The sequence below is a fragment of the Lissotriton vulgaris genome, chromosome 1_1 (assembly GCF_964263255.1).
Source record: "Lissotriton vulgaris chromosome 1_1, aLisVul1.2, whole genome shotgun sequence".
Lineage (NCBI taxonomy): Eukaryota > Metazoa > Chordata > Amphibia > Caudata > Salamandridae > Lissotriton > Lissotriton vulgaris.
The window spans coordinates 247,959,990-248,032,078 of NC_141685.1; the positions used below are offsets into that span (position 1 = coordinate 247,959,990).

The 72,089-nt window shown below is 45.9% G+C and overlaps 1 protein-coding gene across 2 annotated transcripts; it reads right to left on the minus strand.

The window, feature by feature from the left end:
- Positions 1-26,763: 26,763 nt before the first annotated feature.
- Positions 26,764-50,945, minus strand: LOC147746504 (uncharacterized). Of its 2 annotated transcripts, XM_086952273.1 has the most exons (5): positions 50,761-50,915; positions 32,819-32,871; positions 31,133-31,200; positions 30,527-30,751; positions 26,764-30,128 (listed from the first exon to the last, which is right to left on the minus strand). In XM_086952273.1, exons 4-5 carry the CDS (start codon positions 30,727-30,729, stop codon positions 28,307-28,309), a joined length of 2,025 nt encoding a protein of 674 aa, XP_086808399.1. In that variant the 5' UTR covers positions 30,730-30,751; positions 31,133-31,200; positions 32,819-32,871; positions 50,761-50,915; the 3' UTR covers positions 26,764-28,306. The 2 variants fall into 2 exon arrangements, with proteins under 2 accessions (XP_086808399.1, XP_086808398.1); XM_086952272.1 differs by lacking the exon at positions 32,819-32,871 and having other exon boundaries at positions 50,761-50,945.
- Between the last annotated feature and the right edge of the window lie 21,144 nt (positions 50,946-72,089).

Consider the following 72,089-nt stretch of genomic DNA (forward strand, 5'->3'; position numbering starts at 1 on the left):
ATTCCCCGCTCCCAGAGTTTGGTACCTGTGTCATGTGTGGTCAGGTTGAGTGATCAGGGGTGGTGGAAACTGCCTTACCAGTCCGAGGGGGGGGAGTGTGCGAATGAGTGATGTGCTGAACTGGAGGAGTTGGTGTGAGTTTTCTTTTTGTTAAAGAGCTTGCATGAGAGGTGTACCTCTGGTGGTGTGCAGGAGGTCCTGCAGAGGCACTGGACAAGAAGGTGGATGTCTGGCGGTGTGCTAGATGTCTTACAGAGGCATTAGGGAGTGGTTCCAAAAGGAGTGGCTTGTGTATCTGATGATCCTGTAAAGGGGAAGAGGTTCATGTGTAACCCAGCTTGGTCCCAGTAGTATGGTAGGGGTGTAGGGGCTCACGCCCTGTCTCAGTGGAGGCGGAGTGAGTGTGGGACGGTGTGTCCCACGTTGGCCTGAAACCCTATCTCAGGGCCTGGAGGGTTCCCTAAGGGAGCGCCAGGTCAGGGGCCTAAGCTGTACATAGGTCATTTGAGGAGGATTTTCCTGTGTCTAGAGGACGGGGAGTGTCTGTAACCAGAACTCCGGCGGTCCTAGTGTTGGGCAGTACCGCTCCTAAGTGGAGGGTGCAGAAGTCCTGGCTCGCTGAGCATTTGACCGTCTAGAGTGCTTGACCATTTGTGAGGCCTCTGGAGGTCGTTCCCCGAGGAGGGGGGAAAGCCAGGTTGGAGTGTGGCCTGACCTGGAAGGAGTACTGGAGGAAAGTGTGTCGCTGATACGCCGCTGGCGTGTGCTCTGTCTAGCCTGAGACATACTGGAACTGGAAGGGGGTGCAGAGGGACGGTGTCCTTACTTCTGACCCCGGTGTAACCTGAGGGTTTAGATCTTAGGTTGGGAGATTAGGAAACTTCTAGGTCAAGAGGAATCTCTACCAAAGTGGATCAGCTGAAGAGACTGAGGGGGCTGCCCTTGCTGTGTGTTCTGGGGCTCACCTGCAGTTTGTTGTTTTCACTAAGGTAGAGGAAAGGGGGCTTTGCTGTGTGCTGTGTCCCACCACCTGCTTGAAGAGGGACTGTGCTGTGTGCTTTGTACCTCAGAAGTAGAATAGTTTCCAGGTGGTAGACCAGTGATGGAGTGAGGTCCTGATCTGGTAGGAGAATTGTGTTCTGGTGAAGTGCTTTTCTGTGAGGGTGCGGAAACCCAGAAGTAGAGGTAGGGTGGGGCATTCTTGCCCGTGACCTCTGGTCAGCTTGAGGGTATGGTCCCTAGGTTGTTGGATCAGTGGTAGTTGTAGCTACACTGAGAGAGAGAGTGGAGAATGGCTATTGTATGCCAGGGGTTACTACCCCCCACTCTGTGGATTAGTTAGGACCTGTGATTTGGATGGCCTATGGCCTGGTCTTGGCTGTGGCTGACTAGTGTGTACCAGTGGGGTACCCTAGTTGAGTCAGAGAGTTATTATTTGGAGGAAACCATGTAGGTTCAGAGTGGCGAAAAACTGGACGGTGTCCCTGCTGTGCGAGGCCGTGTCCGTGGTTTTGTCGCCCAAAGCAGTGAAGCCCATCAGTGGTGTGATTGGTCTACCCTGCGTTTTGGCTGGAAGGGGGTTGTGTTGGACCCGGCCCATTAGGCAGGTTCACCCCTAGACTTTTTGCGTTTTCCTAGCCTATTTATGGAACCTGGGATTGGTAATTTTAGGCCTCTGCGCACTTTTTCACTGTGGTACAGTGTAAAGTGCTTGAGCTCTCTGTGGATGAATGGTGAGTGACCTGCCCTCCCATAGGAATGAATGGGGAATATGTATGCCCATGGTAGTTCCTGATGCGTGGGGAGTGCAGGGGCGAGTTTGGTATGAGAGAACTCGTGAGAATGAATGCTGCAAAATGATGTATGCAACATGGCTGTGTCTAGTCTAGAAGTCCTACTTTTGGAAGTTGGCATATTTGTGTAAGTTGGTGCTAGCGTGTGATTGGCTGGTGAGCCTGGCCCAGAGTGCATGGGCCTGCTTGTGGATTGACTGTCTGGTTTGAGGATGACAGGGGCTGGAGAGCCCAGGAGGTTGTCTGAAGTCAGCCCATGGATGAAAGGCAGCATCTGCTGCCAGGGAAGTGGGAGGAGATGGCACCTGATAGTGAAGGGCTGTTCCTGTGTAACTACAAAGCTGGCTCCACCTCCCGCTGGGCGACTGACACCTCTGTCCCTGATACTGAAGGGGACTTCCCTCTAAACCAGTCCAGCTGGTCCTCACACTGCCTGCTTCAAAGGACTTCAAAGAACTTCAAAGGTTTTGCACTGTATAAAAAGGGGTTGTATCCCCTTCCAAATTGTTCTTGTTTTCAACTTGAATCTGCCAGGGGCTGCTGCTGCTTGAGCTCAGGGGAATCCCTGGCTCTGCCCAGCCCTGGGCACCTGATGGACTTTCCTGGACTCCTGGGGGACCCCTCTGCCTTGCTGGGCTGATGGGGGGACTTTGCTTTGCCCCCTGGGACTCTCTGGACCTTCGTGCAGCATGGTGGAGCTGCATTTCTGGAAGGACCCTTTGTACTTTTTGGTTCTAGCGCTTTGGGAGCGCTTTATTGCTCCTAGCGCTTTCGAGCGCTTTATTTTTGATTCTAGCGCTGAGGAGCGCTTTGCCAGCCTGGCGAGTGCCCACCTCGCTTATTTGTTACTTTATTTAAATTTCGGCTGCCCACGCCGATATCTTTAATGCCTGCCCGCCTGCCTGCCTAAAGGAGAAGGGCCGCTGCGCTGCCCGCAGCGACCCGGAAGTGGATGGCCGGCCGGCCGGCCAATCCCAGCGCGGCCGGCCGGAAGTCCCGCCCCCGCAGCCCGAGAGGAGAGAAGCTGCCCGGGGGAGAGAGGAGGCAGCATGGCGGCCGGATCGCAGGGCTCCCGTGATGCGAGGGAGCCCTGCTGCAGGAGGAAGACCGGCAGCAACGAGAGCCCCGGTGAGTCTGGGCTGGAGTGGGGCAGAGCAGGGGAGGGGCGCCGGGACGCGATGTCGGTGTCCGCCCCTCCCCCGCAGTAGCGCGAGCTCGCGCTCGAGAGAGAAGCCACGAAGGCTTCAAGGGCGGCCCCAGATGGCAGTGGGCCGCCCCAACGTTACGAAGAGTGCCAGCAGGAAGCCATGAAGGCTTCATGGGCGGCCCCGGTTGGCAGTGGGTCGCCCCAACGTGCACAGAGCCCGGAGAGGTTCCCAGCCCCATTTGTTTTTGTATTTCGTGCCCTGAGAGGCGCTGGGGGCATTCTATGAAGTAAATGGAGAGTCAGGGCGGCCCCGTTTGGCAGTGGGTCGCCCCAACGCTTTGAGAGAGCCTGTGTGGCTCAGAGGGGCCATATGTGTTTTTAAGAGCCTGTGTGGCTCCAACGTTTGACCAGTGTTGGCCAGAGCCTGTGTGGCTCCAACATGCACAGTGTATGTGTTCTAGAGCCTGTGTGGCTCCAGCCTAGGCGCAGTTTTGCTCCTAAGGGCCAGTGAGGGCCCTGGCGCAGTTCTTTTGTTCTCCAGGTGCCCAGCACTTAGTGGGCACCTGCCACGTTTAGGCTTTTTGAACTTTAAGACTGGCGCTGTATGGCAGCGCAACCCTGACACTGAGACTCAGGGCGTCTGAGCCCCAACAAGGCCCTTGACCTAGGGACTGCCACAGGTGGTGGCTTATGGGAGTCTGCGCAATGGTATGGTTATTGCACCTCTGAATGTGATCTTTTGCATCATGTGTTATTCCTGCACCTCTGAAGGTTCTTAGGCCTCATGTGATTTTTGCGCTATTGCTTTACTCTTGACACCTCTGAATGTTTGATGCATTATGTGTCTTTCTTTTCATGCGCTGCACCTCTGAATGTTTAGTCATCATGTGTCTTCTTGCGCTGCACCCCTGAATGTATTTTATTGCATCATGTGCCCTATTCTTAACACCTCTGAATGTGTTACTGCATCATGTGTCTTCCTTTCCATGCGCTGCACCTCTGAATGGTTAGTCATCATGTGTCTTCTTGCGCTGCACCCCTGAATGTAGTTTATTGCATCATGTGCTCTATTCTTACTCCTCTGAATGTAGGTTATTGCATCATGGGTAATGTGTCCTTTTCCTAGACCCCTAAATGCTGAGTGATACTTAGGTGGTTGTCTTTTCTACTCCTCTGAATGTAGGTTTATTGCATCATGAGTAATGTATTCTTTCTTAGACCCCTAATGCTGTGTGATACTTAGGTGGTTCTTCTTTCTTAGTACAGGTGGTCCTAGTAAGGTCCTGGTTCCTGTTACCAGTGGTTACTGGTTGTTATCTTTGTGATTACCATTTTATGTTTTATTATTTCTTATTCTAGAAGTGCTACATCTGACTATGACAGTGGCCCTTGTGGCCCTGTCTTGTGTACATAATCCCTGTGAATATTGCCCGTGCCAGTTGGCACCATGTATATGTGTGATTTTATCTGATGTGGTTTTACAATACAAAAGTTATTTTTATAATAACCTTGTGTGGAGTCTCTCTTGTGGTGTGCCTAGTATGTTGTTGCTGTTGTGCGCTGGCGCAAATGCTTTACACATTGCCTCCGAGTTTAGCCTTACTGCTTGAGCCAAGCTACCAAGGGGGTGAGCAGAGGTTATCTTGGCGTGTGACTTCCTTGCCCTGACTAGAATGGTGGTTTCTGCCTGGCTTTGGCGTCAGCCTTAGCCTACCAGAAATAGCCAGTTCTAACAACCATGGTTTAACGAAGATCTAAAATTGGATAAATTGGCCAGCAGGAAAGCTAAGCCCAAATGGAGGAGTACCAAAAGACTGCGGATAGAAAGGAGTACAGCCTCATACACAAATACTATCTGGACAATATCAAATCTGCCAAAAAAAGATATATTAGAGGTTGAATTGATACAGCTCCAAACTCAAATAAAGAACTGTACAAAATATTAAAGGAATTCACCAGTCCCCATTCCTGACAGTCCAAAACCCCCGCCTCTATTGAATGGGCTAACAAACTCTGCATTTTCTGAGGAGAAAAAATTCATCTCATTAATAACCTCTTTTCTAAGCAGCCTCTGAACATACTGTGACAGCTCTTATCAGCAGTCCAGATCTAGTTATAAATTATTTCTGAGAGTTTACTGAGCTCACTGAGGATACCGTGAACTGCGCCCTCTTTAAAATAAAATCAGGCTCCCCAAATTACCCTGTATCACCTCATATAACGTCCATTATTGCCCCACTCCTCCTCAAACATCTAACTAATCTTCTTAATTTATCTTTAAAAAGTGCTGCTTTTCAGATCATCTGAAAGGCAGCAAGAGTCAACCCCATCCCGAAAAAGCCTTCTATTGACCAGAAAGAACTCACTATCGACCAATCTCTCTCCTCCCCTATTTCAGAAAGGTTTTAGAGTCCTTGGTCAATAAACAAATTACAACCTTTCTGGAGTAAAATAAATTACTGGGCACTTCTCAATCGGGGTGCAGGGCCGCCCACAGCACCGAAAAATCGCTGACACAGGTACTTGACAGTATAAGACTAGCCCAGGACAATGGGCAGTCGGTTATGCTTGTCCTACTTGATCGGTCAACGGTGATTGATACTATCTCCCACAGTACGCTGATACACCGACTGTGGGAGGAACGGATCAGAGGTTCAGGAGTTACTTAACAGATCGAACCACGAGGGTCCAAAGTGGCACCTTTGTTTCTCAAAGTCAGATGGTAGATATAGGAGTCGCCCAGGGATCTATCCTTTGAAGGACTGGGTTCTGTAGGACCCAGCGGTGCCAGGGCACAACACCTGAAACCTTCGTGGGTAACCTGCTCCGGCGTACGAATCACAGAGACACGGGACACTTCCTTCGGCGTCAAAGATTCAAGGTTTATTTACTGCAGGGAATACAGTAATCACGACAAGTAACACACGTGCAACTTGGGGAGACTGCTTCAAATTGGTTATGTAGATCGCTCCTTTTATACAGTTTTTACCCATAAGACAACATGGCACACAAAAGTTTATAACCCGGTTCCCACCATCATCCCCCAGAGGGGTCGCTTTGGTCACTTTGAAAACACAAGGTCCGGATCATAAGTGCGGAAACATTCGGCGGTTCCCAACTGTAAAAACCCATCTTCCCAACATTAGTGCATTCCAATCGGTAATAAACAGATCGAAGTAGGAACAAAGACAGGTGCAGAGGAAGACGGAGACAGTGGGGAGATCGGAAAGGGTGTAAAAGGGGAGGTATCGGGAAACACGAGATACAGGCATCAAAGGGACGTGCCTAATGGGATGCACGGCTGAGACAATAAGTCTGTGCGGCAAGATGAGCCTCGAACGGCACCATCTGCCTTACAGTAACATCCCCCTCGTCATAAAGACACTTACAAAGGACATGTGTCTTCCGCAAATATCTTGGGAGTCCCAGGGTCGCGAAGCGGACAGCGTCCGTTCGCTGGCTACTTGAGGGCAAGAGACAAAATGGATGCCGTATCTAAGATGGAACCCGTGGGTACAGATGAAAAACCCACATAACAAACGAACGGTTTAAGTTAGCACAGCGAAACTGCGCACACTTACTAAACTCGTCATTTGCGGTTCTTAGATACCAGACTCGACCATATTCGTACGAGTCGAAAACACCACTTACAATTGTCACGGAACCTCAGACGCTCCTTTTGCCCTCATGTAGGCAAGCACTAGTCGGAATCATATTCGATATTCATCAGACCAGCGAGATGTTGCTGGAGCATAGCTCTGTCCAATCGAGTCCCCTTGGTAACAGGCGGCTGTCTCATACACGTTGTAGCACAGAGGCCACATAAGGCAGGACCACACTGCACACAAAGGCAACACGTGAACAGGAACACCACAACAACCCCGATGATCATCAGAATCTTCCAACCCCAAGTCGACATCAGGCCCCAAAACCATCCAAGTAACGTCCAATCCCCTACTTCCACATGTATGGATTCGGAGATTTTATGCAACCTCGAGATGGCTTGATAGACAGTCGGAGCATTATCCGGAATGAAAATGCAGCAGCTCGAATGGATCACCTTACATACCCCACCTCGATCTGCTAAGATGACATCTAAAACCATACGGTTTTGTAACGTCATAAGTCTCTCCGCCTGAAGTTCAGTGGTGATATTACCAAGGGCACTGGCAGTAATATTAGCTGTCGATTCTACCACTCGAGTCAACTGTCTCAGGTTCCTACTATTAACCATAGGTCCCCAAAACGGAAGGAAACCCTTGAAGAAGTCTCCTGCCTCTTGACCGGCAGTATCCTCTTCGCTAATTACGCCTCTCACAACTCTAGTCTTGTGGTAATCGGCATCTACAGTGAACGTCGGAGGCAACAAATTTGCAATGAAGCATGAGCCCATAAAGTCAGCGGGCAACCATGCATATGCACGATCATAGCAGACAAAGTATGTACCCTTGGCAGCCAGAAACACGGGGGACGAGAACATTGGCAGAATGTAATTTTCAGTGCAAGCACTTGCTCCAAGTCGGGCTTGTGATCTTCGGCCACGACCCATAAGACAAAAATTACCAGTGTGGGGTACGACCCATATTGGAGGCGAGCTTTTAAGCTGCTTTTCGCTAGTGAACGCACTATATTCACCTCTACTTAGGACCCTATAGGCTTGTACCTCTTCTTCAGGAATAAGCGAGGGATCATAGATATCGCTATCTAAATCCTCTATTGCTATCGACAAAGGTTTTTGATACGAGGTAGGACCAGAGTAGGGAGAACGTGGTTCTCGAATGGGGTGGAAACCCAGTGCGCTTCGAAACATTGTTTGAAATGCTCGAGCAGACCCTTGGGAACTATATGGTAGCACCAGATATGGAATTCCCTTATCCGTAGTATGTGGCATCAACCCACACACCCAACAGTTAGTAGTGTTAACCACTAACTGATGCTGATGAATGAGCTGAATGAAGGAATTGTTGCGGAATTCTACACGTCTAGCCTGCTCATGTTCCGGTAACATATGAAAGGAATGAGGAGAAACAGTAGAGGTAAGGTTAGGGTCAGAAATAGGAATAGGTGTAGCAGAAAGTAAAAAGTAAGACATCGTATAATACACCCCACCCGCCAAAAGTGCAGAAGCAGTCAAGAACAATACAAACAGTTGGAATATAAAACATTTAGTACGACTGAGTTGCTGCAGCTTGAATCTATGAGCTTGTGCTCCTTCCAAATCGTTCAGCTTCGAGAATGCCATACCCTACGACCGTCCGCAACGTTTCTTGACGCACTTCGTTCTGTGTAGCAATAGTCAATCCCTAGGAGTTCCCAGGAACCGACGGCCTTTAACCTAACGTCAAGACCTACTATCCAGAAAGAAGTACGCGCGCGGCCCTACGGCCTTCAATGCACAATATGTATATACAAAAACAAAGTCTCTCAGCTGTGGAAGCAAAAAGTATAAGGAATGGAGCTTAATATATATATATATAGGAATAATTTACAGTAATATGAATGTTCAAAACTGATCACGGAAAACGGGATAATGCAATTGTCAATACAACAAAGCAGGATCTTTTATTAGTTCTTAATACGAGATCGCAGAAAGTATCGGGTTTTCCCAGGACGTGTCTGCTCGTCGAACAAAGGATCCGTTGAAGAGGCAGCGTCCTGCTGATCAGTCGAGTGTTCTGGTCTTGAGTCTTTCGATGACAATTGTTCAACAGAGTCTTTCTGCTGCGCTGAGGTTTCTCCAACAGGCTGCGCGTCGCTGAAAGGTACAAACACTAGCAATGCTTCGGTTTCAGTTGATGCAATGCCTTTCCTTACCCACGGGTCTGCCGGCAAAGGGATAGGGACCTTTTTGGTATGGGTGGCATGCACCCAATTCTTACGTCCCTCGAGACGAACGGCAGTCCTCGTGGCCAGGAGCACCTGATAGGGTCCAGTAAACCTCGGGTCCAGGTTATTCTTGCGTGAAAAATTTCTCGTCACCACCCAGTCTCCGGGCTGGAGCTGGTGGCCTGGACCCTCCGTCTGCGTCGGCAATGCGTCGTAAACCTGTTGGTGAATTAACCTCAGTTTAGCAGTCAAGTCATATAGATAATCGATCAACATTGGGTACTCAAGATCAGAAAACATTCCTGGCCTAGGAACCCCCCACACATTCGCAGGACGGCCGAACACTATTTCATAGGGACTAAGCCCTACTCGGGAGTGTACAGTCGCCCTAGTTGACAGTAATGCTAAAGGTAAAGCGTCAGGCCACGAAAGACCAGTCGTAGCCTGAATCTTCGCTATCTTTAGTTTAAGGGTGCCGTTGTACCCTTCAACCAAACCAGCTGACTGGGGATGATTGGCGCTATGGAATTTCTGATTAATTCCAAGGCCCTTACACACACTCCTCATCACACTACCCACAAACTCACTTCCGTTATCTGACCACACGACTCTAGGCATTCCGTACCGAGGAAAGTATTCCTTCAGTAGGATTTTCGCAGTAGATAAAGCAGTATTGTCTTTGAGAGGATAGGCCTCGATCCATCGGGAGAATGCGCAAACCACGACTAAAACGTATTTCAGGTTATTGCATCGTTCCATATGGATGAAGTCCAATTGTATCACCTCAAAGGGACATGAAGGGGGAGCAAAACTGCCAGGAGGAGTTGGGGTTCCTTTGCCAGGATTGTACATCATGCACACCATACAATTCTTCACCAGACGTTCAGCACATTTCGTGATACCATCATTCTTCCACACAGGAGACAGCAACTTACAAATACCTTTCGCGCTAATATGTGCTAACCCATGTGCCATTGTCACAACGGCCAGCACATACGCATCGGGCAACAACCATCTTTTCTGATCCGACAAATCAATCCAACAGTCATTCGTATCCAACTTTCCCGTGCTATCTTTCCACTTCATCTTTTCAGTCTCGGTGGCCTCATTCTGAATTTCTTTCACACTCTCAATAGTGTCTTCACACATGCTCGATTCTGTAGGCCACCTAACCGAACTAGTCACATACATTCGAGTGCTAAGGTTCCGGGCAGTCTCCTTAGCAATCTCGTCTGCAAACGCATTACCACGACCAACATCGTCCGTCACCTTACGATGCGCACTACATTTAACAATCGCTACTTGCTTAGGCAACGTCAGTGCATCCAAAAGATCATTCACAAGCTGGCCATGCTGAATCTTCGTACCATGCGACGTCAAGAAACCTCTCTCTCTCCACAATCGTCCAAAACTGTGTGCGACGCCAAATGCGTATTGGCTGTCGGTAAACACATTCACACGTTTCCCTTTGGCTAACACACACGCTCTAGTGAGAGCGATCAATTCTGCAGCTTGGGCAGAATTCTGATTCAACCTTGCAGTCTCAACAACAGTATTCAACGTTACAACAGCATAAGCAGTAGTCACATCACCATTTGGCAACTTAAAACATGACCCATCCACATATAGTATACCATCCGGATCTTCCAATGGGGTGTTTTTAAGGTCCACTCGACCTTTTGTTTCTTCTTCGGTCCTCAAGTAGCAATCATGTTCTGCTACTTCATCTGACTCTGTGCTAATTGGTAACAAAGTTGCCGGGTTCAGAACATTACAACGTTTGATCTGAATGTGGCTTGCCAACAACGTCAACTCGTACCCAGACAACCTCGCACTCGTCAAGTGCTGAGTTTTCGTACGATTCAAAAGAGTATCGACTGCATGCGGAACCATCACCGTAAGCATATTATCCATGACCAATCCTGCTGATTGTCGGATGGAGACCGCAGCTGCCGCAGTTGCTCTCAAACAACTCGGCAATGCTCTAGCTACTGGGTCCAAGGTCGAGGAAAAATATGCGCATGGACGTTGCTTACCACCAAAAGGTTGCGTTAAGACACTCAAAGCACAACCTTCCCTCTCGTGAACATATAGTGTAAATGGCTTGCTGTAGTCGGGAGTACCCAACACAGGAGCCGAACACAATGAATCACGTAATTCAGAAAAACTTTTCTGACATTCTTCCGTCCATGGTAAAGGAGTTGTAACATCCTTACATGTAAGAGCCACCAATGGTTTCGCTAGCAATGAAAAATTAGGAATCCATTGCCTGCAGTACGACGTGATACCTAGAAAGGCACGCACATCTCTTTGGGTTTTTGGCACAGCCATTCGCGCAATCGCTGCAATCCTCTCTGGGGTCAACCTCCTTCCCTCCTTTGACAATAAGTGACCTAGATAGGTTACTTCTTGACAACAATATTGGAGTTTAGTAGGTGACACCTTGTGATTCAACTCACAGAGATGTTGCAGCAACGACACTGTAGCAATTTTGCAAATGTCCTGAGTATCGGCAGCCACCAATAAGTCGTCGACGTATTGGATTAAAGCCGCACCAACCGGCAACCTAAACGCATCCAGTTGACCCTTCAAGGCTTGACTGTAAATCGATGGACTGTCACAGTAGCCCTGAGGAGCGCGTTTGAACCGGAAGCTGCGTCCACCGAGAGAGAAACCGAAAAGGTCCCTGCTCTCCTCAGCAATCGGGATGCTGAAAAACGCATTTTTCAAGTCAATCACCGAAAACCACGATGCAGAAGCTGGAATCAGAGTCAGTAGCGCCGTGATGTCAGGCACAACAGGGAATTGAGGAACCACTATTTTATTCACCTCCCGTAAATCGATAACAAAACGATAAACAGGCGGTTTGGAAGGATCCGTACGTTTAAGAATGGGCAGCACAGGGCTGTTGCACACGTTTCCCCGAGTCTCTTCAATAACATCTTTCTCGATCAAATCATAAATGATCGCTAACAATGCTCGTTCACCATCAAGGGAGATACGATACTGGGGAATACGTGGCAAACGCACATTGGATTTCAACTGAACAACATAAGGGGAGATATCAAGTAGGCCCACATCGTTTGGACCTGTTGCCCACAAAGACGCAGGAAGAGAACTCAATTCCGGTGGGAGTTTGTCAAGAGACAAGTACATGGGAGAGACAACCCTCTCTCCAAACGTAAGCTGTACTCCCGCAGGAGAACAATACAAAGTCGCATACAAACGTTTAAGCAAATCCAGGCCCAAAAGATTTTCACCACAACCAGTAGTCAAAATTAACGGAGCCTGAAGCTCACGTGGCCCAATTGTAAGGGGCAAAGGGCGCGAAACTGGATTGCTAACGGGGGCGCCAGAGAATCCAACGGAAACATTTGTTAAGCCAGACAAAGGTGCGCCAGGGAGTTTCGAATGCTGAATGGAACTTTTCGCTGCACCAGTGTCCAACAGAAAAGGCTCAACGACGCCCGATGTAGCAACTGCGACGTAAGGCCCTCTCTGATCAACCGGAACTGATACCACTCCCTCTCCTTGTCTTTGGCTGTCCTAGTAATTACTGTCGTCAGTTCCCTGATCGACGTAATAGTCGTCTACATTGTACTGCGCAGATCGTCCTTGCGATGATCCACGTTGATCGAAACAATTATTATTATTAGAGGAGTTATCAGAACGGTCATTCTGAGCGCCACGACCTCTACCACGTGATGCCTGCTGCGAGCCACCACGACCTCCTCTAGATGAGTTACCACTATTACTTTCATTCAAAACAGGGCAATTAAATTTAATATGTCCCTCCTGTCTACAATAAGCACATTGATTGTACCCTAACGATGACCTTTGGGAGGAGGAATCATTACGTGGCTGCGATCGATTCGGTTGCGACTGCGACCTATTCTGTTGGGACGCATTCTGATTTGAACGCGGAGGATATGCTTGTTGAAGCAACACCTTAGTTTTTAGTTCTTTCGTCTTTTTATCAGCACGGTCGTTCTCCTCTTTCTCTCTATTCTCATAATATTGTGCTGTAGCCAATATCTGAGCTGAGGTAGAAACGGCCCATGCACTTTCCGAATTCTTTAATTTATTGCTCAAATCGGGCAATAAGTTTGAAACAAATTTATCCACAAACAACCGCTGACCACCCTCGGTACCCATATCCTGTCCACTATGGTCAATGAATGCTTCCTCGAACCTCGTAAAGAAGTCGGAAACACTCTCGTCCTTCTTTTGCTTACAGGCTGACAATTTGTCCCAATTTACCCTCATAGCCGGCATAAGAGTTTTCATTAACGTTATTATTCGTTGAGGAAGAGCAGTAATCATCTGCTCAGGTTTAGCCCCACCAGTTTGTAACCCATCCGCCGCCACAATGGCAGCCCAATCACCACCTAATTCAGTCGGATGATTTTCCTGCCGAATCTTAGCCCAAACAGGTTGCGGTACGACATTGCCGAACAACATATCAATATCGGCAAGATTCATTATCGTAGCGTCTACAAGCTGCGATAATTCTTTGTAATACCCTGTAGGATTTTTGCGAGGGTCAGGCAAAGATTGCTTCACCTGTAGCACTTCCGAGCGTTTCCATGGGAGATGTATCCATACTCTCTGGAAATAGGGCGGAACGGGTGGAGCAGCTGCAGGATTACCTGGCATCCACACAGGTGGTACTTCACGCATAGGAAATTGACCAGACTCATCTGGCAGTCTTTCAATATCCTCGATAAACAATGCATGAGGGATCGGAGCGGGGCGAAAAGATAGCAACCGCTCAACAGCACGTCGAACATTAGTATCCACTATCAGTCCATTTGAGAACTGAAGCTGAAGATCAGACAAAGCGGCCAGCACCTCGTCAGGCGCATCAGCCGATATCTGATCGTGAAGGAACTTACACATTTCATCAAACACATATCTTTGGGTTGGTATATTGAATTGACAGAATGTGTCGAGTACAACACGGGGCGGATTTCTAAGAGGGTTTACCATCCAACCCATCGCCATATTATATAGCGCAACACGTTCTCTGTTTCCAGGAAGCTGACTACGTCTCTGAGGACCATCGGAGCTAGCGGACCCATGAACAGGTCCAAGCGAATGAAAGAAACTAGCTGCAAGAGGAGAAGTACGAGAACGAGTAGAGGGAGAAGTATAAGATACAGGACTAACAAGTGAAGGAGTAGAAACAGTAGCGACAGCAGGAGTCAACAAAACAGGAGCAGCAGCGGGAGCAGGAGTATGTGGAAGTGGAGGAGCAGTAGGGATAGAAACAGGCAAAGGAGCAGGAACAGTCGGAAGAGCGGGTGCAGGCTGAGGAACAGGCTGAGGAACAATAGGCGGAAAAATAGGTACGGCAGGAACCACAGGAGCTGCAGCTGTGGTACCCTGTACGTACGGAGGTGGCGACTTCATGAGATAAGACATTAAAGGATCCTCAACTGGCTCTTCCTTCTTTTCCGACTCCGCAGGCAAAGCGGGATAACATTTATCTACGGTCATACGCTGTAGTCTATCAAACACTTCCTTATCCTTATCCTCCTTATCACGCTGGAACTGCTCTGCTTTCTTCACTATGGTAGCGACATTATCTCGCTGATTACGTTTAGTCTGTCTGATTTCTTTCGGTCGGGCTTCTTTGCGCCACAACCGAAAGGCATCAAACATGGCCGGCCTTGATTTTCTTTCGAACAGTTTGATCTCTAAATTATCTAAGATCGGGGCCTCGAAGCTACCATGTGGTGGCCAACGAAGGTCACCGTCCTTCTTCGTGTACTTAATCCAGTAATCGTTAAAGGTAATCGGACCTAGTCCATGTTTACTATATAGGTCATAAGTGGGAGTTCCAACCGGAGGTATCGGGCACGAGTCCTCCAGTCGGGAATCCGTACCACAAGGTCTGAAACAACTAAACAAAGTACTGCGACCAGGCATCTTGCACACTAGCCGAGTTTCACAAACTTCAAGGGTTACGGGATTTACCAAGTCCCAGCAAAGAACAAAACCCTCAGTTTTTGGCGGCTGCAGTCGTCAAACAACACAACAAAGTACGCTAGCAAAGTGTCACCGACAAAAACACTCACGCAGCGTTAACAACAAAAACACTCGCTAAAGTGTCAACAACCAAGAACTCTGGGAGCGACCCACAAATACTTAACTCAGAGATCAATGGCGTCACCAGGAAGGCCCGTCTATCGTCTCGCTATACCAAGGTCTACGCCAGGCGCCAAAACAGGTCTACAGTCAGGGCAGCAGTCCGTCGCAGCCGTCAGGAGGCGGGAATCTTCGCGGGAAAAGTCTTCGGGCCACTTATTTCGACAACGGGATCGATGAAGCGGGGTGCACCTTCCCTTGGAGATTTCACACGAAGTTCCTCACGATCGTCGGGCTTGGACCGGTACCACTGATGCAGCCCCACGTTGGGCGCCAACTGTAGGACTGGGTTCTGTAGGACCCAGCGGTGCCAGGGCACAACACCTGAAACCTTCGTGGGTAACCTGCTCCGGCGTACGAATCACAGAGACACGGGACACTTCCTTCGGCGTCAAAGATTCAAGGTTTATTTACTGCAGGGAATACAGTAATCACGACAAGTAACACACGTGCAACTTGGGGAGACTGCTTCAAATTGGTTATGTAGATCGCTCCTTTTATACAGTTTTTACCCATAAGACAACATGGCACTCAAAAGTTTATAACCCGGTTCCCACCATCATCCCCCAGAGGGGTCGCTTTGGTCACTTTGAAAACACAAGGTCCGGATCATAAGTGCGGAAACATTCGGCGGTTCCCAACTGTAAAAACCCATCTTCCCAACATTAGTGCATTCCAATCGGTAATAAACAGATCGAAGTAGGAACAAAGACAGGTGCAGAGGAAGACGGAGACAGTGGGGAGATCGGAAAGGGTGTAAAAGGGGAGGTATCGGGAAACACGAGATACAGGCATCAAAGGGACGTGCCTAATGGGATGCACGGCTGAGACAATAAGTCCGTGCGGCAAGATGAGCCTCGAACGGCACCATCTGCCTTACAGTAACATCCCCCTCGTCATAAAGACACTTACAAAGGACATGTGTCTTCCGCAAATATCTTGGGAGTCCCAGGGTCGCGAAGCGGACAGCGTCCGTTCGCTGGCTACTTGAGGGCAAGAGACAAAATGGATGCCGTATCTAAGATGGAACCCGTGGGTACAGATGAAAAACCCACATAACAAACGAACGGTTTAAGTTAGCACAGCGAAACTGCGCACACTTACTAAACTCGTCATTTGCGGTTCTTAGATACCAGACTCGACCATATTCGTACGAGTCGAAAACACCACTTACAATTGTCACGGAACCTCACCTTAGTCCCACTCTTTTTTTAATCTTTATGTGCCCTCCCTTGCAAAGATGATCAGATCCTATGGGTTCGACACAGTGTTGTATGCTGACGACACACAAATATTGATCACCTTGGACACTGACCCATCTGAAACAAAGCTCAGATTCATAAACTGCATGGCCCATATCAGTACCTGGATGCAAACTAATCACCTTCAGTTAAACGCAAGCAAAACAGAGATCATTCAATTCAAAAGGCTAATGAACGCTGGTCTAAAGACTGGTGGCCTCACAATCTTGGCCCCTGTCCTTCCCCCAAATATGTAGTTCGCAATGATAATTGACAACAAATTGTTCATGAGAGCCCATGTCAATCAGGTAGCAGGCATCTGCTATGGATTAATGCGGAGCCTACGCAAGGTTTTTGTTGTAATCTTCCTTTCTTCTTTTTTCTTCCCTTGGTACATCCCTGCCACCCCACTTCCCTATTTCCCCATTGACTGTCCCGCTAGAGTTCAACTTAGAATGTTGGGTATGCTCTGCAGTTGAGGAGAGTGGATGGCCAATTAAGATGTACTGAATCTTACCTCAGTTCCTGAGTGATTTGTACTTCCAACACTGGCGATGATCTTCTGAGCGGGGTCTGTTTTGGCCATTTCCCAGCCATAAACAATGTTCACGAAATAGAATCTTCCTGGTGTGACTGTTCAGGGACGTACCAACCTCACCCAATCCTGTGTCAGGAGTTTCCCTGTTTTTCCCAGCAGAAGAAGGGAACCCAGCATAACATGTAACCCCATTTGGGTGGGAGGGCAGCGGGCTTTAACACAGAGGAGGTTGGGAGGAGGGTTGAACGCTACCAAACCAAGTATAATAAGTAGTACAACAACAAATACGGAGTCAAAGCTCCCCAGTGGAGGAGTGTTGACATGGTGCAGGTCAAGAGGAGTGTAAAAGACTTGCACAACCAAAGCAAATTCTACCCTCCTTGTCGGGTGTTCAAAACCTTAAAAAATGTGGTACTCTTGGAGAATGGATAATTCTGGAGTTGTGACAAGATTGCCAAATGTGACAGTGTTTTTCTTGAGGTAAATAAGGTAGGTGTGCTGTAATTTTCCTTTCCTCCTTTTTCCTTCCCTTGGTACATCTCTGCCACCCCCTTTCCCTCTTTCTCCTTTGACTCTCCCGCTAGAGTTCAACTTAGAATGTTGGGTATGCTCTGCAGTTGAGGAGAGTGGATGGGCAATAAAGATGTACAGAATCTTATCTCGGTTCCTGGGTGAATTGTACTTCCAACAGTATTCCAATGGATTCGATCTGTATCAAGAAAATCGCTTGTGCAGGTTCCATTAATTAGTCCATAAATTATCCATAAATTATGGACTATGTTGGAAGGCATGGGTGTGGAAAAAGCATTAGTAACCCTACTCCGCAGTAAAGGGGAAAAAACACACCCAATGATTTCTACGGAGTGAATCGCAAGGATGCATCCTAACCCCTTCCTGTTTTTAATTGATCCAAATGGGTTGGAGGCTCTTAAGTAAGGAACTTGATTTTCCCAAAATTGTCAATAAACCTGTCCCGCCTTTATCTTATGCAGATAACACAGTTTTATTATCAAGGACAGCTGTCAGTTTGATGCTTTTACTGATTATTTAACCTCGCTTGATTTAAAAGTTAATTTTATCAAATCATATACAATGGTAAATGGACCTAAAACCAAAACTTTTATTGTGCAGGGAAAGATGGAAAAGGTCAGTAATTGCTCATACTTGGGCAATTATTTTAAGCAACCAGTTGAGTCGGGAACCACTTTTAATCTTAAGTGCTCAGCCAACAAGTAGGGCGATGGATGCACGATTCAGTTTTGCTAGTAAATTGGGGCATAAGCCTGTGAAGCAAATATTTACCCTTTATAGAGCCAAATAGCTCTCTATTGGCACGCATGGAGCTGGGGTTTGGAGGTACGCTAAAAGCCAACAGCTTGTCGTAATCGAAAATAAATTTATGAAAAGATTACACATGCTCTCTAAAGAACTCCTACCCTATTCTGCCACACAGAACTTGGCCTAGAATCTATAGAAGACAACATAGGCAGTGCCCCTTTGCTCCTATGGGCCAAGATATGGACCTCTGAGGATTTGAGGCCACATGCATCAAAGTCCATTTTTGCGATTCCTAATTTGCGATTTTTACCGAATCGCAAATAAGGAATCGCAAAACGGGATGCATGATTAAAATTGAATAAAATTTGCGATTCGGTAAAAATTGCACTTTTTACCGAATCGCAAATATTATGCGAATTCCAATTTGTGATTTCGCAATTCCCATTGATTCCTATGGGCCAAAAGGCCCATAGGAATCAATGGGAATTGCGAATTCGCAAATTAGAATTCGCAAAATGTTGATGCATTCCATGGGTGCAGGGGGGGGGGGTCCTTTGGACCCCCCCCTGCACCCCTGAAATTCATTTTGAAGTGCATGTTTCAAACACACATGTCCTAAGGACATGTGTGTCCGTAACATGACAGTGTTTTAAAATGCAAATTAGAGCATTTTAACACTTTTTCGCAAATTACCACGAGGTTCAACCTCGTGGTAATTTGCACCCCAGATTTGCGAATTCGCAATTTTAAAATTAATCATGCATTGCTTTTAATGAATCGCAATTTTGAGATTCCTTAAAAGCAATCGCATTTTTGGAATTCGCTAAAAATAGCGATTTCACCAAAAATGCTTGATGCATCCCAGAAACCTATTTAGGAATCGCAAACGGCCGATTTTACCGAATCGCACCGTTTGCGATTCCTAAATAGCTTGATGCATGTGGGCCTTGATCTTTTCAAGTGATGTTATTAAAGACTGCCTAAAATCAGGCAATGTATTAAAGATTCCATGGTTTCAATATTTAGGGAGGAAATAACATGAGTCTATTATACTTTTTTGAAAACCCTCAAGGAATTCCTCTGAATGTTAAAAGGTATTATCAAGTAGGTGTACTGCTCCAGGAGCAATGGGCTTATTAGTTACCAACATGACGATATGGGAGACCCCAGTATGCTTTCTGCCACTACACAATTTTATCTATATTTTTCTACTAAATCTCAGTTCCGATTTTATCTAACCAGGTTTTATTTATGCAATGTGCACTTTTTGCTGGCATTTCCTTGCCAAGGAGGGTGGTCAAACAAGCCTATGCCCTGCCCATGTGATAACACCTCAGTTCGAAGCACTGGGCACTTTATATTATTCTGCGCATTGTATAAATCGGAGAGAACTAGATTTCTGCTCCCATTACTAAGGAATACCCATGCTTGTATATTGATGGTTTTAAGTTTTTACAGTCTTTGGCTAAGGATGAAATATGTATTGCAGTAGCTACTTACATAAAAGGCTCCATTGCGATCAGACACCATTATGAGTGAAATCTGTATAGAGACTTTAACTTTTTATTGTGAATCTTGTATGTATTGTAATCTTTTTAATTTGTAAATACTTTTATGGTTCTCCGAGTCGAAATAAAGTTATTCTGGACTTGACTCAGAAAAGCCATATGTTCTTATCTCAAGAAGTTCCTGTGCCATATAACATATTGAAGTAGCGTGAATGGAAAAAAACAGTCAGGGGACTGGACTTGGCTGTTTCAGGGACACTTCCATGGACAGACAGGTTTGCCATTGCTGCACCTGCACTACATCCGTGTATGCTTAAATTTCACACACACCGTCCCCAAGGCCCAGGAAATAATCCCAAAGAACTAGCACGCTACCCACTTCCCAATCCATGATGGCACTACTTAATAGGAAACACAGTGGAGTGGTGGAACCTCTCACTTCCTACACCCATAAAAACAAAGTGAAGTGAAGACGTATTTACTAATTCTTTAGAAATGTAAATAGGCTAAAACCTTTTCAAACAATTACAGACTAGTCTCACAAAAAAAGTATAAAATATATAATCACTCCTACGTAAGGCGAGAAATTAAACATTCACACTTTAAAAGCAAGTTGGTAAAACATTCAGCTCTATGTAGGAAACATCTTTATAGTGTCTTGCATTCTTTGTATAACGGTCATATCCGTCCAGACCTTGTTGATGTCTTCAGCTCTTTCACTTGGAAAATTTCCAGATTCTACCAGGTCTCGACACATCTAAAGAAAACGTAGGCAGATGCTAATGATCTCTATAAATGTCACCCATTAATTGGTCTACCTTTTTTCGAAAAGGTGTTGGACAGTGGGGTCTTTTTACAGTTTTTGCTACACACCACAGACAATGATGTCCTTGCGAAGTGTAATTTTGATTTTTGCCCGGAGTGCAGCACTGAAGCTGCCCTACTTTAAAGTGCTGGCAATGCTAGGATTCTTTGACACAAGAAACTCTGGCTTTCTCTGGGCCCTTGATCCCTCTGCAGCATTTTACAGAGTCAATCAGTCCTTGTTGAACAACATCCTTAGACAGAAAGGTCATTGAGGGTCAAGTACTTAATGGTTCACTTCGTACCTGATTAACTGATAAATTGGGATCTTTCTCTAGTGTGGTTCAATTACAACAAGGTGCACCTCCACCAAGGCTACATCATTACCCTCACTAAAGTCAATCTCTAAAGGATGGAATGTTTAGGGGCATCCTTAAAAACCAGTACCGATTTACTGATAACACTCAGTGAGATCTAAAAAAATTCAAATCCAAGGACTGTTGAACGCAGCAATCCAATTTGTCTCAGAATGCAAGAGCTAAGTCAGTGCTTTTAACACTACCGTTGCCCCAGTGTGAAGTTAGAACTCTGTTCAGGTCAGCTTGTATCAAACAAAAACCACTGGGGCGGAATTAGGAATATGCAAGCTGTGCATCTGCACAGGGCCACCACGCCAATATATATCCTTAATATAATAATCCTCTGAGGATGGATACATATTTGCATGGCGGCCCCTGGAGGGGATTTGGCAGCTTCCGGCTCTGTTCCACTTCCAAACACCCTGACCTCCCCCCACCCCCTGCTTCACTGGCCTCTGTGCTCCGCCCCGCTCGGACACCCTCTTACGGGGCCTCCTACCTATCTTCCCTGCCCAGGGCCGCCATGAGCCTAGAGCCGCCCCTGAAAACCATTACAGCTAGCTTTGAAAAAAGTGGAAACTCTCGCCATTTCTAATTCACTCACGGCCTTCAAGAGAGAAAGAACTATACCTCAAACTTCCTCTGGCAGTGTGAAACTCATGCTTTTAGTCATCTATAAACATAGAAAAAGGAACTGATGTTCTCATGTTTAAGACAATTCCAAGACGTGGCAGGAGTAATATTTTTAAAAGATGCAGCATTTCACGATCTGGTACACACACCTCACTCCCTCTCGCCAAAGCCATAATGTACAAGCAATCCAAGAAAACCCTAAACCATGTTTTTTTTTTTAAATGTAAGATTTTCAATAGTAGGGGACCTGTTCCACAAAAAAAGGGTGAAATAAGAACCTTACTGCAATCTAGGAACACAGTACAATACAATGAGTAAATCACTATATGAACAGAACAATAAGATCGCTCAGCAGTGGTAGATCCAAGAATATAAGCACTGGCGTTGCCAATAGGTCTCGCAGTAGGAAAATTGGAGCTATTGGTTTTGTAAATGACAAAGCACTTTATGTTTTTAAAATGAAAACAAAAATAAAAGGCATTGTTATTTGCAATTTTAATAGCTCCAACTTTCCTACTGCGAGACCAATTGGCAACACCAGTGCTTGTTGATCTTCGATTGCACACTCCATGTTTTGGTAGAAACAGTTTGCGAAGCTCTTAATTACCTAGAGAAAGAAAGTAAACATCAGTTGGGACAGGTTATTGAGCGCCTCCAGTAAGAATGACTGCTTGACTCCCTCCTTCCTATGTGGGTGTTTCTGGATGTATAATTCTAGGGATAGAAAGGTGACTTGTTCGTCACTGCGCCTTAGAATAGTTTTCACCATGTGAATTCTATTTTTGAAGACTGCTGGTGTGGGGGGTGAAAATTAGTGTGGTTGTCTAATCCTTGAAACTGAATGGTAAATATAGGGAGGTTCAACCGGGCAGATGCCCTGTTCTGAATAGCTTATTTTTTTTTCGATGTAATGTGATTATTTTTTTATGTTCTAGGATGTATGCTAGTATACTGATAGTTTGATTGGTCAAAAGATTGGAATAGCATTGGGTCAAACATTTCCTCTTAAGTAGTTTAAGGAGTAATCTGGTATTTCTGTGTGTTCAGTAGTAGTGGCTGAATTTGGCTTTAAGTGAAGTTTCTGCTGCTCTGCCAATGTGCTTGGTTGTGAAAGGCTCGTTCTGCACCTGATTCATGCTTTTATTACAGTAGTTTGAGGGAGGAGTTCTTTTACGTAGTTGACACGGTTAAGTTTACCACACCTGTTGTCTCTGACACTGCTAGAAGCCAGCAAGTCTCGTGTAGGCTCTCTGTTGACAGTTTCATTTACTGTTACTTTATGGGGTTTTAAGTGGATGTACTTAATGTTTGCAGTGATCTTTTAGGTACTTAAGTTTCATATGGTGACTTTGAACCGACCACAGCGATCAACCGAGCTAGATGCCTAAACTGTTTTAGACTTTATAAATGTGATCATGTTCACTAGTAGGGATGGTCCTATGACAATTGGCCAACCGCAATCTTCATAGAAATTAAGGTTGTGATGGCGAGGCCCAGTTATTAAAGCAGCACTGCAATTCCTGTGCCCTTGAGCTTCAGTGCGTGCTTTCAACTTATGTTCTTGTAATAAAACGTTTAGCACCATTACATTATATTTCCCACAAATATGGCAACTCTTGAAGATGAGTAGAAGAAAAGCGCAAGGCAAAGGAAAGTAAATGTGCAAAAATCGTGGAAACGCGGCTTCCGCTTTTTGATTTCCGTGTTCAATAATGTTATTTCCATGCGCAGTTGGAATTCTTCTCGTGGCCCCACCAGGCACGCAAGCAGCGGACAGTCCTCCAGAGAGAAGTGCATCCAGATTTAGGGCACAAGATAGTCGAGGGCTCATTCTTAGCTCATGACGTGTCTGGAGCTGCTGCCTTTAGTGCTCCTCGGCCAAGTCTGCTGTGAAAAGAGGAGAATCACACGTTTGAGTTACCCATGCAGTGCTATTTGTTGAAATAAGCCCTCCTCCTCCCGGCCTCCGTGTGATGTGTGTCTGTTGCTTCCTTTCTTGCAGTCCTTCACTCTATGAAAAGGGATCTTGAGGCTCGTCTTGGGTTTCCTAGCTATGACATCACTTGCTAGCTTGTGGGGGCGAGGCCTGTGGGTTTAAAGGGCCGGTGCTGGCCCTAGAAATGGGAGATAACCCAGTGCCCCTTCCGCTGTCGGTGCCGCAAAAGGAAACATTATTTACAGCCTAACACGCACGGAGACAAAGTGAAGCATGGTAGAAACTAAAAGTAATCTCAGAACAAGCAACACGTACCTGATAATGCAGAGCGCCAAAAACATTAAATAAAATATCATTCTGCTCGCTGTAAGAGGAAGAACACAGTCGGGCAGGTTACCGCAAAGCCAGCTACGGGAATGGAGAAAGGGAATGAACAAGCAAATTCAATCACAACCCTTCAAAAGCCCACACAGCAGAGCTAATCCGAATGGGAAAACTGCCAATGATCTTTTAAAAAGACAAAAAAAGACACTAAACCAGCGAGCATGGTAGAAACTAAAAGTAATCTCAGAACAAGCAACACGTACCTAATAATGCAGAGCTGCCGGGAAACAAAGTACGGCCGGCCATGATTAATTAGGGGAGGAGAAGCCGCAGAGGCAACGCTGGGCGAAGCCCTTTGATGTGCTGTGCGGCCGTGAATGCGCGTGCTTGTTTGGTCACGTGATTCATGTGAACTTATCGAACACCGCAGAGCAAGAAGCCCTTGGTTTTACGAGGATTTGGAGCACTTGAATTCTCGCACCGCTCAATACGCGTGCGCGCATTGATAGGTCGCAAGACCTAAAAAACTAATCTCTGTACTGTAAATCTTTTTTTCTGAACAGCGCCTAAACGTCACTAATGCCTGATCCATGCTATAGGAAGCCTGGAGAATGCAATACATTTAAAAGATATGCAAATCTATAAAATCAGCAATTTGTTCTTAAGTTGAAAGAGCACCTTATGTCCCACGGCATGGAAAAATACTTTAAAAATACTACTCTTCCATGTGCTACAACTTTATGTCAACTATTCTTCGAGCCAAGGTCTCTAAACCAAGACATGACAACTGTATTTTTTGTCAGCTGCCCTCAAAGCCTAGCAACCTCCAGGGCAAAGCAGGGCCATGGAGGGGCAAGAAATGACCAATCGATAACCCTGCAAGTCTGGACACCCATGCAAGAACTTCACCATCTGAAAAGCAACCCTTGGACAAATGGCTTTGAAAATCTCAATAAAACTGACATTGCAGGTGCAGAAATTGATGGAGTAATTGTACATTTTATTTGTATCCGTAACACAATGTAAATTATTTGATCTGTCTATGTATGTGACCGATATTCTCTGTTGTGGTGGAGTAACGACTGAGCTCAGAGGTTGAGGTAGCAAAAAAAACAGAAATACAATTGAATCCCATTTATAGAGCGCACAACTACCGAAGAGGAGGCATCCTGGTGCTAGCGAAAAAGAACACCCAGACAAACAGCATAAAAAAGGGTAACAGATACCTATACAGGAATCAAAAATTAAGATTTTAAGGACTTTCTAAAAGTAGTTTCAGAAGGGCTGCATCTCAGACCAAGAGGAAGTGTGTTCTGTAGCTTAGTTGGCAGGAAGATGAATAAGCTTCCTCCTCTTCTGACCCTGTGAATAAGGGGGATCTCAAAACTGCTCCTATGGTAAAGAGGGACACTGCAGCTGTCGGCCCTAAAGGTCAGGATAAGTGCTTTAAACTGAATCCTATTGTTGACAGGAGGCCAGCGATGGTCCCGTAGTTGACCCAATACCGAGACCCAAAGAGGGATCTTGGGAATCGTCCAGGCAGCATCATTCTGAAGTGTTTGAAGGAACTAAATCAGGTAGGCTGGGAGACGCAGCTAGAGACTGTCGGAATAGTCCAACCCAGAGGTTAATGAGGTGTGGACAATCGTCTTGTGATGCCCTTTGGGGAAAAGCTGCAGCATCCTTCTCAAAGACCAGTGGGTGAAGATACAGGAGGAGGATAGTGCCTTAACCTGGGGCTCAAAGGTCAGGTCTGAGTGGGGGATGCGTAGGTGGGGGTACAGCCATCTCCTATGGCCACCAGAGGCTGGTTGAAGGGGTGGACTTAATGCAGCAAAAGAGAACCTCAGTCTTGTCTGCATTAAGTCTCAGACAGCTCCACCACAGATTTCAGGCAGAGTTTAAAGGAGTCAAGGGATGTGGACACATGTTCCTGGAAAGCTAGTTGGAGTGAAGTATCATCCACATACAGTATAACTCTCACTACCCAGGATTCAACTAACTTAGCCAGGGGATCCAGATACATATTTAAAAAGATATGGGCTAATAGAAAAGCCCTAAGAGACTCCACATTCTATGGGTTTAGCCTCAGAATTGAAAGGGGTAAGGAAGACAGCATGATAGTGCCCGCTAATGAAGGGTTTAAGCCAATGTAGGCTCGACCTCTGACATCGATCTTATCTAGTGTCTCCAGCAAAATGGCGTGAGATACAGCGTCGAATGCCGAGGAGGGATCCAGAAGCATCACCATGACCAGAGTGTTTAAATCAAAGTTAACTCTGATGTATTCTGAGACTTCAGGTAGAGCAGTCTTGGGGCTTTATCCAGCATGGAAACTTGAATGAAAGTAATGTAGCAAGTGCTTTGGTTCCAGAAAGTTTGATAGCTTCCTATTTATGTTCTTCTCAAGAAGTTTAGCAACAGAGGGCAGAATTGCAATGGGTCCAAAGTTGCTAAAGATATTGAAATTGGCTGAAGTCCTCTTCAGTAGTGGGAGCAGAAGAGCACGTTTCCAGCTGAAGGGGACACGCGCCTGGTCATTAGAATAAATGAGCAGCCTATTCAAACAGGGATTCACCACTGGTGTAGCAAGACTGTGGATGGCAGGGGTTAAGAGGGGAGCCTGACTTGTACCTTGCCAGTCCAACAGCAGATTCCTCAAGAGAATTTGGGGCAGGAAGAGGTGTGAGGTGATGCTTGGTTACTGGTACTCCATCAAGGAAATTGCTCATAAGTGGCTTGAATTTTCCTATGAAAGAAGCTTAGAAGCCATCGCAAAGTTCCATAGGAGGAGTGAGGATGTTTTTAGTTGCCTTGGGGGAAAGGAAAGAGTTGACTACTTTGAACAGTTCTCGCGGACAGTTCACAGGCTCTGAAATGGACGTAGCAATGAGTGGTTCTTGAGCCAACAAAATAGTTGCATAGAAAGCAACCTAACAGTACAGTTAACTACAATAGCAAATTCAAAAATTTTTACGGGAGAAACAGGAAATCAAAAAGTTCAGCACAGGTTTGACCTTAAGAAAGTATGTATAGGAGCGTAGACATAACATATAAGTATATTACCTGTGCCTATCTTAATATATGCCACATCGAAAATAAACAGATTAGGAAACCAGTCCCCAACCACAGGTTATTTGCAGATTATCCAAATTCTTCCCAAAAGTTACCAAGAGTCCAAACACATCATTCCTGCACAACAGATACAAATACAAAAGAGTCTTGGTGCAATCAGAAACTGGTTTAATCTCAATATTCACCACAAAGGCAGGTAAGAAAATATGATGCTTCTCAGTTTAACCTCAATGCACCTCAAAAGGTGACATTTCATCTAGCAGTGTATTCAAATTCACACCCAGCTGTCAGGCACAAAAATACAATATTGTGTGGAGAGAGAATAAGGACAGTCTTCCTAAAGGGGACGTAAATCGCCCTACTTGGATGCTTATCAAAGGTAAGGCAAGCCTCGGGGTCGATGACAAGAACAGCAGGGAGGCAGTGTTTGGTCTCCTTAGCATGGGTTAATAACCTACAAAATTGGAACAAATACAAAGCAGTGGAGATACGGATATCAGGAAATGCATAATATCACGGATGTCCTGGCAGCTCAGAATTTGGGAAAAGAAACAATTATTCATCCAGCAGGCCCACAACAGAAGAAAACAGCAGAATTCGATCAATTAAGTGCTACTATCAATCTATGCAATGTAGGTCTGCCAGAACAAAAAGCCCAATTGATCGGTATTACTAACTTGAGCATCTGTGACATACTAAAAATTACTTTCTCCAGTATTGTCATTTAGGTTATTCAGGTTACAGGTGTAGTACAAGCCCCATGACTTACATAGATTCAGCGATAAGAGACAATTCTAAGGTGGGCTGGTGTACAACACTATCCTGTAGGACCCCATATTGTAGTACACAGATTATGAATTAGCATACTTACAAAGTCTCCTAGAACCCACCTGGAGGGTATTCAAAGGAAAGGTCCTTCCATAACATCCATGGAACCAGGTAAAGAAATTGATTTGGAAGATTTGATTGATCAAAAGTACAATATGCACAGTGTGTCACAGTACAGAGCAAAAGCCAATTTAGCATGCTTGATTGCCCACTGCTATATTTCCATCTATGTTCTTACATTCGCTAATGGTACCTAGATCCCTTCCAGACATTCACAGCCATGACACTCTCAACCATCTTAGACCCTACCCAGCAGCAAGTAACACCACAGGAACTTCACCTTCTTAGCAGAAGTAGCTGAAATGTATAGAAGTCTTACCCATGCTCTCAGTTTTTTACCAATTTGTTTGAAAATCAAAATTATCCAAGGTGCCCCACAATCTTCAGTAACCTTGCCTCATGCACCAACATAAACCTCTATTTCCCTCCGCCCTTTAAACCCCTTTACTCCTGCGACTCACTAGCACAGATTACAACACAGGAGCGGTGACTTCATTCAAGAACTTTAATTTATCAACTCTCAAAAGATAGTGCGCAGGGTTAAATTACATGTGCCGTTAATAGAATATTAATGCACTTCCAGCGCTGAATAGTGTGTCATCAAAACATAGGTGTTGCTATAGATCTAGGCACACTTCAAAATAAAGAAGCTTGCCTTAGTCAATCCTTTGCAAGGAGCCTGGTCTTAATTCATGTCTTTGAAGGAGATTAAGAGCTACTTTTTATGAGGCCCCCAGGAAAAAGTTTCATCTGGCCACAAGTGGTCATGTAACAAATACGATCTCGGAAGTACTGCATTTATAATCCTACAAATCAAGATGATTGTAATAAATCATGCAATACCTTTTTAGTGACTGTCTACTCATCCTTTCCAGATCATTCCTTCCCATGAAAGCTTGTATCTCTGAAAGGGACCTTTCAACATGGGCTCTGGAAACTGGAAGGGCAATAATACTTAACACACACGAAGCCAGCTCAGGCCACTGTTGTCGTTTTGCCAACCAATATTCATGCACCTGTAGATGGTCATACTCGGGTATGCCCTCTGCAACATATTCATTAAACTGATGGCATATACATTCTCTGCTATCAAAACAATCAAAAATAAACTTATATTTTTCAAAGTTCGGAGGCATATCTCCCTTATGGAAGGGGTCAAGAACTTGCACCGAGCACCACAATGAGGCTTCGTTCACTTCGAAAGACATGGTTGCTGACGGGAGATTACGACACATGATCACCTGCCATTTATCATGCAATGTTGAATAATATATCCGGAACATTTCTTCAACAGTTCTTTGTTGTCCAAGTGGCAGACACTCTAGCAATGCACATGTTACATAACCAAAGTCATTGAAAGCGTCCCCCAACTTCTCCTCAAGTAAACGTTTGACTTTCACACCAACCGCGTTGTAAACTTGGTAGATGTATGTGTTTTCACACTCTAATGATTTTATTATGTCATGTAATGCAGGCATGTTCTCTTGTAAAAACCGGAGAATGCAGTAGACTGTATTTTTTTTAATATCATTATCTATGTGTGCCCGAAGAAAGTCACTTTTCTTGCCAGCAGAATCACTTAGGACAAATTCTGTAAATGGTCGCCACATGGATAGTATTGCATTAACTGCATCCAGCAATGAGAATGACCAGCGTGAGGACACAGTTGGGATCGCTTTCCCAGTCATGCCATACAAAGTGCAAAACGAGAAGTATTTTTGTTTTAGCTTGCAATCATACCGAAAAAGTGTACCAGCATGTACTACAAAGTCAACTGTGCTCCTCATTAGTTCTGAAGAAGTTAAAGCTGCTTTCAACACACCATCCAGTAAGCGGCAAGGATCTCGCACTTGGATAGCCTTGAAATCAGGCATACTATTTCCTAGATCATCACATAACGTTTTCATATAAGTAGCAGAATCACTGCCAATACATATAACATCACTCCAGCTCTTGTGAAACCTCTCAAGCGCCTTTTGGAGCATTGCTGAAATTGATAATGCGTTGCAAGTCTCTACAACATCCAGGTCAGCCATAACAGTGCGACGAACACACCCATTTTCTGCATCACAAAATGTGAATAGGACTGCCACAGCTGGATCCCCGTGCATCTCTGCAGTCTCATCAACTGTGACAGAAATTTTTACGCCATCAGAGATTAATGCAGCAAGGTGTTCAAGATCGGTTTGAAAAACCTCTGGTAGGTATTTGCAGTACATTTCAGAACATGTAGGTATTGTTTCTCCTGCATGAGCAAATTTGCGGAAGAGATCTCCAATAGGACCATCGGCCTGATTTAAACTGGTTCCCGACTGCACTAAAGCACGAGTAAATTCATGTGCCAAGTCTTTTTCTTCGTGTTCTCTTTTAAAACAGGTCAACTCTGCCACAGGTGCCTGGCCAAGATCATCATCAGAACTGTACATGATTTTCAATTTCAAGTGGGTCTTTGATGAAAGATGATCTTTGATTCTGCTTGCAGTCTTTCCAGATATAATTGGAACAGACACTCTGCAATACTTGCACATTAACAGTTTTCTTCCAGTTGCCTCTTCCACTGACAAATCTGGATTTACTCTTACATAATCTTCGGCATTCTTGATTCTGCGAGGGCTATTCTGGGTCCGGCTGGGAAAACAAAAATAGTAAATTAGTTTTCCTAAAATTTGACTGAAATTTGTGCTCGCTTTTCCCCCCCATTTTTGACTCACCAAGCCCCATAAACTACCAGCAACTCTCACAGATCGCATGGACACTAGTAGCACTACTCCTGAGCATTATTTTACTTATAATTGGAAGTACCCACAAGAAGCCACGTGCATTTTGGGTCCTTAAGTACAGATACTGGTTGTAGAAGAGGTTCATCAGTCATATGTATGAGCAACAGCTGTGACAATCTTGGTTTGCCAAGTATTTAAGCCCATAATCAGCATCTGCTGTCTCATCCTGAACCCTTACTCAAACCACATCCTATAGACACGTTCTGCAAACAATTTCACTAGAAGAGAAAAAAAAAATATGCTTACCTCCGGTGCGTTCCTGGAGACAACTTCCAGTGGGTCTTTGATGCCAGATGATCTGTAATACGGCTTGCAGTCTTCCCAGTTATTATTGGGATACGCACTCTGCAAAACTTGCAGATTAACAATTTTCTTCCATTCACCTCTTCCACTGCCAAATCTTTGTGTTCTCTTACATAGTCCTCGGCGAGCTTGACTCTGCGGGGCATTGTGCTGTGTTGTCTAAAGGAACTACAAAAATACATTAAATGGGTTGTGGATTTATGTTTATATCGCTTTCCTCACTTCCCCAGAAACACTACCAGTAAGCCTTGCATACAGCAGGGTGTTGCTTTCTGGTTGATCTTTGACAAGCAAAGTTTGACTTATTGCAGTTCAAAATAGGTACTGAATGGGTAAAACAGGTCGATGTACCAGTGAAGTCGGAGCCTGTATTTGTTTACAAATTGTTTCAATTTACATATACGCATGCAAAAAACAACCCACAACATAATTGCTTCCTACCAACCCGCACGGCACACATTTTATCCCATAATAAACAATCTCCCCATCCTCCAGCATTTTTACGAACTCTTACACACAAAAAAAACTATTAAAAACCTTCAAATGTACCTTTGGTGAATTCAGTGTGCCATAAAGATTTCTTCTCAGTCAGCACTAGCCTATTAGCTATCAATCACCTGCAGAAAGAATCAAAACAGAGTTTGACATATTAATCAAAGTACGTCATGTCAATCATTTAAAGGATAAAAAAACTTCAAATAGAATGGCACCATGGACACCATTTTGTGAAGCCTACATTTCAATGAAAATATTTCCTTCTGAAACTTGCAAGCTTCTCCCGCTACTTACCAGCAATAGAGCAATAGCATGCTAGAACGGCCCAAGAGTGAAAGAAAGAAAGTAAAGCTTCTAACAGAACAAGCATTAGCAAAGCCAACAGGTTTTGACTATACAACATCTATGATCTTTGTCAATAGTTTTTTACATGGTCGACAGCAGTTGACCTGCTGTGCAACATGGCTTAAAGTAAAAAAAAAAAGCTATGGCGTGGCCAGCTTGGACTGTCTCACAGCGTTTTTATTTACTTTAAGCCATGGTACACAGTAGCTGCTGTGCAATGTGAAAAAAAACATTGATAAAGCTAGTAGACTTAGCATAGGCGAAATCTATTGACATTGCCAGTGCTTGTTTTATGGGCTATTATAAAGAACTGCGGGAATCTTCCACAAGATGGAAAACAAGTGGTGCGTCAAGTATTAATTATATGCATTTTGTACATTTCCAGTTTTGTGAAACGTGATCTGCTGTAGTGGTGCACAAAACCCATCTTGATTTAAATGTTGTTTAAGATAGCCTATTCATGAATTAAAAACGCGCGTTTAAGACCAGAACCTATTTTCAGCTGTGATGACAAAGACGCAGCAACTAAAAGATTCTGCTCTCTCGTGGTCCCAGCGGGAATATACGATGGGTAAATTTAGATCTAAGGCCCTTTGCCAATCGGTCAACAGAAGTGCAATCTGTTTGACAACTCCATCCCTAAAGAACGCAGCATCTGTGAGTAAATAAAAGGACCGAAATGACATGTTCCAGGGTGTCCTTTCAGCAGTGGAGCTTAGATGGGCAAATGGGAGAACTGCACACGCAGACTCAAGCAGGGGACAACATGGCGTTCAGATGTTCCTACATTCTCTAAAGGAAGAAACATGTAAGCCAAGTGTGGATGAAAGTCAAGACACGTTATTTTTTTCTTGCTGTACACCTCAACATAAATGGATGTAGTTGGGTGTCACATGCATGTACAAATGCAAGCGCAGAGACAGCCTGCAAACATTGCACTCTAATGGAGTGCTACACTTCAAAATAAAATAAAAAAGTAACTTTGCAGGCGTGCGGACACTGGCCACCGGAAGTGGTACTTGGCCAAGGCTTCTACCAAGGACTACGGATGCGGCGTTCACCAGCAAACTAAACAAGTGAAGCAGGTGCCTTCGTGGAAGCCAGCCAATGGTAAGTTAAGTGAGGAGGGCGCGACCTGGGAGCCACCAATGGTAAGTAAAGTGAGGACGGAGCAACGTGAGAGCAAGCCAATAGTAAGTAAAGTGAGGGGGGAGCCACGTGAGAGCCAGCAAATAGTAAGTAAAGTGATGAAGAAGCCATGTAGGCGCCAGCCAATGGTAAGTAAAGTGACACAGGAGCCATGTGGGAGCTAGCCAATGGTAAGTATAGGTAATTAAGGAGAGGGTTCGAAGCCCCTTTTAAGACTTTTGTTTAAATACAAAAGATTATGCTTACGGTCCACAGTCCGCAGCAGTCAATACTTCCCAGCAGTGTTGGCTGACGATCAACTGCAACAAACAAGGAGGAGATGGATGGAATTAATTGCAGCCACTGGTAACTGGATTTGCATATTGCTGAGTGTAATCTGAGGTGACGGGCAGCTTGGGGTGCAGTGGGTAATGACTGGTGGCTCAGATTAATTCAATTTGTATTCAACAGTGCTACTTTAGAAGATGCAGGGGACAGGCCTTCAATTTGAATCTCGCCAGCATCCAATGAATGCCTACAGCAAGGAAAATCAGCGTTTATCAATTTTAACCAATATGAGCAAGTACCAGCCCAGCGGTGTTTGCTAGAATCAGTTGTGGCGAAGAAGCAGAAACACTTTGAGCGAACATCTACTGTAGGCATCAACAGCAAAGCTACTGGTTGAAGATCTTGCTATAAAATATTAATTCACTCAAACAATCCATCTAGGCATAGCTTTGTTGAGGTAAGTGGTCAGCGAATGAGTTAGCGCTGTGGGTATTTTGTCTGCAAGAAGGGCGTTAGCAGATGAGTTTAATACTGTAATAAGCAGGGTCTCCTTGCTATTGAAACCACTACAGAGGTACCTTAAAACTTGTGAATGGTCTGGGTCTTGCCATAGTGAGGAATATTTCTGCAGGTTAGCCTTTGGGGAAGAAGCTGGGGTGCAGCATGAAGGAGGTACTAAGGCTGGGTGTGCGTTTCTAAGTTATTTCTATAAAGGTGTTTCTAGGTTTGCAATGTGTGTTTAATACCGTGCAAGTGGAAGGAGGGCCTAGGAATCTTTTCATAGCTCTAAGATGTTTGCAGAACATGACTGTTCAAGGCTAACTGCAGTTGCCCCGGTTACTTACCGGTAATCTTCATTACTCCGAGTGTGGTAAATATATTTACCGGACTATTTTTCTATACATTACATGACAATAAGGATAGCTCAAAAATGAGAGGCAGAGTCCGTGGTATCTGAGTCATACAGGCTTTAATTAAGTATCCCGGGGTACTGGACATCGAGTTCCATCACCACTAAGGTTCAGGAAGGGATATTCAACATTTTATTAACATCACACATTATATATAGTAAAACTGTATAATGGAAATGAATACAGTAGGCGTAACAAGTGAAAAGAGAGAAGATAAGAACACATGTGCGTAAAAGAAGGCGTGTACAGGGGCGTACACGGAGGTGTGTGCAGGAAATGTCACAGAAGTGTCATAGGTGGGTGGATACATAGAGAGATTCTGCAGGGTCAGCAGAAACCTTTGTCCTGGATGCGTGCGCAACTAAGCATGACGTGTAACTGGGGAGAGCTGGGGGGCTTGACTTTAGCACTAGTAGAGGAGTCTGGTGTCTGGGGTGTCAGAACGACCTGCACTTATAACATATCTGATATCTTATGTTTGGAGGATGTGTTGTCTGAAGTAAAAGGTCTCTCGGGCAGAGGCCGTTCAATACTGAATGCTGGCTCCAAAGGGCTAGGCATTCTTTGATGTGACAGAATTAATAGCCTTTTGAACCCATACCCTCTCAGTGTAACAACACATACTGCTCGAATGACAGTCTTGATTTTGGATTAGTGGTGCTCAGATGCCAATAGTGAAATAATTTTGAAGAAGCATACTACACAGCACTAGCTAGAATAATCACATAACTAAAAGCCACCAAAAGAATGCTCCAGACTATGAAAAGTCATAAGTCTGTACTTCACCATTCAGGAAGGTTCAATGAAGAAGCTGCAACTCTTACAGAATGCAGCTGCTAGACTGCTGTTGGGCATTCCCAAATATGCCCCAATAGCGGATGAGATTCGAAAACTACACTGGCTGCCACTCAGGAAGCGCACTATGTTCAAGGCGATGTGCCTGGTACCCACAAGGCTCTTTACAGAGTAGGGTCGGCCTACAAAAAGAACGCCTTTATTGGTATACGCCAAGCAGATTATTACGTTCATCGGATGCCAAATTGGCTCATGTGCCATTTATCAGAAAGGCCACCTGGGGTTGTAAAAGCTTTGTGGCAAATGCTACCAAAGCATGGAAAAAGCTTCCCCATCGGCTTAGAGCTATATTAAAACTTTTTATCTTTCGAAAGGCTTTAAAAACTTGGCTGTTTACGGAATAGTTAAACAAACGTTATGCTTGGCTTGGTCCCTCTGGAGAGATTTCACATAGAGCCAGGACACCCATGGGTAACAGTGCGCTCTATAAATATCATAAATAAATAAATAAGACAGCTAGTCTGATTTTGGTACATGCCATACAGTCCTCACTGGAATTAGACATAGGCCATATGGGAAAAGGAAAACAACAAGGAGCTACAGAGGGAAAAGAAACAACCAGGTCACACTCCACTCAATAGACAATATACTTCCAGGGTGCCACTGCTTTAGAAATCAGACCAAATCACTAAGGTCCTCTTGAATTCTTAAAAGTTGGTCTTTGGTGTCCGTGAGAGTAGTATCTAGTTTGATACTCTCTTCTAATTCCAGAATTTCCTTAAGTAATTCTTCACTTAACCGCTTAGCGGTATTAATTATAAAGATTAACCAATCACGTATACATTTGTTAGCTATGTAGCTCCAGTCCAGTCTAAATTTTTATCTTCCAATAAAATCCTTGGTTCAACCCTGACCAAAGGACTCACAGGGGCTGCTCCTGCTCTCAAATATTCAGTCATACGCGTTTTGGACAATACACTTATTATTTTTTAAGGCAAGATGGCTACCAATGATGAAAAAAGTGGGCACAGCTGGAGAGTACCAACCAGCGAGCTCGATTAGTGGTGCGCACGTGGGCTGTCATTTTGCCCTTTCACTATTTTTCTGATTGTGATGTTCAATTTGTATGCACTTTTCACATCAATACTCCTGTAAAGTGGTCAGGGGTAATAGAGTGTGGTGACTGCCATCTGTAAAAACTGTTTTTTTAATTGAAGGCAATAAAGCGGTAGGTTACTACCTCGTATTGGAAAAAAGAGAGGAGTACATGGGAAATAAATGTTGTAAATCCCTACCTCCGCTTATATATTTGGCCTTAAGAGAGGTGCCTTGTAGACCAGGTCTTTTTGTATTGATATTGACATATGGAAGAAGGGCCTGAAGCCATGGCAGTCCCATTTTTCCAATTGCCCAGAGTTCCTTTGAACAACCTATTATTTTGAAGCTGTAATCCATTTTCCGTTATTGAACCTTTAACTGTCAGCAGTAAACCACGCAATCACAATGTTTTGATAATTGCATTTCCTCCGAAGGACGCACTGTTCATGCTTCAATTGTGTGCATATTTTCCTACTTGGTGGGTTCTGACTGGATACATTAATTACAAGTAGCAGGGGTCAAAGGCGGTGACTGAGCTTTCTCTGACCAGAAAACTTGTAGTAAACAGAGTGGATGCATTTACATGCTATGAAATACTCCAAAAAGGAGTTTGTATTACTTACTGTCAATGGAGACTGGACACATAACGAGCTGGTGAATACTGGCTTGTTGTACTACTGGTGTGTTCTTAAATGATGAATTAATAAGCTGACAGCATTCTTCACAGACACTGTGCTGCTGACCGAGCAATGAAGAAACATGGGTCTTGGTTTGCAGCAGTGAAGTGTTTCCGATGCGGATCAAAGGAAATTGGCTTTTGAGATACTTTTTTAGTAGCACCAAGTGGCCAAGGGCAGCCCAGTCATACAGGCTGCTAGAAACTGGAAACTGCCCTAGTAGCAAATCAGTGTGCCCAGGCATGACCGGGGTATAATCAGTCACCGCTTCTAGTAGACCCAAAGCTCAAGAGCTGCATAATCTAGCTGCTTGTGCTGGTGAACGAGCATAGGAATACCACAGAGGGAAGCTTGTTCATGTCTAACAAGAATGTAGAATACAGAAATCATTATCTAATTTTTATGTCTAAAGATTACGGATCAAGGTAGGATGGCATTCCAGAGTTCTCATAAGTAGACAAGGCCCAGCCTTTTTTCCTGCTAAACGCCTCAACCCCCAAAAAGCCATCACAATATCTTCACTTATTACTTACATCTTCCTATCACATATACCTATCATCCTCCTGTCACTTACTGTCTCCCAACCTTTTCTGTTACTAGCCCTCATCATAGATCCCCTGCTAAAATTCAAGCTTCCTAATACAGATCCCACTCCTGTCTCGGTCCTTCTCTTCCTACATTTTTCCCCCTCTAGTTTATGGCACCATCCCCTCTACACACCAAAGCTCGCCGCTCTTCAGTAAATCAACCCTGCCTCTTCCTGTGAGCTATGCCATCTACTGTGTTACAGGTCCTGTGCTTGATCCCTCCTTTTATGTACTAATTTCAACCACTCTGTCATGCATCTCAAATCCTTTCCTGTTACTCCTCCTATTTTCTGCTCCCTCCTCATCTGCCACCTATACCACTTCACCTCATAGTCCCTCTCCGCTCCTAATATCCATTGGCTGCCACACATCATTTGCCCCAAGTCAGCCGGTCAACTATCTCAACTCTGCCCCTCATTCTTAGTTCATCAATTCACATCACTCTCCTGTCTTGTAGAGGTATCCTTGTAGAGGTATCCTCCCATCATTGATGTTTATCCCTCTGAGGCGGAAGCCGGAGGTTTGCTTGTTTACTTGCACTCTGTTTATCCTGACAATTTAAAAAACGATTGATCACTAATCCGTTTATTTTAAAAATTGTATTATATTTTAATCAGGTGCTATTTTACACCTCCGCCCCCCCACCTCAATGCGAGATTAATTCGCTGAGGCTTTTGTACATTTCTTCCCACAGCGCCGCTCTACTCAGGCGCTGGGAAGCTTTCACGATCACTTTGGCCGCCATCTTTGATTGGGAAGGCTGGCCGGTTTGCTCAGCGCCCCTCCCGCCCTCCTAGGGTACTTAAAGGACGTTACTCACAAACCCAGTAGCTGATTGATGTTTATCTCTCTGAGGCGGAAGCCGGAGGTTTGCTTGTTTACTTGCACTCTGTTTATCCTGACAATTTAAAAAAACGATTGATCACTAATCCGTTTATTTGAAAAATTGTATTATATTTTAATCAGGTGCTATTTTACACCTCCGCCCCCCCCCCACCTCAATGCGAGATTAATTCGCTGAGGCTTTTGTACATTTCTTCCCACAGCGCCGCTCTACTCAGGTGCTGGGAAGCTTTCACGATCACTTTGGCCGCCATCTTTCATTGGGAAGGCTGGCCGGTTTGCTCTGCGCCCCTCCCACCCTCCTCCTGCTCCCGCCCAAACCATGCATAAAAACAACAGATTTGCCCGGCTGCGCAGCGGGCGGGCGCAGCGGCCGTGCCGGCTGCGCGCCGAAGGCACGCCAAAGGCAAGCCCGCCTGCGCCTGGCCCGGGCCTAGGGCCACCCCCCCTGGCTCATCCCCCTGGCCCCCTCGTATATATTACTCGGCCGCCCAGCTCCAGCGTCTCCGCCCCACGACCAGTCAAACATGCATCATATCCCATCCAAACTCTCTGCTCACTAACTCTGTCACTTATTGCCCTGGCTGTCACACCAGGATACCTCCTATCCGCAAACCCCAGGGTGGTAAGCACCACTCCACAAAATCCCATATTATAGCACTCACGAATGTTCGCTCGCTTGGCAAACATAGCCAAGACATTCACGAGTTGATCCACGACTATAAAATAGACCTTCTGTTCATGACAGAAACATGGATGGGCCAAGCATCCGATCCGGACCTAGTCATAGCCGTTCCGGCAGGGTATACCACCCATAGATTAGATAGGCAAACCAAGAAAAAAGGAGGTGGTATTGCCATCATCGCTCGTGACACCTATACTGTAAGGTTCACTACTATTCCACAGACATCCTGCGAAGCCATAGAATTTGCTATTAAACTGTCCCCTTCATACACCTTTAAAGGGATCCTCCTTTATCGCCCCCCAGGGCCCAGACACGACTTTATTGGTTCTTTCAGGTCCTTTTTGGAAACGTCTGCACTTGACAATTCCTTCACCATTCTAGGTGATTTTAATTTTCACTTTGATGCCCCTGACAACCCCGATACAGCCACGCTATCAGCCGACTTGGCTACCTTCGGCCTTATTCCCCTGGTTCATTCTCCCACGCACGAAGGAGGTCACATGCTAGATGGCATTTTTTCCAATGCCACAGACTTCCAAGTCACACAAATACTTCCCTTAACTTGGTCTGACCACCACCTCATCCTGACATCATTACTAATACACGATTCCCAGGTCAACAATTCCAACCCCAACCCTCGCCAACCCTATTTGGCATGGGATGACATAGATGAATGCAGACTGAAAACCATGCTCAATGATACCTTCCCCACCTTATCTCCAAACCCCACTACTGCTACTTCCCAATATCACAACTGGGTTGGTTCAGCAGCCAAAGACCTGGTTCAAGTTAAACAACGGTCACGTAATAGATCTACCCCTTCGGCCCCGTGGTATACGGATGAACTACGCATACAAAAGCAACAGTGTCGAAACAGAGAGAGACACTGGCGGAAAGATTATAATCAGGAAGCCAAATCCTTGTATAAAGAGTCGGTAGCTAAATACAAAAATCTTATTTTTGACGCTAAGAAAAAGCACTACTGTAACAAAATCGAAGCCGCTCAAAACTCGCACAAATGCCTTTATGAGACCACTAAACAATTAGCAGGCTCTTCTGTGGATATCACACCTCCCCGTCCCAAGCTCTTTGCGATGCTTTGTCAAAGTTCTTTTTCAGCAAAGTTGACGACATCTATCGGATCTTTGCCAATTCCTCAACCCGTTCCCATAGGTCCCCCACCCACCTTGACGGACCTACGTTTCATCAGTTCAGAGAAGTATCTTGCTCTCAGGTATCAAATATCGCATCCACCATCAAATCGGGGTCAGCCCTGGACCCCTGTCCCATGAAGGTTCTGCGGCCTATCATGGAAGCAGTTCTTCCAGCCATAACTGAAATCTGCAACTCCATGTTTTCTACAGGCACTTACCCGGATACCCTCAGGAAAACACTCATAAAACCGCTTCTCAAAAAACCCACCCTTGATAAAGAAGAACTTAAAAGTTACCGACCCATTGCTAGTCTTCCACTAGTAGCCAAAATAGTGGAGAAAATCATGAACGCACAACTCTCTCTCTTTATAGAGGAAAACAAATGTCTGGACTAATCTCAGTTCGGCTTCCGCCTATTCCATGGAACCGAGACCGCCTTGGTCAAGGCGGCGGATGATATTAGATCCATTCGGGATGCGGGAGGCACAGCTGTCCTGATCCTACTGGATCTATCGGCTGCCTTCGACACGGTCGTCCACACCACCTTGGTCGACCGTGTCGAGAGTATAGGCATCCGAGGCAACGCAAAAAATCTTCTTGCCTCCTTCCTGGCTAACAGGACCCAGGTTGTAACTGTGGGACCGTTTGAATCCTCACCCTTGTCACTGCCATGTAGAGTTCCCCAAGGCTCATCCCTTAGTCCGACACTTTTCAACATTTATGTGTCGGACCTTGCCAAGGTCATCAGAGCACATGGGATGAGCCTAACATCCTACGCAGATGACACCCAACTGGTCCTCTCCGTCAAGAATGACGGGCCTCAAAAAGCCAACATGTTTAATCAGGGTATGCAGGCAATTGGGAGCTGGATGGCCCATAATTGCCTGAAATTAAACTCTGATAAATCAAAAGTCGTTATTTTTGGCAATCTTTCCCCGGAGTGGTCCCCCTTATGGTGGCCCTCACCCATGGGCCAGCCCCCAGAACCGGTCAACAAGGTGAGGAACCTGGGCGCTTTGTTCGACAACCATCTGAACTTCCTACCACATGCCAACCAGATTTCCTCCTCAGCCTTTTACAAGCTACGGCTTATTAAAAAAATTCTGCCCTTTTTGCCCGAAAATGCCGCCAAAAATTTGGTGAGCGCCCTGGTTCTCTCCACCCTAGATTATTGCAACGCTCTGTTCCTAGGTGCCCAGGAGAGAGTGTTGTCGAAAATGCAGGCCATCCAGAACGCGGCCGCCAGGCTACTATGGCGAACCTCTAAATACCAACCGGTGTCTCCCATCATAAGGCAACTTCACTGGCTCCCAGTGAAGAAGAGGATCAAGTTCAAGTCATTGTGTTTGATCTATAAGGCCTTACATAATGCCGGACCAGTGTTCTTCACTCAGAACTTGACCCCCTACTGCCCTTCCAGAACACTGCGTTCCTCCAGCTCCTTTGATCTGGTGGTCCCCCGAACCAAAACGGTCCATTGGGGTGACAGACGATTTCTAGTAGCGGCACCGAAGCTGTGGAACTCTCTTCCTCTCTCTATCAAGGCCAGCACCTCCCTCTGGTCTTTCCGAAAAAATCTTAAAACCTGGCTTTTTAACCTATGATCCTTGACTCTTTACCTCAGCACCCCTTGTGGGTGAAACATTGCAGTTATTAGCGCCGAGATGCCCTAGGGCCTTCGTTCGCGCTTTACAAATGTTGTTATAAATAAATAAAATAAATCAGTCCAGTGTGAATACTCATTTCTTGTGTAATCTGTCACTACTTTCTGTCACCCACTTTTCACCTTGTCACCCATTACAGTTAACTTGGCTCTCTTCATCTACACCCTGTCTAGTTGTACAAATAGCAGCAGTTTGATAGCTTTCACATTTCTTCACAATTCTTCGAGTCCAGTACCCTTCCCTTGCACCCCACTTTGCATGAATAGTCTGTGCAAGGTAATCATACTTTCCCCATGCTGTTGCTCAACGCCATTTTTTATCATTTTGAGGGCATGGCCAGGGCGGGCTGACAATGCCGGGCACCGGGCAATTCCACAGTAGGCTGCCAGGGGTGGGGGCCGGTATTGTTCCTGGGTGGGATGGGGCCGATTTTTTGTACACTGTACAGTAGTCACTTAATCACTACTGTCTGTCTGCTCTGTACTCTGCTGCGTGACTGCGTTACCCTCGCTCCGTACGAAAAAAAGCACAATTAATGAATTTAATCAATCTCTGCTGGTCAGTGCTGGATAAATAATGCATTGGAGGCGGAGCAGCTGTGCCATTTTAGGAGGTGGGTTGTGTCACGCGCGCAGATGTCTCCACCACGTCTGTGAGGCCTGCTCTTAGTCGCAGTTCACCCACCTTAGGGGGGTGGGGCGGGCGCGGATGTTGGTGGTGACACATGCGCATTGGGCCTCACACAATAAAAAGTGCGCTTAATTAACCCCCGATTCCAGAACCCAGCAGCAAAGACTGAGATAGTGACGACGAAAGGCCCTCTCTCGCCACCCCATAATTTAATTATTTCTAGCCCCCCCCCCCCCTGCATTTGCAATCAGATAATGCACAGCAGAAGGTGCAGTAGGAGCACGGGGTCAACGGGTAGGACCGAAGTATATGTAAGCAACCGCAGGAGGGGCAGAGCAGTCTCCTCCCTGCTGTCGTGAACGTCACATGCCTGGCTTGATTCTCAGTTTCTGACTCCAAAGCACAACCTTTGATCGACTTGGTATTCTCTGATCTGGATTTTCCATTTGCTCTGGTACATACAAACCTGAGCTCGGTGAACACAACATGGGCAACTGTGTGCATTGTTATCAATAGTCCTATAACGTTCATTTTGATAAAGTGAACATTTTATTTCCCAGAGAAATAGGTTCATATATGTATCAGAATAGTTGTTCTCTTCCTGCCACACGAGAACATGCGGTGAGTGGCAGGGATTCTGACCAACCCTAGTGGACAACTCTGAGCTCCAGCTGGATCTGTTCCAGGCACCTGAGACCACGGGAACAGATGTATGCTGCATTTCACTGTAAACTGAGAAACTGTTTTAAAAATTACGAAAGTTGACGCAGACAGGTATACTAGCAAGGCCTCTTTAGTAAGTCAATTACTAAAGAGAATTGCAAGTCGAGGGAAAAGTAAACAAATGTAGCATACCACTGGCTTTCACTGATAACTGTCCTCTACCGGGAGAGACACTTTACAACCTGAATTTGTAAGTTAAAGCAACATCTGTGGTGTCCTTGGGCTATGGAAGCTGGTTTTAACTGAAATTCAATCCAAGCGCGTTGGAAATAAATATTACGGGTAATAATTGTGTGTTGAATTCAGATAGCTGTATTATGCGGTCATTATCATCTGCTCATTTCCTTATCACATATTACATAAACCCATGTGACAAGTCATTTGATCTCCCAGAAAATAAAGAGAAAATAACACATCATGCCATTCTCATTTGCAAATGAATGGGTCTTGACAGACTGGGCCTTGACAGCTAAAGTAATAGTACAGATGGATATGCGGAAATTCTCAAAAACGTAACGTGAGCATTATTTCTGTGAATTCTGCCATCTTAAATTATACCTTTAATTATTAATATATTCTCTTGAAAAGTAATCAATGTTCTCGTTTAGAATGATAGGCGTTTCTCTGGTGATGTTTGCACTAAACAGAGTATGATCTGTGTTTGGGAGATCTGGGTCTTACTTTCATACCTCTGCATAATTATTCATCATTCAGCTGAATACCAGAGGGCCACCACAGTGGGACAGGAAGCGTGCATTTATGTTTGTATTAGCTCCATAATCCATAGTCATTTAAGGGGGTCAGGTAGCTTATTGGAGAGATAATTTCAGAGCATGTCTGCGCACTTTTATTTTTTGCCATTGCCTTTGTAACATGACATGTCATCAGAAATGCTGTGAACGACATAGCGCTAAAACGAGGCGGCTTTTTCTGCACAGCCCGCCGCATCAGCATTGCCCCATTTCTGGCCCCTGAGTGTGGATTTATTTGTGAGCAGGCCTGCCTGCTTTGGTTCCTTCCTTCCACGGCCCACCACGGGCCGCCAGCCGCCCCCAGCAGTGCAGCACTGACCTCAGGCTCAAACTCTGATGAGCTCAGCTGCTCAGGTCAGCTTCTGTAAAAATTATGGGTTTTCTATTCGTCAGGGTCAGCCGTCAGGTGTTGTCTGTTGTTCGTGTGTGTGCCCGAGTCGAGACTCCGACTCAGAGTAGGGCCAGACCATCTGAAATATTCCGAGCCAGCAGGCAGGATACATGTCGCGACTTGTGTGCTCCCTTTGGTGGTTCTGTGCTGTGCTGCTTGACTCTTGGGGTTGTTACAGAATAAGGGTTGACCCAACTGCACTGGGACCTGAGTAGTCAATGTTACATATAAAGGGGTCCCAGTTGAAACAAATCCTTGCGCACAGAAGAAGGAAAAATTTCAGGGAAAAAATACAATCTTTACAATTCTTTTGTTGATGTTTTAATTCACATCCTCAATTGCAGATTAGTTGCACAAACATTCATCAAAATGAATACATTATTCTTGATGCCCAAAAGAAGAAGGAAAGTGGAAGTGAGGGGGTCAAAGTAGTGAGGGTGGTGTGAATATAGAAAAGTTTCAAAAGAATGAGAATCTGTATAGAAATACTTGAATGGCAATGTGAATACGCCCCTGTGGTATCATTTTTTCAAATGTATAAATGACCACCTGTGATTTCTTTTGAAACTTTTCTATATTCACACCACCCTCACTACTTTGACCCCCTCACTTCCACTTTCCTTCTTCTTTCAAGAATAATGTATTCATTTTGATGAATGTTTGAGCAACTAATCTGCAATTGAGGATGTGAATTAAAACATCAGTCAACAAAAGAATTGTAAAGATTGTATTTTTTGCCTGAAATTTTTCCTTCTTCTGTGCGCAAGGATTTGTTTCAACTGGGACCCCTTATATGCAAGCTTGACTCTTGGGGGCTGTAACTGGGGCAAAGGTTAGGGTCAGCAAGTCTGCTTGAAATACACTTTTCAGCACTAGCCCCCAACTTTTGGCTTATGCTGTTCCCATCAGGCACAGGGTCAGATTGATTTGCATATAGCCTTGTCTGGGGTGGCAGGGTGGGCTAAAGAACGGCGATGGATTAAACCCAGATCTTTTGACTGGGTGTGAGTGTTTGATTGGTTCAGATGCTCAGTCCATTACCACCCCCTTTTGTACAGCTTTTGGCCGCCATAAGTGTGGCAGGGTATGCTCAGACGTGAGTCCCTTGCTCACTTTGCCACTGGAATCAAGCTAGCCGGGCTGAAGACGGCTGGAATGCCAGAAACCGGTCCTCGGAAGCTTGTTTCCGTTCCAGGGAAGGCATGGCTTGGCAGTTCGGGCTGGACTGTTCCCATGAGGCACAGGGTCAGACTGATCTGCATATAGCCTTGTCTGAACTGGGGTGGCAGAGTGGGCTAAAGAACGGTGATGGATTAAACCCAGATCTTTTGACTGGGTGTGAGTGTTCGATTGGTTCAGATGCTCCGCCATTACCATCCCCTTTTGTACCGTAAAATATATTTTAAGCAGACAACAGGGCTTTCGAGTGTGTTTTGTTTTTTACACAAGTGTTTTGTTTTCCACTGGCACTTGCATCCTCCCTAGTAAATTACTTGGTTTACTAGTAGGCCAGGATAGTGCACCCACTCATGAGTTGACTAGTGCCCCATACCACTTGGTAATTTTATGGAGTGATGCAAGGCATTTTTTTTATGAGATTCCATTAACGGGGTACATTTTACTAAATCTCCACTTTGGAAGTAGAGGTCTGCATCCCATACAGCAACAAGTTTCCTTATTCTAAGTCTCTGACTCCCCCTAGTAGTGGTTGCTCACTGTGCTTGCTCGCTTCACACCATATGGGGGGGCTGGTCTTACTTTTACTTTATTCTCTCTGATACACTACTTGTGTCTATTTTTTGTGCTCTCTGAAAGAATGTCTATGGGTACATATGACTGGGTGGGTAACCTGGTGCTCTTTAATGTCATCATCTACTATTTACTGCGCTTTGAAAGTTGATACGATTGAATATGTAATGAAAAAAATGTGCTGTAAAATTCACCATTTTGGTCTGTCATTTTCCAAATTTTTCTTTGGGAAGAAAACCCCCCAAATCTCCATAGTAGCGGTCGGGCTCGCTGGCTGTGCTTGCTCACTACGTGCCTGACGGGGGTTGGTCTGCCAAAATTTGCCAGGGCTGCTTTCAGTTTGCAGTCCGGCCCTGGGCAAGGCAGACACACAGAGAGTTGCTATTGATTGGGTAGGAACTAGACACGATAAATTTATCAGTGAAAGAAACACTGAAAGGTGTAAACCAAACCTTTTTTTTTAAAGCGGCTTTAGTTATTGTTAGGTTTATGCAAACTTAACTTACTGACCATTGTCTGTGTGTCACTGTTGGCGAATGATTTTGTATTGCTGTTTAACGGCAACAATATAAATATTTTAAAGCAATCTTTCATCTGTCCAGATGCACTACCATCCTTATTACCATATCCCCTGCACTCTTTGCTCCCCACCTTTTCTTTTGTTATTGGCAAAAAGTCTAAGAGAATACAAAACACACAACAGAAATCAAATAATTTGCAGGTCATGACTTCAAATTTGTCTAATGCCAACTCAATATTCCATTCTTTCAAGGTTTCTAAGCGGAGTTCCATTAAACACTGTAAAAGGAATACTTGTTATTTATAGTTCTTACAGGTGGCTTAAGTGTGACAGCAAGCCTTTGATAAAATAGGTTGTCATCATTTCAGGTTATTAAACTATTGCAGGCTTGAAGGCTGTGCTGCGATTGAGTAGGATTAGTAAATGCACTGCACCAGAGAGCCACAAAATTGAACCCTGGTTGGTGCAGTGGGATTAGTGACTTGTGTATGTTTAGTGCTATGAGGTCACAGTCTCCGACAGAAAGCACAGTAACATACAAGTCATTATTTTAAACTTTTCATTACACACAGGAAAAGATAGGCTACTACAAAATGCTTCCAAAATATAGATTTTAGCATTTCTTTTTTATAACTGTCTTTAAAAAGTACACACTCCACAGCTTAGCTTGGTAGCTCCCTTACAGTACCTCTCAAAAAGAATAAGTGTAGGTCATCATGAAGCTTCAAGTGATTCCATTAATTAAAGCCAATTCCGGCTTCAAAGCATCCTTTACACTTGGAGATTGACCAGTTGCGCTAATTTACATTTTTTCTTTCAGGGAAGCAGGTACCCTAGCATGAAGGCCCGTTGACCTGTTTGCCTCTCCCTCGATTTCACCGCACAGGAGACTTTCTGTCATAAACCTACAGCTGAAGCATTTCAACTGTCGGAATTTACCATCCCGGCACAATCGTCTTTTCACAAAACGATGGGGAACTGTTCTTCTTAAATTAAAAAACTATGGGCAGGTCGCACCCTTCAGATACCCCCACTTTGACCACTGTTTGCAATGCACATCCAGTTTTCATAGCTATGCAATAAATATATCATAGCAGAAATAGCATCTGCAACATCAATGGCCCAGATAGAACGAAAGTTAGAGTAGCAAAGTTGTTGCTTTAAGAAGCTGCATATTTTGTTATTTATATTATCATGTACATTTTAAAGTTATCACATAATTGTCAGCCATAAATAAAAAACATGATTTATGAGCATAATATGTTTTCATTTAGCACTCTAGGGAGACAAAAAGGGATATAAGTGGTGCCAGGGCACAAGTCCTAAAAAAAGAAGTGGGGGGACTCTCCAAGGTAGGCGTGGTCACAGGAAGTGACATCACAACAGGAAGTGACATCACAACAGGAAGTGACATCACATGTAAGGCAGATCTATTATTTGCATATATTGCAAGACTTAACAATTGAAGCTGCTTGGTACTTAAGCCTGTGACTTAAGGTCCCTGTATGGAGGAATTAGCAGCCCAAATATGGATGAAGTTTGGCGTACAACTACTCGGCTGGTTTGTACATGCATTATAATGCGCATGCCAGTGGAATGACGCAGGTGCTATTTTGTTTGTCATTTCTTTATCAATTTAAGATTGCGGATACCATTTGAACCTAGAAATAAAGAAATAAATATTGCTTTCCCTGAAAGTACACATAGTGTACACATAGTATACATAGCCAATAGGTCTCACCTTTGAGACCTTATAAGTGTTTAGCCATGCAACAGTTAATGTTGTTGCAGTAAGGATATTGTTCTGCATAACTAAACACTTATAAAGACCCAAAAACGAGGCCTACTCGCTATGCCAATGCTTGTTATGGATTGGGGTGAATATGGCACCTCTCCAGCTGTCCAGGACTGTGTTTTCCATTAAGCAGCTACAAACTGGCCTAGGCTTGCCTTGTGTCCTTCATGGTATAAACAGTACCCTGTAATGTATTCTCACGTGGGCGGTTCAATGACAAACAGCAGAGTCTGGTGCAAGAGACAGACTGATAAAGAGATCGGCAGACATCTACTGAGAAAGAGGGCAAAAGAAAGAAAATCAAACAAATAATTGTGAGGCAAATGTGTGTTTTAGCACAATATTTTAAAGTGTGCTTTCCTGTGTTGGAAACCATAATGGGATGAAACTGAGAATTGTGATACTGGAAATAACGTGTATCACAAAGTCAGCATTCCTTCGTAATGGCACGAAAAATGAAAATCACCAACGAAAAATGTGGACTGAAAGTATTTTCACCTTGTTTGGTACAAACACTGGCAAGTTAAAGGTTGCATTATTGTATGGAACAACCATTCAGCATGCATACCCCAACTCTGTGTAGTCCTGTTAAACAGTCAATGGAAAGAAATGGCAAAGAGCCAACCCTAACAAAGAAATACACGCATTTCATTTTTGTAGAGTAATAACAGCACCATTTTTCCCTAAAAAGCTTCATGTCGAATTCGGCACTGTATTAAGAAATGTTATTGGTACCCGGCGCTATGATGCTTAAAGTACTGAGCTATGAAGGGCACAATTCGCCATGCCAGCAGATTGCACATTGGTCTCTGCAGTGGGTGCTAAATAGGTTTCTGGAACTAATAAATAACTAGTACTTTTTTCCTAAGAAAGGGTTGCACATGGTGAATGGGCTACTAATCCCCATAAAAATTACACAAATATCACTTCAAATGAAATTCCTGTTGAAATCAGAGTGTCTGTTTAATGAGTTTTTAATATTTGTGATTGTATCCAATTGCGAGGCCGGGAGAGGAGTCTCGAGCAGGGCAGGCAGCAGCTGAGGCCGGGAGTGGAGTCTCGAGCAGGGAAGTCTGGTGCGGGAGGCGGAGGCAGGTCAAGCAGCAGGCATGGAGTGCAGCCGCGTCAATATCTGGATCCGGTCACGGGTCACTCGCTCCGAAAACGCAAAGGAGCTAAAGCAGGAAAGCCGGAAAAATATAGAGCATGTTGTAGGATGGCGGGACTGCCGAGTTGCAGACCGACCCATCCATTGGTTGAAGATCTCGGCGTCTATTGGTTACCCTGGCAGCAGTGAACCTGGTAGGTGCAGGGGCGTGGTGACCGGCGTGGTGCCCTGCGGCAGTCCGAGAAACCTCCGGATTCAGCCGGCAGCCACTCGAAAATGCATTGTTTTCTTTGTGTGCGCTCCTATTATGTAAGGGTGGACGGTGTTTTGATTGAGCAGGGTGGACGGCGTCCACCCTGGAAAACCCTCAAAAATAAGTGGGGGGATGCCGTCCACCCGCGTGGTACCCCGACTCGTGCCCAGAGTGGTGCACAGGGAAGAAAGAGGCAAGATGAGGAGGGAGAAAGACTAACAAAACAAACAAAAAGTGGTGGGGGAGAACTAAGGGTAGAGAGACTGCGTGGACTGAGAAGAGTTGCAGTGGATTAGATAGCTGCAAATGGAGCTAGAAGTAAGAAAGTAACTATAACTGGAACGATGAGAGAGAAAGAGAAAGAAAAAGGAGGGAAGTGTGGGAAAGAAGAGACAAAATGAGCAGGAAGATTAAATTAAGGAAATGGGTTGACAGAAGTGGGAAGGAGAGACAAAGGAGGGGATTGAGGGCAGGCGAGAGTGAGGAAACGAGTGAGCACATGAGTGAGAGGGGATGAAGAAACAAAAAAGAATTACAGGGATAGAAGAGAGGAATGAACAGGAGGGAGGAAAAGAGCTAATGAAACATAGAAAGACGAAGGTTGAACAACGGAATAAGTCAATGGTAATAAGGGTCCAGACAAGATGGAGGATAAAGAAAGGGTAGAAAGAATGAGGAGAAATGCAATTGTGACAGATTATGAGCGAGTGATGAAAACAGAGCAGTATAGGAGAAAAGACGGATGGAACGCAAAATCAGAGAGCATGGCAGTGACAATGGGTGAGGGAAGTGTGAAAGCCAAGACAAAGGCTGAAGACAGGAGGCAAGAGAAAGGGTACTATGAGTTTCCTGGTTTGTAAAAGGGAAACAGCCGCTGTGCCCCAAACACTAACTTGGCTTCCTTGTGATTTATCAGTGTAAAGGCTGTAGTTAGACGTAGGTTATCAATGCGAACTCCCCAATTCTTTTGAAAGAGGCACTAAATTTGCAGAAGAAATGGCGAGGTTGGAATTCCTAAACCCTACTATTAACACAACCTGTGTACTTTCAGTATCAGGGTGTCAGTTTAGTCACGGTTGGTCCAGAAGCTAATATGTTGGTCCCCGATGCTCTGAACACGGATATTCCCCGTTGCTCTTATCTCCATAAACGAGGATGCAACAGAATAGGCTCTCAGTTTAAGCAATGAATGCTCTATGCATCCCAGTGTCCTTTCTCATATGCTACTGTTAACACGGTTTGCGTTTTGTGGCTTTTAAGGTCCCTTTCAAAACACTGCATATATGAAAAAGGTTCAACTCTTACAGACCAATGCATTTTGATATGGACGCAACTGCCTTTTGTACTCTCAATAAAGTGTCACTCAAAGTGGCTTACAAAAAAACCTGTTAAGGTCACACACTCCACACATCCGAATGTCACACATAAGCAAATTGAAAACTTGTCAACTCTGTATAATAATCACCATCAACAAAGACAAAGCAAACAGCTTTGTATACAAAATGAGAGCACGATAGAACTGGAAAAAAATGTGCTATCTGCCGGTATGTTCTAATTAGTCATACTAGTCATAAAAGAGAAATTACCAGGATGGGAAGTAGAAATCCTTTAACGGACGGGGAGGCATCCTACCTCACCCAGACACAGCACAAGCTTCAGCCCGCAGAAAACCGTGATCCTTCTTCCTGTAAATAGCGGTACAACCTCGGGTGTGTTCATTGCCTCTTCCAAAACAAACTACCTTGCTCTTCCGGTTCCGGGGCAGGCCACCTGAGGCACAAATATTTGCCCCACCCTGCAAACTACAGAAACAACAACACAGGAAGGCAGGCCGAGTTAAAGTGGAAGTAGAAATAGGACTGGGCCAGCGGACCATGGCGGCCATCTTAGAACGGTAACTACCAAAAGCCAGATTGAAACATGACTTATTTTTAGACAGTGGCCTTCTGTGGTCGATGTTCTGTCTGACAAATCGTTTTCAGAATCCTTGCTTAAACATCTTATCTGAGATACAATAAAAAAAATAGTACAAGCTATGGGAGGCCCTCATCAAACATTTCATCCAACCACACAGCTAGAAAGATGTGGAGCACCTTAGATGCGCATTTAGGATCACACAAACCCCCCTAGAGGGACAGTTTGGCCAACTCCGAAAGGATTAACCAGCCAAGGTCAGTAACAACAACCCCCCCCCCTTCCTTTCTTCTTTCCTTCACTCTAAGGGCCTACAGGTAAGTCGTATATCAACAGCAATAACAAAACCTAACGCCGCTTGTTTCACCACAATATACCAGCGCCTCGTCTGTATGTGCCCCTGCATTACGACTGTACTGTATCTGTATTATATCTGTACAACTTTTAATAATAATAAAAACTTTTGGAAAAAAAAAAGTTCATTCCTCTGTGTAAAATTCCTTTCCAGTGCTGATATTATACGTTTTTTTAACAAGTACAGTATACATTATTTACTAAGTCTTTAATTCCACAGAATTTCCCTCTACTGGATGCCTCAAGAGGCCCTCAATATTAGTGGTGGACAAACTAACAAATTAGCTGTGGTGTGTTGCTGGGCGAGGGGACCTAGGCCTGCGACGGGGCGCTTCTGAATAGCGCGGGGCCGGCATGTGCAGCAGCCATCATCAGGCATGCCAACCCTCCCGATTCAGGCGTGAGACTACCGATTTTAAGGCTAGTCTCCCCCCTCCCGATTCCTGCAAGCAAAAACCCGATTCCTCAGATTTTCAGCTGACAGGGCTCGGTATTGTGTAAAGTGCTAATTCTTCCAGCAATAGTCATGCAGGGGCTCTAGAAGGCTAGAAGGGGTGAAAAACCAACAAAGCGTCATTAACAAGGGAATGGTCTTTTAAAGACCTGTGAAGTACTGGGGGGGGGGTGAATTGCGGCTGTGTGTGTGCACAGGAAGCTGTTTCAGCCCGGGCTGTCACACAGGGGGGTGGGGTGCAGGGGGATCATGCACTGCCAGAAACCTGCCAGGCCAGTGCACAACACTTGCATCACCCTCTCTCTGCCTCCCATAGCGCTCCATGCTTCTGAAAGGTAAGAAAAAAACGTGCATTTGTGTTTCAAATGTCCAATCCTGCAGCAGCACTCTTCCAAAGCCCATACATGCCAGTAACCCGATTCAAGGCCCCATTCTCCCGATTTTTTTTAAATCTCCCTCTTTGCTCTTCTGAAATGTTGGCATGTATGGCAATCATGGACAGCAGAGCCAGTGGTCACGGTCGGAAGTGACGCCTCGAGCGGTCGCCACACCTTTTATTGACTCCCCGCAAGTCACGCCTGGCCTGCGGATGTAGGGATGCGTGCTTGTGAACGACTAGACTGCAAACATTACATCCCTATCTAACTTAGTCCTTTTGAATGTCCTTTCAGTCCAAACACGTTGATGCCCACGGGCCTGCGGGTGCCCGGGGTCTTATGAACAGGCATAGTCTTTTAGTTTCTGGCTCAGGCGTGGATTTGGCTGTAGATGGTATCGCTGGGAGCCAGTGCGCCCCTCTCAGCTGGACGGACCTGGACTTCCAGGGTCTGTCTCGCGAGGGGAAGAGGGAGTGATGTCTTGGGTTTCACCGGACGGGCAGGTGGTAGGCGCCGCCTCAGCATAATCTTCAGTTTCGTCCGTGGTTCGGGATGTCGGCTGGTGGATGATGGTCTCCGCGTGGTTTTCTGGCGGGACCTCCTTGAACCATGGTGCATTCCGGGATACTTCCTCCTCCCTTTTCGAGCTGTTATCGTTGAGCCATTGGTTGCTGTTACCGTCCAGGCGCCGGGTTCATAACACGTCTGGAATTTCTGTCCTTGGCGTCGGTTTCGCAGGATGACCATCGCCCCAGGCCTGAGCCGTCTGGGGGTTGCTCGGCGGCGTCTGCTCACCTCTTGGTTTTGCCGCCGTCTTCGTTCTTGCGTTGCGTCTGCGTCAAGGGGGAGTGACGACCATTCCGGTGTGGTTGGTAGGAGGTATCGCCGCGGTCCTTGAAGTATCAGAGCCCACAGGCTCCGTTGGGTCGTGCAATGGGGGGTGCTCCGGTATTCCCTCAGGAACTCATACAGCCGGTGTTCTGGGTCCGCTTGTTCTACTGTGGATATTCGGAACATCTTGTTCAACGTACACATAAATCTTTCTACATCCCCGTTTGCCTGGGGCCATTGAGGGGTTATGCATCGATGAGTGATCCCACGTTGCTGGAGAAATGTGGCGAATTCTGCCCCTTGGAATGGGGGACCGTTGACACTGCAGACTTCTTGCGGGAATCCAAACATCGCAAATATTTTCTCTAGGACAGGCCCTACATGGCTGAACGCCGTCGATGCAATTGGCTCAACCACTAGGTATTTTGAGTAGGCGTCCACGATGACAAGTGTGTGTCGACCCCCTGGGAAGCTACCGAAGTCCATGCTGATCTTGGACCATGGTACAGTGCAGGCTTCTTCGGTGATGACCGGTAAGGGCTTCTCCGGACCCCCTGTAATTTGGCAAGGCATGCACTGCCTGACACACTCCTCCACCATTTCTCCCAAATCCGGGAACCATACTTTTTTCTCTCATTCACAACTTCATTTTGACAACACCTTGTTGTCCGCCATGAGCTAATTGGACAGCTCGCTGCTTGAGGCTTTGCGGGATCACTAGCTGAGGCCCTCGCATCAGGACGCCGTCCCCTGTGGCGCTCAGCTCATGGCGGACCCGACACATCTTCGTGAGCAGCTCCCGATCTTCCAGGGTCCAGCCATTCGCTTGTCGCAGGTAGTCGGTCCAGGAGCCTTCTTGTACCGCTCTGACGGTCTTGGTGTATACCGTATCAGTGACTGACGCTTCCTTCACTGCCTCCAGAGACATGCGCTGGGGGCAAGAGGTGAGGGCTACCCAGTGTGAAAACTCTTCGCAGCCATTGTCCTCTTCTTGTTGGTCCGCTGGAGCCGGGTGTCTTGAAAGGAAATCGGCCGGGTTCTTGGATCCTGGCGGTATGTGACCTCCATTTCGTAGGGTTGGAGTTGGACGGCCCATCGTTCGATTTGTGGTGGTGGATGAGGTGCCGTCCCTTTGAAAAAAGGAACCAGTGGCTGGTGGTCTGTCACCATGGTGAATGGTTGCCCTCTGAGGTAGAGGTGGAAATGTTTACAGGCCCACTTGATGGCGAGCGCCTTGCGCTCTATCTGTGCATATCTGGCTTCAGTCGGGGTGAGGGCCTTGCTGGCGAAGGCTAGTGCGGCCCACTGGCCTGGTTTCTGCTCTTGTGTTAGTACCGCTCCTAGCCCGACTGGGCTCGCGTCCACCAGTACCTCCGTTGGTTTGGCCGGGTCAAAGTATGCTAGCGTAGCATTCTCCTGGAGTGCGTCCTTGATGCTTTGGGAGGCCTCTTCTTTCGGACCCCACTGCCAGACAGTGTCCGTCTTGGTGAGGGCTCGAAGCGGTTCGCTCAGGGTGGCGAGGCCGGGTATGAATCGCCCACAGTATGTAGCCATACCCAGGAAGCTTCTTCACTCCATCGCCATGGTAGGGGCGGGGGTGTTTTTGATAGCCTGTGATTTCTGTGGGTCGACTTGGATGCCATCTTGTTTGAGCACGTATCCGAAGAATTCCAGGGAAGGTTGAAAGAATTGGCACTTGTCCCGATGGAGTGTCGCTCCATTGGCGTTTTAGGGTTTCGCGGAGGTGTTTGTGGTGATCCGCTGCGGTGGCAGAGTGAATGAGTATGTCGTCACTCCTGTTGAGCACTCTGGGCAACACTGACAGTAGTTCCCTGATGGTGTTCTGGAACACTTCTGCCGCGGAGGATATGCCGAAGTTCAGCCTCTTATACCTTCGGAGACCCATGTGTGTGCTGAAAGTTGTGATAAAACGGCTCTCCTCCGCCAAAGGTAGTTGGTATTACCCGGCGTTCAGGTCGATCTTCGAGAACCATTTTGATCCGTTGACATCCGCGATAATGTCATCATTCGTGGGCGTTATATGGCGTTCTCTCTTTATTGCCCTGTTGGGTAGGCGCATATCTATGCAGAGACGGATGGCTCCCGGCTGTTTGGGCTTCTCCGCGATGACCATCGGGGATACCCACGGGGTGGGTCCGGATACCTTCTCGATGACCCCTTGCTCTTCTAGCTTCTCCAGCTCCTGTTCAACAAGTGGTCGCAGGTGAAAAGGGATCCGTTGATGTCGCAGGGCGACTGGGTTCACTGATTTGTCTATGTGTAGTTTGATGGGCTCGCACTTTATGCAACCTAGACCTTTGAATACGGTGCAAAAGGGGGTGGTGATGGACGGAGCATCTGAATCAATCAAACAAGCTTCCGAGGACCGGTTTCTGGCATACCAGCCGTCTTCAGCCCGGCTTGCTTGAATCCAGTGGCAAAGTGAGCAAGGGACTCACGTCAGACTGATTTGCATATAGCCATTGTAGGAAGGTACCTCCTGACTATGGTTGCCCCCAACTTTTTGCCCTGTGTTTTAGCTGGTTTTGGACATAGTCGACCTGGGATCCTGCCAATCAGGACCCCAGGCCTACTGCTCTCTCTGTAAAATGGATTCCATGTACCCTAGGTACATTTCCAATTGGGACTGGGCCACCTTATCAGACCCTGTAACTCAGGGCATAGGTGTACCCAGGGCCTACCAGGGGCTGAAGCATGTATTATGCCACCCCTGGCTGGCCTCCTAAATTTGACACAACTGGCTGCATGACAGCTGGGGCAAAGTCGTGTAATCACCATTTGCTGTAGATATAGTATACCTATATCTAACCCTAAAATGGACACACAGATTCCTATCAGTCACTCCTATGGCAGGCCTTAACAATCCTGAAGGCAGAGTGCTTGGAATCGTGTGAGATGGTGCTCTGGCATGAGCTGAGCCTGTCTGCAGCTTGCGGAACCAAGTCCTAATAGCTGTTCCATGATATCGCATACCATATACTCTTAAGTGCATTATAATCCTCGCGGTTAAATGCTATCTTTGGTATTGCTTTATCAAAACATGTCGAGTAAGGTGTCATACGAATTGGAATACTAACCCCTCGCCAATTCTGGCGACGGGGTTAGCATTCCACCCTTCTAGAGGGACACGACATGTATGTAACTGTGAACCCCGGTTAAAGTTAACTGAAGCCTCAGCTCCACATAATGGATGCTGCCACCACAGACACGAGTCTGACCCCCTGCAGCTGGGAGTCCTTCCAGCGAGGGGAGCTTGGACAAAGGGTTTCCTGTCAGGGGCGGTGCTAGCACCGTCCCAGACATGGTTTTGTGTATCCTGGGTAGGCAGGGCTTTTCAGGAAGGTGACTGCTGAGTGGCACCCCGGTGCTCACTACGCATAGGCCAGTCTGAACCAGTTCCAGGGGCACACCAGCCCCTGGCCTGGGGAAGTCCGGCATGGCAGAGGGGTGTAACCACCCCCCTCCTAGTCCCACCCATAGGCAGGACCTAGTCACCGGGTCAGCCCCCTTTTTTAGTATAAAGATAGGAGCGGGCCCCCTGTTCAAATTAGATCATCTTTGGAATCAAGACAAGACTTTCTGCGAAAGGACTTCAAGATTTCTTCATCAAGATTCTCCCTTGTGGCTAAGGAGTAGTCACCCTGCATCCGCAGGCACCATCCTAAAGAACACTGCGGTCTGCTGCAAGTCCTTCATCACGAATCCGACGACCCAGCTCGACGAGACCCGGCTTCCCTGGCACCTCTGACCTCTACTCACCTCTACAGCAAAGCTGAGAACTGTGAGTGCGACGAGACCTCGAGGGACCGACGATCGCCAAGACTGCACGACTTCTTTGTAACAAGCCCACCGAGTCTTCCACTGGTGAGTGCTTTGGGGTCCGAGAAGCCCCAACCCTGCGCAGCTCCAGCACCCAAGATCAGCCCCCCTGCATCTCCACGATCTGCGTGGGGCCCTTCTGCTGTTTGCTGTGCACCGCATTGTTTGGCTACTAGCCGGCTGGCTTGTGGCCTTCTGAACGACGCCCGACGACATCACTGCTGCTGGTCTGGTTGCTCCAGACTGGCCCTTGCTTCCTTCTTCAAGAGAGGCACCCCGGACCCTCCTGGTCCACTCCAGACGCCATTTTAGGTCCACCGCGTGGGCTTGAATTTGCCAAGGCTTTGTTGCCCAATCCTGGGTCCAGCGACGCCGACAGCTTCTATCTTCATGGGACAGCTCGCTCCTCCATCCTGGTTGCCGACAACGCCTCCTGGTCCGTGAGATCTCCGAGCACAGCGTCACCCACTCACCTTGTCGAGGTGGCTACCATCCGGTGCCCTCCTGGTGCCCACTGACTACTGGCTAGTAGTCACGAACTTGGTCCCTTCTGCTTTCAGGTGTCATCTTCCATCGATCCAGGCTTGGGTCCACCGAACTTTCTTCACTGGTCGCCTGCCAGCAACTTCTTTCTTCCAGGCTCCTGGTCCGGCAACGAGGATTCCCGACGTCTTTTGAGTCCTATGCAGCTGCAGCCCCTGGGCTAGGTAACTTCGGCATTTCGGTGCCCCAGCATAGCCTCACTATCCAAGGGTCAGAATCCACTTTCGTTTTCCTCCCACCAGGTCGGGTTCGCCCGAGGACACTAACTTTGCAATTCCTAGCTACCATAGACTTTGTCCCGCATCACGCGTGAGAGTGCACACTCTGCACCCGAGTCCCCTGGGTCTCCTAGAAGTAATCTAACGATTCTATAGTCAAGTCCTAGCGATTCCAAAGGCTATTAGTACTGTACTTACCTGCTAGTAATTTCGCATTCCACTTTTCAAGTATATGGTTTTCCGTGCCCCTCGGGCTTTTGTATATACTGTGCTAACTTAAGTATTTTTGTAAGAGTTTTGGTTTGTGCTTAGTACCCTGTCCTCATAAAGAGTACAGGGCTGTTGTGATTCTTAATAAATAACTGTTTATTTTCATAACACTTGTGTGGTGTCCTTTCACTGGGTATTCAAGGGGTATATGTGTGGTAAACAGCTGGCTTAACACGCCCTCTCGAGTCTTTAGCCTTAGACTGCTCGTATCCACGCTACTAGGATAGCTGGTCTATAAGGTTGACTTACAACCAATCATCAATAAGGGTTGCTGGACTGATACATAGTGTTCACTAGAATAGTGAGCACTGCATATCATGCCACCTTCTCACAGCCATGTCTGAACTGGGGTGGCAGAGTGGGCTAAAGAACGGTGGTGGATTAAACCCAGATCTTTTGACTGGGTGTGAGTGTTTGATTGATTCAGATGCTCTGTCCATCACCACCCCCTTTTGTACCGCTTTTGGCCGCCATAAGTGTGGCAGGGTATGCTCAGACATGAGTCCCTTGCTCACTTTGCCACTGGATTCAAGCAAGCCGGGCTGAAGACGGCTGGAATGCCAGAAAACGTTCCTCTGAAGCTTGTTTCTGGTCTAGGGAAGACATGGCTTGGCAGTTTGGGCTGGACTGTTCCCATGAGGCACAGGGTCAGACTGATTTGCATATAGCCATGTCTGAACTGGGGTGGCAGAGTGGGCTAAAGAACGATGATGGATTAAACCCAGATCTTTTTAATGGGTGTCAGTGTTTGATTGATTCAGATGCTCCATCCATCACCACCCCCTTTTGTACCGCTTTAGACCTTTAAATAGTCCGTGAAACTGTGCTAGGAGTTCTTCTACCTGATGTGTTCTGATCCTCCTGGCAAACGCAATCAGCTTCAGGTCTTCGGCCGTGTGACTGCTTAGGAGGGTATCGCCCTCTCTGTCAATTACGTGGATGGTGGCAGTTACCGCGAGGTCGTTCGCCTTAATGAGCACCAACATCTTTCCTTTTAGCGGCAGGGGTGTGTCTGACCCGTAGGCGTATATCCTGGTCTTATTCGGGACTACTGGCGGGCGAGGGCATAGCTTTCGGTACTGCTGTAGGCCCATGACATTGACTGTGGCCCCAGTGCAGATGACTGCCTTGACATCTGTTCCGGCTACCTTGACTACGCATGTCGGCTGGGGTCTGCGCCGTTGTTTCAGTTCTTTCGCAAAGGACACTATGTTCGCCTTCTCGTCATCGTCGTTTGACGAATCTTCAACTGTTGGAAAGTATCTCACAGGTTTCTTCAGTGCGTAATCCTGTGTTTCAGTGTCTGTGATCGACAATTGTCGGACTGCTCTCTCCGGTGGTCTCTTCCCACGGAAGTTCCTGGCGTTGTTGCATACAGCCGCAAAATGGTTGGGGATGCCACAGTTTGTGCAGGTCATCCCTTGGGCTGGCAATCCTTTGCCGCATGAGGTTCGTGGCCACAGTACCCACACTTTGTCCTGGGTGTCTCCGCTCTGAGCCTTCGGAATTGGTCGCTACTTTGTTTCATTCTCACGGCATCCGCCCTCTCTGTCTTGATGGTTTCCACTTTTCCTTGGGGCTTGGTCAGCGCCTGGTCCATGACTGTGGCTCTTGCATCTGATAGGTCGTGCGATCTGGCGAGTATCAGGATGTCCTCCAACGTGATTCCTGGTTTCCGTAGTATGAGGCCGCGTAGCGTCTTGTCACGGCACCCTTGGATGAGCTGCCTCCTAATCTCCTGTGGCTGGTCTATGTCTGTGCACGTGCTGGCTAGTTCTCTGACGCGAGCGTAGAAGGTGTCCATGGTTTCTACTTCTCTCTGGCGCACCTGACCTAGCTTGAAGACTTCGAAATCTTTGTTTAGCTGCGGGTCAAAATGGTTATTGACCGCAGTTACTGCGGCATCGTAGTCATCTGCTGGCCCTGTGTTAGGGAGATGTTTGAAAAGCTTAAATATTTCGTCCCCGGCATAGTGAAAGAATAGAGACCTCTTAACCGTTGTATCCGTTTCTCTAGTCGGGCTGAAGTAATTGTCCAGCCGTTCTCTCCAGATTGTCCATCTGGCGGCCGCCGCCGCAGGGTTTTCAGGCTCGCTGAAGGGGGGTAGGACCCCTGACGCGGCGTGCTGAAAGGGAATGCGGACCGTAGTGGCAGCCTCGTCGTCTACCATGTCGGCTGGTTGCGGCGTGGTCTGACCATCAGTATTGTCTCTCTGGGTGGGCCTTGTGTCGTGGGGGGTGGGCGTGGCATCGGCGTTCACACCCGTTTGGGGGCTACCCTTGCGTTGGAGGGACTTATCCTTCCACCCCCTCTCCTTACTGTACGCTTGTCTTTGGCACGGCTTATTTCCTCCTTCTCTCCCCTTTTCTTTTGACCATGTCATGGTGGCACGGTCACTCCGGGCCTCCTCAGGTGTTCTCGCGGGGTGGTGAGACGTTCCTGCAGCAGCAGGCTGGGTTATCCGGGTGTGTGGGCTATGGGAACCCACAGTAGGGCAATTCCAGTCCACAGGCCCTTCAGGGGGCTACAGCAGCCTTGAAAACGGGTGTTTTTAGACCTCACACGAAATTCGTGAGATTTGGCACTGTCCTCCGCGACTCAAGCGAGATACGTGGGGTTCAGCGACGTCGTGCGCGACGTCCTCCGAGGAACGCCGCCCTTGGCGGGGAGACTGCTGCTGGGCCGCCGGTGATGCTGCAGGCTCGCAGAGGTGGCAGGTAGGCGGGCAGCCACGGGTGGGGAGCAGCAGTCAGCAGGAGCAGGGAGGCACGGCAGCAGGCCGGTGCGCCCCGGGGCCGCGTGGGAGAGTCAGACACTCCACACGGCGCTTCAGGGCACGGGCGAGGGTTGGGCCCCCTCCGCTCGTAAACAATGTGGTGTGCTGCTGGGCAAGGGCACCTAGGCCTCAACAGGGTGCTTGTGGATAGCGCGGGGGCAGGCTGTGCAGCAGCAATCATAGACACCAGAGCCAGTGGTCACGGTCGGAAGTGATGCCTCGAGCAGTCGCCACACCTTTTATTGACTTACCGCAGGCCACGCCTGGCCTGCGGATGTAGGGATGCGTGCTTGTGAACAACCAGACTGCAAACATTACAGAGCCTACCCAAATTAAAGATCTGGAGTTACTCTAAGAGCCCAGGTTTCAGATTGCAATGTGTGACATTTTCATATTTTCAGTATAATTATGAGTGAAATTTCAACGACTATGAGTGACACTTTGTCACAAGGAAACTCAAGCAATGGAGATAAGGAAAACATATAAATATCAGAATGTACGCCCATTTGAGCAAAGAAAAGCTATAAGAAGATCTTAAAACTGCTGCAAAGCACTAGAAATGGAAGGGCACTAACCGGAGACAGACAGTTGTTGACAGGAGTTCTCAGTAACAGAAAGATTTTTTCCCACAAATAAAACCAAGCACTTAGGTCCATGGAAAGGGATAAACATCAGAAATTATGCCCTTTTAAAAAATAAAAAGCTTTGGAAAGACTTTCAAACTGCTGCAAAACCCCTGAATTGTAAAGTCACTAGCCTACTGCCCCTTTCTGATGATGGTTACAGGAAGGGGATCCGAGAGGAATTATTCCATATTACATGCTAGCAAAAGGCTTGTCTTTTTAAAACTGCATGAAGATAGAAATTGCCACATATATGATCAATCATGGTTGTTAAGAAATAATATTTAGAACCATTAAATGTTAACTGTAATCTACAAGAGTGATTTTGTTTCTGAAGGGTCTATTTCTCACCTTTCCACGTTCATACTGCTTTTCAAAAAAGGTTTTTATTTTTGGCATTTATAAAAACAAGGTTTCTATGCAAAACAAAAACAAAGTAATGGGTTATATTAGGCTTTGATAGGGAGGGAGAGGCTGGCTTAGCCTGACAAGATGATGGAACCATACTATTGCAATATCCGCATCAGAATTTAGAAAAGATATAGTGCCTTTCTAGGTGTCAATAAAGCAGATTACCCAAGCTGCATTGATAATATCTGGTGAGGCAGGGGTGCCGTAGTATGCGTGCGAAGCAGCCACGAGGGAAGTAAGAGATCTGTGGATGTGCACAATTCATGGGATTGTAGTGTAGTTCCTATATTCCCAATTGGCTCTGCGCATTGGAATAATATATCCTATAGATTAGACGTAGGACTGAGGTCGACTAGGTCTCTATCGAATATGTTAAACTTAATAGTGAGTGCCAGCTAGCTCAGAGGTCACTAGAAAATTTCTCGAATTCCCAAGAAGGGATTAGTTTCTGACAACCGCATAAACATGACAACTTTGTTTCCCAAGAATAAGAAATATATCTCTAGAGTCGCGGAAATAATAGATAAGTATTTCACTCAGTCAATCGTGCATGCTTCGTTTCAACAGAGTTGTAGAGAAATAGAAAGACGGGCGTTTTCAATAAAAAGGTTTATTGAAAAGTCTTCTTTCTCATACAAGAGAAGCCAACTGGCACTATCGTTATGCAGGCTGCAAAGTATAATGCGTACAGCAAGAACAATATCATAAAATACTACTGTAAGAGCATGGTATGGTTTCTAAGCCATATAACAATACATACATAAATAACAATGACTAAAATACTCAACAGGTGCTTCTAAAATACGCCTACCCCAATGTAGCTAACCTAAGTCTAGTACACGCGAAGAAGTAAGTATTGTGCAGCCTAGGTTTAGTTTTCTTTGCCAAGAATCTATCCAAGATTTCTCTAGGTTCTAATCAGCTCCATACCTTAGTTAGAATGAAGGAGGTCTGGTATCTCTGTCTCGGGACTCGATTTCCCAACACCCCACAAGGGGAGCTTGGAAACACTGGAGCTGGATTTGTGGCAGGAGAAGGGCAGCCTCTGATCAGTGCGTCAGCTGGAGTGTCGGCTTCCTTCGGCACTTGCTGTAGCGAGCTGCGTCGGGCAAGTAGATAGTCTAACTGCTCCGCACCACCGTGTCTTGCTAGAGCAAGTGAAGGTATATCTTGAAAGCGTCTAGGAATACCATAGTTTGACGTAAAGTCAGGCATAATAATGTCAGGAAAGAACCCCAAGGGAATAGTTGTTCTTTGCAAAGTACATGAGTTCTTGGACAAATTAATATTCAAGCAAGGGGAAGTTCCCTGACTGCTTGAGCCGATTTTCCAAGAAATCGTTGTGACGTTTGGTACGGGTGGAAGTAGCCATGTCTGTAGTTGGTCTGCATGGGCTATGTCTAAGTAAGGGCTTGATTTCTATGACTATATCAGGGCAATGTGAATTGTACCTATATAAGGGCATGAATCGGGAAAATTCACTCGGAGCCTAAAACGCCACACAACACCCACTACACTTTATTATGTACGACATTACTAAGTTCTTAGCACATTAATACATATCTAAATATGTGTTAAAAACCCACCCAAAATACATAAAAATGCTTTGTTATTGGTTGTACATGAAAAAAGCATTTGTGCTGCACGCATTAAAATGCAATGTTTCATTCAAAGTATAAGTTTGATATTTGAAAATGCTATCAAAATGAATCACGAAAATACATTTATGAAATTACTCTTAATTATAGAAGAAAAGTCAAGACCATTCCATGGCAGATTATATAAACAATGAATATGGACAAGGTCAAATATTGTCTCTTGGAAGTCTTTCAAAGAATTCTAGTTCTCTATGAATAGTTCTACTTTAAGCAGAATACTTTGTGCCAAAAGAAAAATACCTTTGGAGAAGGCAAAAAAAATTTCCGATCATAGAAAAAAATAGAGTTCCAAAGTTAGAAGCTTTGTTTTGAAAAACGAAGGTCGAATTCATAGTCTCTCAGAACACTGTGTGCTAACTTCAAAAGTCAGTGTCATTGTGAGGAGAAAACATCAAATCTTCTAAGTCTGTAAAGAATTCGTCTACCGTTGTAGGTGAAAGTCAGATTACCTCGTTTAGCAGAATAACCGCACATAGATGTGAAGCATCGCCGTCAGCGTCAGTCGCATTAGCAATGTTCGAAGTAGATGGTACCTGTGCGCCTCTTGCACCACGTATCTCACCGTTAGCTTGTTGCGTCTGTGAGATCTCAACTAATGCCATCATCAGGATTGGTAGCCGCTGGGGACAACACAGTGCATGAGCTGTTACCGGTCCAAGCAAAGTATCAACTTCCATTGGTAGGACGGATGGGAGTGTCAGACAGATGTCTAGCACGCATTCCTCTCCACATAGCAGGCATCGCAGAACAGGTAAGAAACAATCTTGCCAGATTGGTCGGAATGATAGAAACCATGTGGTATTCAAATCTCTTATACAAGTTAATCCAAGTACGTGTAGCATGCGCTCATGACACTTCATTGCCAGGAGAGTGTTCTACAAGGTGATCTGGGTGTCGATGGTAAGTTGGCTTGCCATATCGGAGCAGAAGGAGCAAAAATAGTATCCCTGCTACGAGCCCCAAAAGGAGAGGCAGTCTGCCGAACGCAGAGTGCACAAAGTTTGGAAATATGCATAGGACTGCTTCAAAGGGTGCTAACAGTCCCGAAAAAAACTGTCTTAAATACATGTACAATACCACTCGTATAAGACATGTTTAAGATACGACCTAACATTTCTAAGAAATGTATAGGGCAATTTGTGGAAAAAAGGGCATGTATCTCTGCCGAATTCCTTGCGACTTGCAGTTCATACGTCTCTTTTGCCGAGGTCAATGGCACAGTTTTTTGTAAAAGAATGACTTTCATTATGCTTAAAGTATCAATTTGTATAGAAGAGATGTTCAGTGAAGGCCATAACGGCGACTCCCCGTCTGTCTTGGTTTTAGGAAACAATACTTGCATACAGCAAGTGACCCTGGCTGACACAGTTACGAGATAGGGGGTTCCTGGCAACATGCCACAGCAGCTGTGATCATTGAACATAATATAACTTCCATTAGAAAGTTGCCTAAAAACTGGATAAATCACCGTGGCTGGAGAACCATGCAGGCGGCAGGATAAGTTGTTCGAGGAACCATCGCAGACCCCGTGTAAATTAATACCCTGACATAGGAGAGAACTCAATTCGTACCACTAAGAAACACCTCTTTTCCCCCACTCCAACATCTGTGTGTATAAGTTAAATCCCAGGATGTCTTGATGTATTCTTTACCCAACCTTTCATATAAGCCTTATGGTATATGTTTTAAACAATACTGAAAATGGAAAATTGTAACAGGCAGAGTGATTGTACCGTGTATTATCCATTCTGTTGCTGGTTTCTCAGAAACAGATAATGGTAATCTTTCCAGATTTTCAATGCTCGCACAATATAGTCTGCTCCCCTTTGTGCCAATGTGATTTGTTTATCTCTATGATTGAATTCAGAAAACAAGGGCATGGTGTTGATTAGACGCCAAGGCACATAGCCTTAATGTAGGTTTTGTAACGTCCAGCCCAATAGTATTATAGAACGCAATTGTGACTGACCATGTTGCAACATGACCAAGTCCTGTTCCATTATGTCTATGGCAGAAGATACTATGCTGTCCAAAGAATATATTCTGGATGACAGAGTCGTTAACCCATTGTCAACTACAGAGAGAGATTTCTCTAAGTTAATACGATCAATGTCTCGTATTTGTTCTGCAGTCTCTGCTTGCGTAATGTTCCATGCTTCATTATAAGCAGCATAGATACCTGCGTATATAAAACGTTTATGACGCGGTTTAGTAGGTAAAGATAAGTGTTGTTTTACTTCTTTTAGTTTAGATTTTTGTAACCACTCAAGGCACAGTTTTCCTACACTGTATGATGTTACTATCCCTGGATGTTGTCTCTGAACATATCTTGGATCTGGCCTAGTGAATGTGAACCCTTGTGTCTTATTCAGCAATCTATCTTGACAGTTGTTTGTGTCTGTGGGCCAGATTAACAATTATTTCCAATTAGGATCTGTTTTGTTTTCAAGAAAAATAGTATGTACGTCAACCACCCCCTCTGTAGTGTTTTTACTATCAGGTGTCGGTGAAGGTATGGACGGTTTGTTTAAGTCTTTTATCTTGGCTAACCCAAGACAAGATGTCTGTTGAACAGTGTCATTCAAAAACATTATTTGTTCAGGGATGATGCAGGCTCTAAATAAGGCTTCTACTCCCTGCACTTGCCAGTCTTTTGTGCCCCAGACATTTTTCATCTCAATGTTGTCTTTCCAAAAGTCAAAACCTAATGTAGACAGCTGAGCGTAAAAAAAGGCCTCAGAATTAATTTGCTTAGTATTAGTCAGCATACTTTTCATTCCGGTCTTTTTAACATTTTTAAAGTAACATTAAAACCTGAAAAGTATGGATATTTTTCATAAAATGTTTTTGAGCTACTCTTTGGTGGCGTAGGACAATGTTCCCATCTGTGCAAGAAATGATGACCATAATGATTATAACAGTACATTTGTTCATAATATGATGAACCTTCCATGTATTCATGATTTGTACATTTTGCAGACATTTCTAAGTCTGACATCATATTATTAACAGTCTCAAAGTCCCAATCATCAGAAAAGGTACTAGATGAATCAAAGTCACTCAAGGAAACCTTGAATTGGTGTAAAATCTTCAACAGCTCTGCAGGACCAAAGATATCATAATCTGTTCTGTCCCAAGCTATACCACCAGGTATAGGAACAGCTGTGATGTTCACTGATGACAAGTCTCTTTGTTCACAATGGAATGATTTGTGTGGCTTGATGAGTAAGTTGATATTTTTACTTGTTGTGTCCTTTCTACTATATCTTCCATTTATCAGCATTCCCAAAGTAATTACCAGAGTCAACCAAAGTAGAAGAAAAAGTACACCCAACACAATCCAAAGTTCAATCCATGGTGAAACCAGATACGTTTTTTCCAGTTGATGAATATGGGGCTGATTCACAGAACTTACTTAAGACAAAATCCTAAACTTACTACTTTTGGTATTCACAGAAGTTAGGATTTTTGTCTTTAGTTTGTCTTAAGACAGACTTAAGACAAAATCCTAACTTAAGTCTGTCTTAAGACAAACTTAAGGCAAAATCCTAACTTCTGTGAATACCAAAAGTAGTAAGTTTAGGATTTTTTCTTAAGTTAGTTCTGTGAATCGGGCCCAAAGTTCTGTTGCTTGTTCTTTGAAAGTTCTTTTTGTTGGTGTCGTTTCCGGTTCACTGGGATCCTTAGAAAACCGATCAAAGTTAATGAAATAGCCAGAGGCACTTCTGTCAATTGTAGGGATTGCTTCAGGATTTGATGAAATCGCTTGAACCACTTCATCACTTGTTACATTTGTATAGTCAGTTGCTATTTCATTGTAGACAGGCGTTTCTTGACAAACTGTTATTTGGGTTTCAAGAGGTACAAGTTCCATGGCTTTGTTGCATAGTCCTTCTTTTCGCACTGCAGATTCTTCAAAGGTGATAAGTCTCTCAGTTTGAACCTCTTGGATAGTGGCCAGATTCGGGCGTCTGCTACATCTTTGGAGTCCACTAGCCTACTACTTATGATCGGCTACATGATGTGGTTTGACCAGGTCAATGGATACAAACCTGTTCTCCTTTTTACCAGCAAGGGGCGGCAGTATTACTGTTCTTGATCCGTGGATTGCTAGGACAGGTACTGGTTGTCTGTAAGAAGGCCCAAATTCCTTCTTGTCCACAATCTTTTCTCTGACTAGATCCCCAATCTTTGGAATCCAGGCAGGCCTTGCTACGACGGGTGGTTTCTCTTCAGTGGTTGTTGGCTTCAATAAAACGTTTCTTTGGCCTTTTCTTATTTAATTTAAGTCATGCAAAACAGCCAAACGATCTTTGATATCAAAGGGTTTTTGTTTTACCACTGAAGTGTGACGAGCGAGGTCCTGAACAATCATTCTAGTTCCAAAAAGGATTTAATATTGAGTGATACCCCCTAGAGAACTTCTTGGCAGATTGTTATGATTACGTTGGACACTTATTAGATGTTTGACCCACCCGTCACCCAAGCCTAATACCTTAGCTGTTATAGATTGCTTTATGTCCCGTTTTTTTCTCTCCTCTACTGAATTTCCCTCAGGATGGAATGGACTAGAATACCGCAATGCAACGCCCAGATTGGCCATGGCCTCCTTGTAAGCTCGAGAGCTAAATGCAGGACCCTGGTCAGAATGTAGCGTGCTGACAGCGTATGTGCCGATAAAGACTTGCAAATATTTTATAACAGTTTGTGCGTCAGCCGATCGCTGAGGCCACATCCAAATGAATCTTAAGCATGAATCCACTGCGACCATGATATATTTATAGTTACCATCCCTCTGTAAGGGACCGCAGTGGTCCAGGTAAACGCAAGCTAATGGTTTATCTGAAATTAACAGGGGTGTCTGCGCGGGACGTTTCACTGTAGATACTTTCATTTTCTAGCAGATTTCACATTCCAAAACATAGTTTCTGGTCTGTTTCCTCATGCGCGGACACCAGTATCTCTGTTTTAATAATGACACTGTGGGGGAAACACCTGCGTGTGCAGAGGCAAGCCCTTCATGTGCTGCTAAGATTAGTCCTAATCTATGTTCCATGTTTGGAATTACCCTATCCCCCACTCCAGGGATTCGAGCAAACGGAACATTATTTGCATCAGTTATGTATGAGTATTTGAGTGGAAAGCCTTTTGTAATGTTTTTCCACTGTCTTTGCTTGTAGCACTGACAGCTTGCATTATTTTGCCGTCTATTTTCGATTTTGAACGAGTGATTGCAGCTACAGAAGCCGTTTGCACAACTGCCTTCACAGCTTCATCAGCCAATGAATTCCCTGCAACGTGAACGCCATCACGCTGATGACTCAGTGTATGGATCACGTGAGTCTTTTGTAGTTCTTTCTGTAACAGAACTATTTGTTCCCAAAGCAACTTATGGTTGAGTGTGCCACAATTTCCATCTTTGAAACCGTTTTGAATCCAGTTCTGCAAGTATTCATTGTAAGATTGGACGCAATAATAGGAATCACACAGAATTAGTGTGGGGAATTCGCGATCAGTATTTTCAAGCGCTATCTTGAATGCTTGTAGGTCAGCTCGCTGAGCTGTACAGTCTCCTAGAGATTGTGTTTTAGTGACCATAGGTCGAATTTGCCATCTCGCCAGCGACCTTTAACGATCGCACACGCAGCACTATAAGCTTGTTTACCCCCAATTGCGGGTTATGCTGATCCGTCAGTATAAATGATACATTCATATTTTTCTAGAGGCAGAATCTCAGTAGGCAGAGGACTTTCTTGTTCGTATTGTAGAAATTCTTGTGTTTTCAAATAAGGGTCAAAACGTATTCAACGTCTGTTTGCAGCTAGAGAATTAACACGTTGTATCCATTTCGGATGTAAAGCCTTTGCATTGGAAGGCGCCAACCCCATCGGGGAATGGCGTCGTTAGTGGCAGCCAAAGGGCCGACCCGGAGCCGGGTCACTTCCGGTTTACGTGACCCGGAAGTGAGCGTCGCGTCAGGACCAATGGGAACAAACGTCGAGGTACGCCCCGGAAGCGTTAGTAGGGCGCGAGGCTTAAAAGCCCGCGACCAGCCTAGAGGCCCCCTCTTTGTCCGCTGATCATCCAGGAGTCGGACGTCTCCAAGAGAAGACATCGTGGGAGCATCGCGTTCGAGTCTACGGCGAGAGTTACCCGACTCGTGGTTTAGGTTAGCGGGCCTTGCAGTGTGTGCTAGATTCCCTTAATTTTGCAGCTTTTCGTGCTTAGTTTCTGTTTTAAATATTGTTGGCAGGGGGGGGGGGTTTGCTGCGGTGAATCCTCGTGTCCGGGGGGAGGGCGAGCGCTGGCGCTCGAACATCCGATTTCCTGGGCCCGGGCCCATTCGCGGCGCGGTGGGCCTAAAAAGTCGTTGCGTCTCTCGATAAATATTAACATTGTTTTCTTTAAGTGCAGGATACCGTCGAAGAAGGTACCGAAAGGTAAACAGCCCGCAGCCAAGAATGAGGAATTCCTTGCCTTTACCGAACTGCTGGAGTTCACAAGAGAGAAGGGCATGGATTGGGTGCTAAAGAACATGAGGGATGGGGCTAAAGCTGATGCGAACTCTCAGGAGGAGAGGGGGAGAGGCAAAAGAGCGAAGCAGCCCCCGGAAAAGCTTAGAAGCTCGGCAAGAGGCAAGCGGGCTAGACCAACGGATTCACGACCAATATCACCAGGTGAGGAGGAGGCGCCAGAGACAATTGACTCGAACTCAGGCGCAGAAAACGACCCAGATGACCCAGATGGGCTGTATGAGGCGACTAGGCCTACGCAGATAGGAGGGTTCCCCGTCACTTCTGTGGGGGGGTCCGGTCCGCACGGTATGTTACCGCCAGTAGTGGCACAGCCGGGTAGCGGAGTATCGCAAGTTTGGGTTCAGCCCGGGGGGGTTGCTCAGTTACCAGGGATGCAGTTATACGGGTCGCATGGCCAAGCGATAGGTAGCAGCCCGGTAAGCTCAATGTTTCCTGCTTACACAGCTCACGGGTCCCCCTTAGCGATGACTGCTTTCTCTAATCTAGGATGTCCAAGTCAGGGCTCAAGGGCGAATGCCGTGGGTGAGGTTCCGGGTCCCTCTAATGGCCAGATGCATGGAGGGTTTGGGGGGCAACCAGCTGGTTCCCCATTATTAGCTTTCAGCCCTCTAATGTTCGGTTCTTCCTCGATGACCTTATCGCCATCCGCGGGGATAACTTGGCATGTGCCAGCAGATATGAAGGACAGGATTCTCAGAGGCGAATACATTGAAGTGTTCGACCTTATCAATGCGGGGGTGGCGGCCGGGAAGTCCAAAGCCGGAAAGGAGGGAGATTACAACCAGAAGAAATCATGGGTAGAATGGTCCATGAAGAATTGGATCACGGGATTTGCAATATATGCCGCTGTTATGCTTGAGAAATATCCTGTTTTAGGCCCACAAATGATGAGCTATATATCATTGATACATGGAGCGGCAACGGAGTTTCCAGGCCAAGGGTGGCTGAAATATGATAAAATATTCAGGCAGATGAAGGCAGTTCACCCGGGTATAGCTTGGGACCAACGGGAGATTAATTTGTGGCATACAGTCTTTTATTCCACCCCTTCAACGCCTACCCCAGTACCTTCAACTCAGAGCCAGTCCTTTCGGACTGACAAAGGGATCGGTGAGAAAAAACAGGCCTGCTGGCAGTTTAATAGAAATGAGTGTACCAGGGGGGTCTCGTGTAAATTCAAACACTGCTGTTCCTACTGCGGGGGTACCTCCCATCCCGAGATTAGGTGTTTTAAGAAAACCGGTAACCCCAAAGAACAAGCCAGCCACAGTGCCCCAAAAGGAAAGCCAGCTAAGACCCCTGACAAAACTCCCAACTCCAATTAAGCGGCATGTCCTGACACACCTCCTCAGTAAATACGATAATCTTGGGGAGGCCCAATTCCTACTGCATGGTTTTACAATTGGCTTTCGTATCCCGTCTTCAGCCCCACCTTCCAATGTCCCACCTCGCAATCAGAGCTCAGTGTTGCGAAATATGGAGGCAGCTCGAGAGAAGATCATGAAGGAGGTAGCTTTGGGGCGGGTTGGGGGCCCTTTCACAGAACCACCTACCCGTAATTTGGTTTGCTCCCCTTTGGGTCTAGTTCCGAAAAAGGAGGAGGGTAAATTCCGTCTGATCCATAATCTGTCGAGTCCCCCAGGGCTCTCTGTGAACGATAAATTAGACCCGGATCTGTGTTCAGTGAAGTATACCAAATTTGACACGGCTATTGAGAAATTGCAGGCATTCGGGGAGGGAGCCCTAATGGCTAAAGCCGATATTGAATCAGCCTTTAGATTACTGCCCGTGCACCCGGACGACACCAGGTTCTTGGGCTTCACATTTGACGGTAACTATTTTCTGGATTTGTGCATGCCTATGGGGTGTTCTATTGCCTGTGCAGTTTTCGAGACTTTCGCTAGGTTTCTAGAATGGGCGGTCGAGCAGTTTCTGGCCTCGGACAACTCACATGCTGTAGTCCACTACCTGGACGATTTTCTGTTCATGGGTCCCGAGGGTTCCCAGTCATGCAGGAAGGCCCTGCTGGGCTTCCAGCGCTTGGCTGAGGCGCTCGGAGTACCTTTGGCGGCGGAAAAAACCGAAGGCCCGACCACGTGTTTGACCTTCC

What these genes read in the sequence shown, in the direction of transcription:
- LOC147746504 (XM_086952272.1), bottom strand. Translation starts at nt 30,729, where the DNA reads ATGCCCCGCAGAGTCAAGCTCGCCGAGGACTATGTAAGAGAACACAAA. An exon ending in TCTCCAGGAACGCACCGGAG is followed by an intron (nt 30,129 to 30,526) that starts GTAAGCATATTT and finishes TTGTTTTCCCAG; the next exon opens with CCGGACCCAGAATAGCCCTC.